Source organism: Mesoplodon mirus, assembly GCF_964341445.2.
Source record: "Mesoplodon mirus genome assembly, chromosome: 1".
Lineage (NCBI taxonomy): Eukaryota > Metazoa > Chordata > Mammalia > Artiodactyla > Ziphiidae > Mesoplodon > Mesoplodon mirus.
This window is the reverse complement of record NC_138976.1, coordinates 185623892-185695980: the sequence shown is the minus strand read 5'-3', so window position 1 is coordinate 185695980 and position 72089 is coordinate 185623892.

The window sequence follows — 72089 nt, the reverse complement described above, 5'->3', positions numbered from 1 at the left end:
GTGACACCCCACTGGACCTGCCGTGCTCTGAGGGCCCTGCCCTGGGCCCCCTGCTCCCCTGCCCTTTGTTCAGTCACAGCAGAGATGGCCACACCCACTCCTTCAGTGAGGGCAGAGTTCCAACCACCCTCAGCCCCGCCCCCTCTCCGCAGGTTACCATGGCCTACAGAGGCTGCATCCTGAGGCCAGGGCGTTCCGACAATGCCAAGGGCAGACATGATGACCTTAAATGATTTCCTCTTGTGTCAGGTTTGGTAAACTTTAGGAGCTAGGGAATGGTCCACTTTACAGAAATGTTCAAATTTACTGGCATTTCATATATTCTCTGCTATAACATTGTCCTGATTCTTTCTGTATATTCTTTACTTATGTTTTTGTTTTCCTTAATCAAATTGTGTCTTTTCAATCTTTTCAAAGAAGATTCTTTGGACTTACTAAATCACCTCAATTTTATACGTTTTCTATTGTATTAAGTTCTGCTCATATCTTTATTTATCTTTTTTCTATGTTCTCAGGGTTTATTGTTTTGATCTTCTGATGTCAATTCAAACACTTGGTTATTCATTTTAATAAATATTTTACTTATAAAGATTTGAACTTTTGAAGATTCCAGCTTACTTGTAAGTTTCTAAGGGTCAGGTCCTCTCCATTGTTGCTGGCCTAAGGTTTAGTTCACCATATAGCAATGTATATATTGACCTATTTTCCCCTCGACTTTCTGTGATTCCCTACATCTCACCTTTCTTTGCAGACAAGCCATTTGAAATACCCTTAACTTATTTCACAGCCAATAAGTCATTGAAATAATGTGTATTTTTAGAGAAATCTTCTTATATAATTAGGCAGAAAATCTCACCTGCCATAGTTTTCAAAACAGCATAATTTCACTCTTCTCAATTCTTAATCTGTTGTATTATACAACCTTTGAGTATTTAGCTTTATCAATGACATGTCCTTTAAAAATGTTTTAGAGATCCTACCAGTCTTTGAAAACATCCTTGTTCCTTGTTTCAGTTCCAGTTTTATGTATATATTCTGCCTTGCACCTGATTATTCCAACAATTGATGGATGGCCTTGGGAATCTAATTCTGGTATTGATAGTCTTTACTGATTGTCTCCCCTCGTAGCTGATTTCTTCATTATTGTGTAAATTTATTTTTTTTTCTTTTTTTTTTTGCTGTATGCGGGCCTCTCACTGTTGTGGCCTCTCCCGTTGCGGAGCACAGGCTCCGGATGCGCAGGCCCAGCGGCCATGGCTCACGGGCCCAGCCGCTCCGCGGCATATGGGATCCTCCCAGACCGGGGCACGAACCCGTATCCCCTGCATCGGCAGGCGGACTCTCAACCACTGCGCCACCAGGGAGGCCCTATTGTGTAAATTTAGATCATGAGCTCATGTTTAGCTAAACAGCTGGCCTTGTAATACGCTTAGGTGTGAACGCTCGTAAGCTTCAGCAAAAAGTCGGCAAAGATTTATTTGTGTCCCTCCAATGAGTTGCCCACGAGGACAACGTTTTCTACAAGTGTTGGTCCAATACTCCCTCTAGAGGCAGGGGACTCCGACAGGGCTGATTGGCAGCCCCCGATCTGGGGCAGGGGCAGTGGGCAGCCTGTTGCCCGGGCAGCAGCCTCTCTGCATGTGTCCCTGGGACCCACCTTCCTGCGAACTTCGGTCACCTGGCAGGAAGCTACAATGCCCAGACCTATGGTTAGCTGTGCAGCGAGGTGTACTGTGAGGACAGGTTCCACACACACTTCAAGTAAGATGTCGGCCTGAGTGGAAAGTTGAGAGTTTGGGCAGCTGTGCAGAAAAAGAAGGCGCCCTTTGACCTGGGCCTAAATGCTTGTGACACCCCACTGGACCTGCCGGGCTCTGAGGGCCAAGCCCTGGACCCCCTGCACCCCTGCCCTTTTTTCAGTCACAGCAGAGATGGCCACACCCACTCCTTCAGTGAGGGCAGAGTTCCAACCACCCTCAGGCCCGCCCCCTCTCCGCAGGTTACCATGGACTACAGAGGCTGCATCCTGAGGCCAGGGCATTCCGAGAATGCCAAGGGCAGACATGATGACCTTAAATGATTTCCTCTTGTGTCAGGTTTGGTAAACTTTAGGAGCTAGGAAATGGTCCACTTTACAGAAATGTTCAAATTTACTGGCATTTCATATATTCTCTGCTATAACATTGTCCTGATTCTTTCTGTATATTCTTTACTTATGTTTTTGTTTTCCTTAATCAAATTGTGTCTTTTCAATCTTTTCAAAGAAGATTCTTTGGACTTACTAAATCACCTCAATTTTATACGTTTTCTGTTGTATTAAGTTCTGCTCATATCTTTATTTATCTTTTTTCTATGTTCTCAGGGTTTATTGTTTTGATCTTCTGATGTCAATTAAAACACATGGTTATTCATTTTAATAAATATTTTACTTATAAAGATTTGAACTTTTGAAGATTCCAGCTTACTTGTAAGTTTCTAAGGGTCAGGTCCTCTCCATTGTTGCTGGCCTAAGGTTTAGTTCACCATATAGCAATGTATATATTGACCTATTTTCCCCTCGACTTTCTGTGATTCCCTACATCTCACCTTTCTTTGCAGACAAGCCATTTGAAATACCCTTAACTTATTTCACAGCCAATAAGTCATTGAAATAATGTGTATTTTTAGAGAAATCTTCTTATATAATTAGGCAGAAAATCTCACCTGCCATAGTTTTCAAAACAGCATAATTTCACTCTTCTCAATTCTTAATCTGTTGTATTATACAACCTTTGAGTATTTAGCTTTATCAATGACATGTCCTTTAAAAATGTTTTAGAGATCCTACCAGTCTTTGAAAACATCCTTGTTCCTTGTTTCAGTTCCAGTTTTATGTATATATTCTGCCTTGCACCTGATTATTCCAACAATTGATGGATGGCCTTGGGAATCTAATTCTGGTATTGATAGTCTTTACTGATTGTCTCCCCTCGTAGCTGATTTCTTCATTATTGTGTAAATTTATTTTTTTTTCTTTTTTTTTTTGCTGTATGCGGGCCTCTCACTGTTGTGGCCTCTCCCGTTGCGGAGCACAGGCTCCGGATGCGCAGGCCCAGCGGCCATGGCTCACGGGCCCAGCCGCTCCGCGGCATATGGGATCCTCCCAGACCGGGGCACGAACCCGTATCCCCTGCATCGGCAGGCGGACTCTCAACCACTGCGCCACCAGGGAGGCCCTATTGTGTAAATTTAGATCATGAGCTCATGTTTAGCTAAACAGCTGGCCTTGTAATACGCTTAGGTGTGAACGCTCGTAAGCTTCAGCAAAAAGTCGGCAAAGATTTATTTGTGTCCCTCCAATGAGTTGCCCACGAGGACAACGTTTTCTACAAGTGTTGGTCCAATACTCCCTCTAGAGGCAGGGGACTCCGACAGGGCTGATTGGCAGCCCCCGATCTGGGGCAGGGGCAGTGGGCAGCCTGTTGCCCGGGCAGCAGCCTCTCTGCATGTGTCCCTGGGACCCACCTTCCTGCGAACTTCGGTCACCTGGCAGGAAGCTACAATGCCCAGACCTATGGTTAGCTGTGCAGCGAGGTGTACTGTGAGGACAGGTTCCACACACACTTCAAGTAAGATGTCGGCCTGAGTGGAAAGTTGAGAGTTTGGGCAGCTGTGCAGAAAAAGAAGGCGCCCTTTGACCTGGGCCTAAATGCTTGTGACACCCCACTGGACCTGCCGGGCTCTGAGGGCCAAGCCCTGGACCCCCTGCTCCCCTGCCCTTTGTTCAGTCACAGCAGAGATGGCCACACCCACTCCTTCAGTGAGGGCAGAGTTCCAACCACCCTCAGGCCCGCCCCCTCTCCGCAGGTTACCATGGACTACAGAGGCTGCATCCTGAGGCCAGGGCATTCCGAGAATGCCAAGGGCAGACATGATGACCTTAAATGATTTCCTCTTGTGTCAGGTTTGGTAAACTTTAGGAGCTAGGAAATGGTCCACTTTACAGAAATGTTCAAATTTACTGGCATTTCATATATTCTCTGCTATAACTTTGTCCTGATTCTTTCTGTATATTCTTTACTTATGTTTTTGTTTTCCTTAATCAAATTGTGTCTTTTCAATCTTTTCAAAGAAGATTCTTTGGACTTACTAAATCACCTCAATTTTATACGTTTTCTGTTGTATTAAGTTCTGCTCATATCTTTATTTATCTTTTTTCTATGTTCTCAGGGTTTATTGTTTTGATCTTCTGATGTCAATTAAAACACATGGTTATTCATTTTAATAAATATTTTACTTATAAAGATTTGAACTTTTGAAGATTCCAGCTTACTTGTAAGTTTCTAAGGGTCAGGTCCTCTCCATTGTTGCTGGCCTAAGGTTTAGTTCACCATATAGCAATGAATATATTGACCTATTTTCCCCTCGACTTTCTGTGATTCCCTACATCTCACCTTTCTTTGCAGACAAGCCATTTGAAATACCCTTAACTTATTTCACAACCAATAAGTCATTGAAATAATGTGTATTTTTAGAGAAATCTTCTTATATAATTAGGCAGAAAATCTCACCTGCCTTAGTTTTCAAAACAGCATAATTTCACTCTTCTCAATGCTTAATCTGTTGTATTACACAACCTTTGAGTATTTAGCTTTATCAATGACATGTACTTTAAAAATGTTTTAGAGATCCTACCAGTCTTTGAAAACATCCTTGTTCCTTGTTTCAGTTCCAGTTTTATGTATATTTTCTGCCTTGCACCTGATTATTCCAACAATTGATGGATGGCCTTGGGAATCTAATTCTGGTATTGATAGTTTTTGCTGATTGTCTCCCCTTGTAGCTGATTTCTTCATTATTGTGTAAATTTAGATCATGAGCTCATGTTTAGCTAAACAGCTGACCTTGTAAGACGCTTAGGTGTGAACGCTCGTAAGCTTCCGCAGAAAGACGGCAAAGATTTATTTGTGTCCCTCCAATGAGTTGCCCACAAGGACACCGTTTTCTACAAGTGTTGGTCCAATACTCCCTCTAGAGGAAGGGGACTCTGACAGGGCTGATTGGCGGCCACCGATCTGGGGCAGGGGCAGTGTGCAGCCTGTGGCCCGGGCTGGAGCCTCTTTGCATGTGTACCTGGGACACATCTGCCTGCGAACTTCGGTCACCTGGCAGAAAGCTACGATGCCCAGACCTATGGTTAGCTGTGCAGCGAGGTGTACTGTGAGGACAGGTTCCACACACACTTCAAGTAAGGGGTCGGCCTGAGTGGAAAGGTGAGAGTTTGGGCAGCTGTGCAGACAAAGAAGGCGCCCTTTGGCCTGGGCCTAAATGCTTGTGACACCCCACTGGACCTGCCGTGCTCTGAGGGCCCTGCCCTGGGCCCCCTGCTCCCCTGCCCTTTGTTCAGTCACAGCAGAGATGGCCACACCCACTCCTTCAGTGAGGGCAGAGTTCCAACCACCCTCAGCCCCGCCCCCTCTCCGCAGGTTACCATGGCCTACAGAGGCTGCATCCTGAGGCCAGGGCGTTCCGACAATGCCAAGGGCAGACATGATGACCTTAAATGATTTCCTCTTGTGTCAGGTTTGGTAAACTTTAGGAGCTAGGGAATGGTCCACTTTACAGAAATGTTCAAATTTACTGGCATTTCATATATTCTCTGCTATAACATTGTCCTGATTCTTTCTGTATATTCTTTACTTATGTTTTTGTTTTCCTTAATCAAAGTGTGTCTTTTCAATCTTTTCAAAGAAGATTCTTTGGACTTACTAAATCACCTGAATTTTATACGTTTTCTGTTGTATTAAGTTCTGCTCATATCTTTATTTATCTTTTTTCTATGTTCTCAGGGTTTATTGTTTTGATCTTCTGATGTCAATTAAAACACTTGGTTATTCATTTTAATAAATATTTTACTTATAAAGATTTGAACTTTTGAAGATTCCAGCTTACTTGTAAATTTCTAAGGGTCAGGTCCTCTCCATTGTTGCTGGCCTAAGGTTTAGTTCACCATATAGCAATGAATATATTGACCTATTTTCCCCTCGACTTTCTGTGATTCCCTACATCTCAACTTTCTTTGCAGACAAGCCATTTGAAATACCCTTAACTTATTTCACAGCCAATAAGTCATTGAAATAATGTGTATTTTTAGAGAAATCTTCTTCTATAATTAGGCAGAAAATCTCACCTGCCATAGTTTTCAAAACAGCATAATGTCACTCTTCTCAATGCTTAATCTGTTGTATTACACAACCTTTGAGTATTTAGCTTTATCAATGACATGTCCTTTAAAAATGTTTTAGAGATCCTACCAGTCTTTGAAAACATCCTTGTTCCTTGTTTCAGTTCCAGTTTTATGTATATATTCTGCCTTGCACCTGATTATTCCAACAATTGATGGATGGCCTTGGGAATCTAATTCTGGTATTGATAGTCTTTACTGATTGTCTCCCCTCGTAGCTGATTTCTTCATTATTGTGTAAATTTAGATCATGAGCTCATGTTTAGCTAAACAGCTGACCTTGTAAGACGCTTAGGTGTGAACGCTCGTAAGCTTCCGCAGAAAGACGACAAAGATTTATTGGTGTCCCTCCAATGAGTTGCCCAAGAGGACACCGTTTTCTACAAGTGTTGGTCCAATACTCCCTCTAGAGGAAGGGGACTCCGACAGGGCTGATTGGCGGCCCCCGATCTGGGGCAGGGGCATTGGGCAGCCTGTGGCCCGGGCTGGAGCCTCTTTGCAAGTGTCCCTGGGACACATCTGCCTGCGAACTTCGGTCACCTGGCAGGAAACTACGATGCCCAGAACTATGGTTAGCTGTGCAGCGAGGTGTACTGTGAGGACAGGTTCCACACATACTTCAAGTAAGAGGTCGGCCTGAGTGGAAAGGTGAGAGTTTGGGCAGCTGTGCAGACAAAGAAGGCACACTTTGGCCTGGGCCTAAATGCTTGTGACACCCCACTGGACCTGCCGGGCTCTGAGGGCCCTGCCCTGGGACCCCTGCTCCCCTTCCCTTTGTTCAGTCACAGCAGAGATGGCCACACCCACTCCTTCAGTGAGGGCAGAGTTCCAACCACCCTCAGCCCCGCCCCCTCTCCACAGGTTACCATGGACTACAGAGGCTGCATCCTGAGGCCAGGGCGTTCCGACAATGCCAAGGGCAGACATGATGACCTTAAATGATTTCCTCTTTTGTCAGGTTTGGTAAACTTTAGGAGCTAGGAAATGGTCCACTTTACAGAAATGTTCAAATTTACTGGCATTTCTTATATTCTCTGCTATAACATTGTCCTGATTCTTTCTGTATATTCTATACTTATGTTTTTGTTTTCCTTAATCAAAGTGTGTCTTTTCAATCTTTTCAAAGAAGATTCTTTGGACTTACTAAATCACCTGAATTTTATACGTTTTCTGTTGTATTAAGTTCTGCTCATATCTTTATTTATCTTTTTTCTATGTTCTCAGGGTTTATTGTTTTGATCTTCTGATGTCAATTAAAACACTTGGTTATTCATTTTAATAAATATTTTACTTATAAAGATTGGAACTTTTGAAGATTCCAGCTTACTTGTAAGTTTCTAAGGGTCAGGTCCTCTCCATTGTTGCTGGCCTAAGGTTTAGTTCACCATATAGCAATGTATATATTGACCTATTTTCCCCTCGACTTTCTGTGATTCCCTACATCTCACCTTTCTTTGCAGACAAGCCATTTGAAATACCCATAACTTATTTCACAGCCAATAAGTCATTGAAATAATGTGTATTTTTAGAGAAATCTTCTTATATAATTAGGCAGAAAATCTCACCTGCCATAGTTTTCAAAACAGCATAATTTCACTCTTCTCAATGCTTAATCTGTTGTATTACACAACCTTTGAGTATTTAGCTTTATCAATGACATGTACTTTAAAAATGTTTGAGAGATCCTACCAGTCTTTGAAAACATCCTTGTTCCTTGTTTCAGTTCCAGTTTTATGTATATATTCTGCCTTGCACCTGATTTTTCCAACAATTGATGGATGGCCTTAGGAATCTAATTCTGGTATTGATAGTCTTTACTGATTGTCTCCCCTCGAAGCTGATTTCTTCATTATTGTGTAAATTTAGATCATGAGCTCATGTTTAGCTAAACAGCTGACCTTGTAAGACGCTTAGGTGTGAACGCTCGTAAGCTTCAGGAGAAAGTCGGCAAAATTTATTTGTGTCCCTCCAATGAGTTGCCCACGAGGACACCGTTTTCTACAAGTGTTGGTCCAATACGCCCTCTAAAGGAAGGGGATTCCGACAGGGCTGATTGATGGCCCCCGATCTGGGGCAGGGGCAGTGGGCAGCCTGTGGCCTGGTCTGGAGCCTCTTTGCATGTGTCCCTGGGACACATCTGCCTGCGAACTTCGGTCACCTGGCAGGAAGCTACGATGCCCATACCTATGGTTAGCTGTGCAGCGAGGTGTACTGTGAGGACAGGTTCCACACACACTTCAAGTAAGAGGTCGGCCTGAGTGGAAAGGTGAGAGTTTGGGCAGCTGTGCAGACAAAGAAGGCACACTTTGGCCTGGGCCTAAATGCTTGTGACACCCCACTGGACCTGCCGTGCTCTGAGGGCCCTGCCCTGGGCCCCCTGCTCCCCTGCCCTTTGTTCAGTCACAGCAGAGATGGCCACACCCACTCCTTCAGTGAGGGCAGAGTTCCAACCACCCTCAGCCCCGCCCCCTCTCCACAGGTTACCATGGACTACAGAGGCTGCATCCTGAGGCCAGGGCGTTCCGACAATGCCAAGGGCAGACATGATGACCTTAAATGATTTCCTCTTGTGTCAGGTTTGGTAAACTTTAGGAGCTAGGAAATGGTCCACTTTACAGAAATGTTCAAATTTACTGGCATTTCATATATTCTCTGCTATAATATTGTCCTGATTCTTTCTGTATATTCTATACTTATGTTTTTGTTTTCCTTAATCAAAGTGTGTCTTTTCAATCTTTTCAAAGAAGATTCTTTGGACTTACTAAATCACCTGAATTTTATACGTTTTCTTTTGTATTAAGTTCTGCTCATATCTTTATTTATCTTTTTTCTATGTTCTCAGGGTTTATTGTTTTGATCTTCTGATGTCAATTAAAACACTTGGTTATTCATTTTAATAAATATTTTACTTATAAAGATTTGAACTTTTGAAGATTCCAGCTTACTTGTAAGTTTCTAAGGGTCAGGTCCTCTCCATTGTTGCTGGCCTAAGGTTTAGTTCACCATATAGCAATGTATATTTTGACCTATTTTCCCCTCGACTTTCTGTGATTCCCTACATCTCACCTTTCTTTGCAGACAAGCCATTTGAAATACCCATAACTTATTTCACAGCCAATAAGTCATTGAAATAATGTGTATTTTTAGAGAAATCTTCTTATATAATTAGGCAGAAAATCTCACCTGCCATAGTTTTCAAAACAGCATAATTTCACTCTTCTCAATGCTTAATCTGTTGTATTACACAACCTTTGAGTATTTAGCTTTATCAATGACATGTACTTTAAAAATGTTTTAGAGATCCTACCAGTCTTTGAAAACATCCTTGTTCCTTGTTTCAGTTCCAGTTTTATGTATATATTCTGCCTTGCACCTGATTATTCCAACAATTGATGGATGGCCTTGGGAATCTAATTCTGGTATTGATAGTCTTTACTGATTGTCTCCCCTCGTAGCTGATTTTTTCATTATTGTGTAAATTTAGATCATGAGCTCATGTTTAGCTAAACAGCTGACCTTGTAAGACGCTTAGGTGTGAACGCTCGTAAGCTTCAGGAGAAAGTCGGCACAATTTATTTGTGTCCCTCCAATGAGTTGCCCACGAGGACACCGTTTTCTACAAGTGTTGGTCCAATACGCCCTCTAAAGGAAGGGGATTCCGACAGGGCTGATTGGCGGCCCCCGATCTGGGGCAGGGGCAGTGGGCAGCCTGTGGCCCGGTCTGGAGCCTCTTTGCATGTGTCCCTGGGACACATCTGCCTGCGAACTTCGGTCACCTGGCAGGAAGCTACGATGCCCAGACCTATGGTTAGCTGTGCAGCGAGGTGTACTGTGAGGACAGGTTCCACACACACTTCAAGTAAGAGGTCGGCCTGAGTGGAAAGGTGAGAGTTTGGGCAGCTGTGCAGACAAAGAAGGCACACTTTGGCCTGGGCCTAAATGCTTGTGACACCCCACTGCACCTGCCGTGCTCTGAGGGCCCTGCCCTGGGCCCCCTGCTCCCCTGACCTTTGTTCAGTCACAGCAGATATGGCCACACCCACTCCTTCAGTGAGGGCAGAGTTCCAACCACACTCAGCCCCGCCCCCTCTCCGCAGGTTACCATGGACTACAGAGGCGGCCTCCTGAGGCCAGGGCGTTCCGACAATGCCAAGGGCAGACATGATGACCTTAAATGATTTCCTCTTGTGTCAGGTTTGGTAAACTTTAGGAGCTAGGAAATGGTCCACTTTACAGAAATGTTCAAATTTACTGGCATTTCTTATATTCTCTGCTATAACATTGTCCTGATTCTTTCTGTATATTCTATACTTATGTTTTTGTTTTCCTTAATCAAAGTGTGTCTTTTCAATCTTTTCAAAGAAGATTCTTTGGACTTACTAAATCACCTGAATTTTATACGTTTTCTGTTGTATTAAGTTCTGCTCATATCTTTATTTATCTTTTTTCTATGTTCTCAGGGTTTATTGTTTTGATCTTCTGATGTCAATTAAAACACTTGGTTATTCATTTTAATAAATATTTTACTTATAAAGATTTGAACTTTTGAAGATTCCAGCTTACTTGTAAGTTTCTAAGCGTCAGGTCCTCTCCATTGTTGCTGGCCTAAGGTTTAGTTCACCATATAGCAATGAATATATTGACCTATTTTCCCCTCGACTTTCTGTGATTCCCTACATCTCACCTTTCTTTGCAGACAAGCCATTTGAAATACCCTTAACTTATTTCACAGCCAATAAGTCATTGAAATAATGTGTATTTTTAGAGAAATCTTCTTATATAATTAGGCAGAAAATCTCACCTGCCATAGTTTTCAAAACAGCATAATTTCACTCTTCTCAATGCTTAATCTGTTGTATTACACAACCTTTGAGTATTTAGCTTTATCAATGACATGTCCTTTAAAAATGTTTTAGAGATCCTACCAGTCTTTGAAAACATCCTTGTTCCTTGTTTCAGTTCCAGTTTTATGTATATATTCTGCCTTGCACCTGATTATTCCAACAGTTGATGGATGGCCTTGGGAATCTAATTCTGGTATTGATAGTCTTTACTGATTGTCTCCCCTCGTAGCTGATTTCTTCATTATTGTGTAAATTTAGATCATGAGCTCATGTTTAGCTAAACAGCTGACCTTGTAAGACGCTTAGGTGTGAACGCTCGTAAGCTTCCGCAGAAAGACGGCAAAGATTTATTTGTGTCCCTCCAATGAGTTGCCCACGAGGACACCGTTTTCTACAAGTGTTGGTCCAATACTCCCTCTAGAGGAAGGGGACACCGACAGGGCTGATTGGCGGCCCCCGATCTGGGGCAGGGGCAGTGGGCAGCCTGTGGCCCGGGCTGGAGCCTCTTTGCATGTGTCCCTGGGACACATCTGCCTGCGAACTTCGGTCACCTGGCAGGAAACTACGATGCCCAAAACTATGGTTAGCTGTGCAGCGAGGTGTACTGTGAGGACAGGTTCCACACATACTTCAAGTAAGAGGTCGGCCTGAGTGGAAAGGTGAGAGTTTGGGCAGCTGTGCAGACAAAGAAGGCACACTTTGGCCTGGGCCTAAATGCTTGTGACACCCCACTGGACCTGCCGTGCTCTGAGGGCCCTGCCCTGGGACCCCTGCTCCCCTGCCCTTTGTTCAGTCACAGCAGAGATGGCCACACCCACTCCTTCAGTGAGGGCAGAGTTCCAACCACCCTCAGCCCTGCCCCCTCTCCACAGGTTACCATGGACTACAGAGGCTGCATCCTGAGGCCAGGGCGTTCCGACAATGCCAAGGGCAGACATGATGACCTTAAATGATTTCCTCTTTTGTCAGGTTTGGTAAACTTTAGGAGCTAGGAAATGGTCCACTTTACAGAAATGTTCAATTTTACTGGCATTTCTTATATTCTCTGCTATAACATTGTCCTGATTCTTTCTGTATATTCTATACTTATGTTTTTGTTTTCCTTAATCAAAGTGTGTCTTTTCAATCTTTTCAAAGAAGATTCTTTGGACTTACTAAATCACCTCAATTTTATACGTTTTCTGTTGTATTAAGTTCTGCTCATATCTTTATTTATCTTTTTTCTATGTTCTCAGGGTTTATTGTTTTGATCTTCTGATGTCAATTAAAACACTTGGTTATTCATTTTAATAAATATTTTACTTATAAAGATTTGAACTTTTGAAGATTCCAGCTTACTTGTAAGTTTCTAAGGGTCAGGTCCTCTCCATTGTTGCTGGCCTAAGGTTTAGTTCACCATATAGCAATGTATATATTGACCTATTTTCCCCTCGACTTTCTGTGATTCCCTACATCTCACCTTTCTTTGCAGACAAGCCATTTGAAATACCCTTAACTTATTTCACAGCCAATAAGTCATTGAAATAATGTGTATTTTTAGAGAAATCTTCTTATATAATTAGGCAGAAAATCTCACCTGCCATAGTTTTCAAAACAGCATAATTTCACTCTTCTCAATGCTTAATCTGTTGTATTACACAACCTTTGAGTATTTAGCTTTATCAATGACATGTACTTTAAAAATGTTTTAGAGATCCTACCAGTCTTTGAAAACATCCTTGTTCCTTGTTTCAGTTCCAGTTTTATGTTTATATTCAGCCTTGCACCTGATTATTCCAACAATTGATGGATGGCCTTGGGAATCTAATTCTGGTATTGATAGTCTTTACTGATTGTCTCCCCTCGTAGCTGATTTTTTCATTATTGTGTAAATTTAGATCATGAGCTCATGTTTAGCTAAACAGCTGACCTTGTAAGACGCTTAGGTGTGAACGCTCGTAAGCTTCAGGAGAAAGTCGGCAAAATTTATTTGTGTCCCTCCAATGAGTTGCCCACGAGGACACCGTTTTCTACAAGTGTTGGTCCAATACGCCCTCTAAAGGAAGGGGATTCCGACAGGGCTGATTGGCGGCCCCCGATCTGGGGCAGGGGCAGTGGGCAGCCTGTGGCCCGGTCTGGAGCCTCTTTGCATGTGTCCCTGGGACACATCTGCCTGCGAACTTCGGTCACCTGGCAGGAAGCTACGATGCCCAGACCTATGGTTAGCTGTGCAGCGAGGTGTACTGTGAGGACAGGTTCCACACACACTTCAAATAAGAGGTCGGCCTGAGTGGAAAGGTGAGGGTTTGGGCAGCTGTGCAGACAAAGAAGGCACACTTTGGCCTGGGCCTAAATGCTTGTGACACCCCACTGGACCTGCCGTGCTCTGAGGGCCCTGCCCTGGACCCCCTGCTCCCCTGCCCTTTGTTCAGTCACAGCAGAGATGGCCACACCCACTCCTTCAGTGAGGGCAGAGTTCCAACCACCCTCAGCCCCGCCCCCTCTCCACAGGTTACCATGGACTACAGAGGCTGCATCCTGAGGCCAGGGCGTTCCGACAATGCCAAGGGCAGACATGATGACCTTAAATGATTTCCTCTTGTGTCAGGTTTGGTAAACTTTAGGAGCTAGGAAATGGTCCACTTTACAGAAATGTTCAAATTTACTGGCATTTCTTATATTCTCTGCTATAACATTGTCCTGATTCTTTCTGTATATTCTATACTTATGTTTTTGTTTTCCTTAATCAAAGTGTGTCTTTTCAATCTTTTCAAAGAAGATTCTTTGGACTTACTAAATCACCTGAATTTTATACGTTTTCTGTTGTATTAAGTTCTGCTCATATCTTTATTTATCTTTTTTCTATGTTCTCAGGGTTTATTGTTTTGATCTTCTGATGTCAATTAAAACACTTGGTTATTCATTTTAATAAATATTTTACTTATAAAGATTTGAACTTTTGAAGATTCCAGCTTACTTGTAAGTTTCTAAGGGTCAGGTCCTCTCCATTGTTGCTGGCCTAAGGTTTAGTTCACCATATAGCAATGTATATATTGACCTATTTTCCCCTCGACTTTCTGTGATTCCCTACATCTCACCTTTCTTTGCAGACAAGCCATTTGAAATACCCTTAACTTATTTCACAGCCAATAAGTCATTGAAATAATGTGTATTTTTAGAGAAATCTTCTTATATAATTAGGCAGAAAATCTCACCTGCCATAGTTTTCAAAACAGCATAATTTCACTCTTCTCAATGCTTAATCTGTTGTATTACACAACCTTTGAGTATTTAGCTTTATCAATGACATGTACTTTAAAAATGTTTTAGAGATCCTACCAGTCTTTGAAAACATCCTTGTTCCTTGTTTCAGTTCCAGTTTTATGTATATATTCTGCCTTGCACCTGATTATTCCAACAATTGATGGATGGCCTTGGGAATCTAATTCTGGTATTGATAGTCTTTACTGATTGTCTCCCCTCGTAGCTGATTTTTTCATTATTGTGTAAATTTAGATCATGAGCTCATGTTTAGCTAAACAGCTGACCTTGTAAGACGCTTAGGTGTGAACGCTCGTAAGCTTCAGGAGAAAGTCGGCAAAATTTATTTGTGTCCCTCCAATGAGTTGCCCACGAGGACACCGTTTTCTACAAGTGTTGGTCCAATACGCCCTCTAAAGGAAGGGGATTCCGACAGGGCTGATTGGCGGCCCCCGATCTGGGGCAGGGGCAGTGGGCAGCCTGTGGCCCGGTCTGGAGCCTCTTTGCATGTGTCCCTGGGACACATCTGCCTGCGAACTTCGGTCACCTGGCAGGAAGCTACGATGCCCAGACCTATGGTTAGCTGTGCAGCGAGGTGTACTGTGAGGACAGGTTCCACACACACTTCAAATAAGAGGTCGGCCTGAGTGGAAAGGTGAGGGTTTGGGCAGCTGTGCAGACAAAGAAGGCACACTTTGGCCTGGGCCTAAATGCTTGTGACACCCCACTGGACCTGCCGTGCTCTGAGGGCCCTGCCCTGGACCCCCTGCTCCCCTGCCCTTTGTTCAGTCACAGCAGAGATGGCCACACCCACTCCTTCAGTGAGGGCAGAGTTCCAACCACCCTCAGCCCCGCCCCCTCTCCACAGGTTACCATGGACTACAGAGGCTGCATCCTGAGGCCAGGGCGTTCCGACAATGCCAAGGGCAGACATGATGACCTTAAATGATTTCCTCTTGTGTCAGGTTTGGTAAACTTTAGGAGCTAGGAAATGGTCCACTTTACAGAAATGTTCAAATTTACTGGCATTTCTTATATTCTCTGCTATAACATTGTCCTGATTCTTTCTGTATATTCTATACTTATGTTTTTGTTTTCCTTAATCAAAGTGTGTCTTTTCAATCTTTTCAAAGAAGATTCTTTGGACTTACTAAATCACCTGAATTTTATACGTTTTCTGTTGTATTAAGTTCTGCTCATATCTTTATTTATCTTTTTTCTATGTTCTCAGGGTTTATTGTTTTGATCTTCTGATGTCAATTAAAACACTTGGTTATTCATTTTAATAAATATTTTACTTATAAAGATTTGAACTTTTGAAGATTCCAGCTTACTTGTAAGTTTCTAAGGGTCAGGTCCTCTCCATTGTTGCTGGCCTAAGGTTTAGTTCACCATATAGCAATGTATATATTGACCTATTTTCCCCTCGACTTTCTGTGATTCCCTACATCTCACCTTTCTTTGCAGACAAGCCATTTGAAATACCCTTAACTTATTTCACAGCCAATAAGTCATTGAAATAATGTGTATTTTTAGAGAAATCTTCTTATATAATTAGGCAGAAAATCTCACCTGCCATAGTTTTCAAAACAGCATAATTTCACTCTTCTCAATGCTTAATCTGTTGTATTACACAACCTTTGAGTATTTAGCTTTATCAATGACATGTACTTTAAAAATGTTTTAGAGATCCTACCAGTCTTTGAAAACATCCTTGTTCCTTGTTTCAGTTCCAGTTTTATGTATATATTCTGCCTTGCACCTGATTATTCCAACAATTGATGTATGGCCTTGGGAATCTAATTCTGGTATTGATAGTCTTTACTGATTGTCTCCCCTCGTAGCTGATTTCTTCATTATTGTGTAAATTTAGATCATGAGCTCATGTTTAGCTAAACAGCTGACCTTGTAAGACGCTTAGGTGTGAACGCTCGTAAGCTTCAGGAGAAAGTCGGCAAAATTTATTTGTGTCCCTCCAATGAGTTGCCCACGAGGACACCGTTTTCTACAAGTGTTGGTCCAATACGCCCTCTAAAGGAAGGGGATTCCGACAGGGCTGATTGGCGGCCCCCGATCTGGGGCAGGGGCAGTGGGCAGCCTGTGGCCCGGTCTGGAGCCTCTTTGCATGTGTCCCTGGGACACATCTGCCTGCGAACTTCGGTCACCTGGCAGGAAGCTACGATGCCCAGACCTATGGTTAGCTGTGCAGCGAGGTGTACTGTGAGGACAGGTTCCACACACACTTCAAGTAAGAGGTCGGCCTGAGTTGAAAGGTGAGAGTTTGGGCAGCTGTGCAGACAAAGAAGGCGCCCTTTGGCCTGGGCCTAAATGCTTGTGACACCCCACTGGACCTGCCGTGCTCTGAGGGCCCTGCCCTGGGCCCCCTGCTCCCCTGCCCTTTGTTCAGTCACAGCAGAGATGGCCACACCCACTCCTTCAGTGAGGGCAGAGTTCCAACCACCCTCAGCCCCGCCCCCTCTCCACAGGTTACCATGGACTACAGAGGCTGCATCCTGAGGCCAGGGCGTTCCGACAATGCCAAGGGCAGACATGATGACCTTAAATGATTTCCTCTTGTGTCAGGTTTGGTAAACTTTAGGAGCTAGGGAATGGTCCACTTTACAGAAATGTTCAAATTTACTGGCATTTCATATATTCTCTGCTATAACATTGTCCTGATTCTTTCTGTATATTCTTTACTTATGTTTTTGTTTTCCTTAATCAAAGTGTGTCTTTTCAATCTTTTCAAAGAAGATTCTTTGGACTTACTAAATCACCTGAATTTTATACGTTTTCTGTTGTATTAAGTTCTGCTCATATCTTTATTTATCTTTTTTCTATGTTCTCAGGGTTTATTGTTTTGATCTTCTGATGTCAATTAAAACACTTGGTTATTCATTTTAATAAATATTTTACTTATAAAGATTTGAACTTTTGAAGATTCCAGCTTACTTGTAAGTTTCTAAGGGTCAGGTCCTCTCCATTGTTGCTGGCCTAAGGTTTAGTTCACCATATAGCAATGAATATATTGACCTATTTTCCCCTCGACTTTCTGTGATTCCCTACATCTCACCTTTCTTTGCAGACAAGCCATTTGAAATACCCTTAACTTATTTCACAGCCAATAAGTCATTGAAATAATGTGTATTTTTAGAGAAATCTTCTTATATAATTAGGCAGAAAATCTCACCTGCCATAGTTTTCAAAACAGCATAATTTCACTCTTCTCAATGCTTAATCTGTTGTATTACACAACCTTTGAGTATTTAGCTTTATCAATGACATGTCCTTTAAAAATGTTTTAGAGATCCTACCAGTCTTTGAAAACATCCTTGTTCCTTGTTTCAGTTCCAGTTTTATGTATATATTCTGCCTTGCACCTGATTATTCCAACAGTTGATGGATGGCCTTGGGAATCTAATTCTGGTATTGATAGTCTTTACTGATTGTCTCCCCTCGTAGCTGATTTCTTCATTATTGTGTAAATTTAGATCATGAGCTCATGTTTAGCTAAACAGCTGACCTTGTAAGACGCTTAGGTGTGAACGCTCGTAAGCTTCCGCAGAAAGACGGCAAAGATTTACTGGTGTCCCTCCAATGAGTTGCCCACGAGGACACCGTTTTCTACAAGTGTTGGTCCAATACTCCCTCTAGAGGAAGGGGACACCGACAGGGCTGATTGGCGGCCCCCGATCTGGGGCAGGGGCAGTGGGCAGCCTGTGGCCCGGGCTGGAGCCTCTTTGCATGTGTCCCTGGGACACATCTGCCTGCGAACTTCGGTCACCTGGCAGGAAACTACGATGCCCAAAACTATGGTTAGCTGTGCAGCGAGGTGTACTGTGAGGACAGGTTCCACACATACTTCAAGTAAGAGGTCGGCCTGAGTGGAAAGGTGAGAGTTTGGGCAGCTGTGCAGACAAAGAAGGCACACTTTGGCCTGGGCCTAAATGCTTGTGACACCCCACTGGACCTGCCGTGCTCTGAGGGCCCTGCCCTGGGACCACTGCTCCCCTGCCCTTTGTTCAGTCACAGCAGAGATGGCCACACCCACTCCTTCAGTGAGGGCAGAGTTCCAACCACCCTCAGCCCTGCCCCCTCTCCACAGGTTACCATGGACTACAGAGGCTGCATCCTGAGGCCAGGGCGTTCCGACAATGCCAAGGGCAGACATGATGACCTTAAATGATTTCCTCTTTTGTCAGGTTTTGTAAACTTTAGGAGCTAGGAAATGGTCCACTTTACAGAAATGTTCAATTTTACTGGCATTTCTTATATTCTCTGCTATAACATTGTCCTGATTCTTTCTGTATATTCTATACTTATGTTTTTGTTTTCCTTAATCAAAGTGTGTCTTTTCAATCTTTTCAAAGAAGATTCTTTGGACTTACTAAATCACCTCAATTTTATACGTTTTCTGTTGTATTAAGTTCTGCTCATATCTTTATTTATCTTTTTTCTATGTTCTCAGGGTTTATTGTTTTGATCTTCTGATGTCAATTAAAACACTTGGTTATTCATTTTAATAAATATTTTACTTATAAAGATTTGAACTTTTGAAGATTCCAGCTTACTTGTAAGTTTCTAAGGGTCAGGTCCTCTCCATTGTTGCTGGCCTAAGGTTTAGTTCACCATATAGCAATGTATATATTGACCTATTTTCCCCTCGACTTTCTGTGATTCCCTACATCTCACCTTTCTTTGCAGACAAGCCATTTGAAATATCCTTAACTTATTTCACAGCCAATAAGTCATTGAAATAATGTGTATTTTTAGAGAAATCTTCTTATATAATTAGGCAGAAAATCTCACCTGCCATAGTTTTCAAAACAGCATAATGTCACTCTTCTCAATGCTTAATCTGTTGTATTACACAACCTTTGAGTATTTAGCTTTATCAATGACATGTACTTTAAAAATGTTTGAGAGATCCTACCAGTCTTTGAAAACATCCTTGTTCCTTGTTTTAGTTCCAGTTTTATGTATATATTCTGCCTTGCACCTGATTATTCCAACAATTGATGGATGGCCTTGGGAATCTAATTCTGGTATTGATAGTCTTTACTGATTGTCTCCCCTCGTAGCTGATTTTTTCATTATTGTGTAAATTTAGATCATGAGCTCATGTTTAGCTAAACAGCTGACCTTGTAAGACGCTTAGGTGTGAACGCTCGTAAGCTTCAGGAGAAAGTCGGCAAAATTTATTTGTGTCCCTCCAATGAGTTGCCCACGAGGACACCGTTTTCTACAAGTGTTGGTCCAATACGCCCTCTAAAGGAAGGGGATTCCGACAGGGCTGATTGGCGGCCCCCGATCTGGGGCAGGGGCAGTGGGCAGCCTGTGGCCCGGGCTGGAGCCTCTTTGCATGTGTCCCTGGGACACATCTGCCTGCGAACTTCGGTCACCTGGCAGGAAGCTACGATGCCCAGACCTATGGTTAGCTGTGCAGCGAGGTGTACTGTGAGGACAGGTTCCACACACACTTCAAATAAGAGGTCGGCCTGAGTGGAAAGGTGAGAGTTTGGGCAGCTGTGCAGACAAAGAAGGCACACTTTGGCCTGGGCCTAAATGCTTGTGACACCCCACTGGACCTGCCGTGCTCTGAGGGCCCTGCCCTGGACCCCCTGCTCCCCTGCCCTTTGTTCAGTCACAGCAGAGATGGCCACACCCACTCCTTCAGTGAGGGCAGAGTTCCAACCACCCTCAGCCCCGCCCCCTCTCCACAGGTTACCATGGACTACAGAGGCTGCATCCTGAGGCCAGGGCGTTCCGACAATGCCAAGGGCAGACATGATGACCTTAAATGATTTCCTCTTGTGTCAGGTTTGGTAAACTTTAGGAGCTAGGAAATGGTCCACTTTACAGAAATGTTCAAATTTACTGGCATTTCTTATATTCTCTGCTATAACATTGTCCTGATTCTTTCTGTATATTCTATACTTATGTTTTTGTTTTCCTTAATCAAAGTGTGTCTTTTCAATCTTTTCAAAGAAGATTCTTTGGACTTACTAAATCACCTGAATTTTATACGTTTTCTGTTGTATTAAGTTCTGCTCATATCTTTATTTATCTTTTTTCTATGTTCTCAGGGTTTATTGTTTTGATCTTCTGATGTCAATTAAAACACTTGGTTATTCATTTTAATAAATATTTTACTTATAAAGATTTGAACTTTTGAAGATTCCAGCTTACTTGTAAGTTTCTAAGGGTCAGGTCCTCTCCATTGTTGCTGGCCTAAGGTTTAGTTCACCATATAGCAATGTATATATTGACCTATTTTCCCCTCGACTTTCTGTGATTCCCTACATCTCACCTTTCTTTGCAGACAAGCCATTTGAAATACCCTTAACTTAGTTCACAGCCAATAAGTCATTGAAATAATGTGTATTTTTAGAGAAATCTTCTTATATAATTAGGCAGAAAATCTCACCTGCCATAGTTTTCAAAACAGCATAATTTCACTCTTCTCAATGCTTAATCTGTTGTATTACACAACCTTTGAGTATTTAGCTTTATCAATGACATGTACTTTAAAAATGTTTTAGAGATCCTACCAGTCTTTGAAAACATCCTTGTTCCTTGTTTCAGTTCCAGTTTTATGTATATATTCTGCCTTGCACCTGATTATTCCAACAATTGATGGATGGCCTTGGGAATCTAATTCTGGTATTGATAGTCTTTACTGATTGTCTCCCCTCGTAGCTGATTTCTTCATTATTGTGTAAATTTAGATCATGAGCTCATGTTTAGCTAAACAGCTGACCTTGTAAGACGCTTAGGTGTGAACGCTCGTAAGCTTCAGGAGAAAGTCGGCAAAATTTATTTGTGTCCCTCCAATGAGTTGCCCACGAGGACACCGTTTTCTACAAGTGTTGGTCCAATACGCCCTCTAAAGGAAGGGGATTCCGACAGGGCTGATTGGCGGCCCCCGATCAGGGGCAGGGGCAGTGGGCAGCCTGTGGCCCGGTCTGGAGCCTCTTTGCATGTGTCCCTGGGACACATCTGCCTGCGAACTTCGGTCACCTGGCAGGAAGCTACGATGCCCAGACCTATGGTTAGCTGTGCAGCGAGGTGTACTGTGAGGACAGGTTCCACACACACTTCAAATAAGAGGTCGGCCTGAGTGGAAAGGTGAGAGTTTGGGCAGCTGTGCAGACAAAGAAGGCACACTTTGGCCTGGGCCTAAATGCTTGTGACACCCCACTGGACCTGCCGTGCTCTGAGGGCCCTGCCCTGGACCCCCTGCTCCCCTGCCCTTTGTTCAGTCACAGCAGAGATGGCCACACCCACTCCTTCAGTGAGGGCAGAGTTCCAACCACCCTCAGCCCCGCCCCCTCTCCACAGGTTACCATGGACTACAGAGGCTGCATCCTGAGGCCAGGGCGTTCCGACAATGCCAAGGGCAGACATGATGACCTTAAATGATTTCCTCTTGTGTCAGGTTTGGTAAACTTTAGGAGCTAGGAAATGGTCCACTTTACAGAAATGTTCAAATTTACTGGCATTTCTTATATTCTCTGCTATAACATTGTCCTGATTCTTTCTGTATATTCTATACTTATGTTTTTGTTTTCCTTAATCAAAGTGTGTCTTTTCAATCTTTTCAAAGAAGATTCTTTGGACTTACTAAATCACCTGAATTTTATACGTTTTCTGTTGTATTAAGTTCTGCTCATATCTTTATTTATCTTTTTTCTATGTTCTCAGGGTTTATTGTTTTGATCTTCTGATGTCATTTAAAACACTTGGTTATTCATTTTAATAAATATTTTACTTATAAAGATTTGAACTTTTGAAGATTCCAGCTTACTTGTAAGTTTCTAAGGGTCAGGTCCTCTCCATTGTTGCTGGCCTAAGGTTTAGTTCACCATATAGCAATGTATATATTGACCTATTTTCCCCTCGACTTTCTGTGATTCCCTACATCTCACCTTTCTTTGCAGACAAGCCATTTGAAATACCCTTAACTTAGTTCACAGCCAATAAGTCATTGAAATAATGTGTATTTTTAGAGAAATCTTCTTATATAATTAGGCAGAAAATCTCACCTGCCATAGTTTTCAAAACAGCATAATTTCACTCTTCTCAATGCTTAATCTGTTGTATTACACAACCTTTGAGTATTTAGCTTTATCAATGACATGTACTTTAAAAATGTTTTAGAGATCCTACCAGTCTTTGAAAACATCCTTGTTCCTTGTTTCAGTTCCAGTTTTATGTATATATTCTGCCTTGCACCTGATTATTCCAACAATTGATGTATGGCCTTGGGAATCTAATTCTGGTATTGATAGTCTTTACTGATTGTCTCCCCTCGTAGCTGATTTCTTCATTATTGTGTAAATTTAGATCATGAGCTCATGTTTAGCTAAACAGCTGACCTTGTAAGACGCTTAGGTGTGAACGCTCGTAAGCTTCAGGAGAAAGTCGGCAAAATTTATTTGTGTCCCTCCAATGAGTTGCCCACGAGGACACCGTTTTCTACAAGTGTTGGTCCAATACGCCCTCTAAAGGAAGGGGATTCCGACAGGGCTGATTGGCGGCCCCCGATCTGGGGCAGGGGCAGTGGGAAGCCTGTGGCCCGGTCTGGAGCCTCTTTGCATGTGTCCCTGGGACACATCTGCCTGCGAACTTCGGTCACCTGGCAGGAAGCTACGATGCCCAGACCTATGGTTAGCTGTGCAGCGAGGTGTACTGTGAGGACAGGTTCCACACACACTTCAAGTAAGAGGTCGGCCTGAGTGGAAAGGTGAGAGTTTGGGCAGCTGTGCAGACAAAGAAGGCACACTTTGGTCTGGGCCTAAATGCTTGTGACACCCCACTGGACCTGCCGTGCTCTGAGGGCCCTGCCCTGGGCCCCCTGCTCCCCTGACCTTTGTTCAGTCACAGCAGAGATGGCCACACCCACTCCTTCAGTGAGGGCAGAGTTCCAACCACCCTCAGCCCCGCCCCCTCTCCGCAGGTTACCATGGACTACAGAGGCTGCCTCCTGAGGCCAGGGCGTTCCGACAATGCCAAGGGCAGACATGATGACCTTAAATGATTTCCTCTTGTGTCAGGTTTGGTAAACTTTAGGAGCTAGGAAATGGTCCACTTTACAGAAATGTTCAAATTTACTGGCATTTCTTATATTCTCTGCTATAACATTGTCCTGATTCTTTCTGTATATTCTATACTTATGTTTTTGTTTTCCTTAATCAAAGTGTGTCTTTTCAATCTTTTCAAAGAAGATTCTTTGGACTTACTAAATCACCTGAATTTTATACGTTTTCTGTTGTATTAAGTTCTGCTCATATCTTTATTTATCTTTTTTCTATGTTCTCAGGGTTTATTGTTTTGATCTTCTGATGTCAATTAAAACACTTGGTTATTCATTTTAATAAATATTTTACTTATAAAGATTTGAACTTTTGAAGATTCCAGCTTACTTGTAAGTTTCTAAGGGTCAGGTCCTCTCCATTGTTGCTGGCCTAAGGTTTAGTTCACCATATAGCAATGTATATATTGACCTATTTTCCCCTCGACTTTCTGTGATTCCCTATATCTCACCTTTCTTTGCAGACAAGCCATTTGAAATACCCTTAACTTAGTTCACAGCCAATAAGTCATTGAAATAATGTGTATTTTTAGAGAAATCTTCTTATATAATTAGGCAGAAAATCTCACCTGCCATAGTTTTCAAAACAGCATAATTTCACTCTTCTCAATGCTTAATCTGTTGTATTACACAACCTTTGAGTATTTAGCTTTATCAATGACATGTCCTTTAAAAATGTTTTAGAGATCCTACCAGTCTTTGAAAACATCCTTGTTCCTTGTTTCAGTTCCAGTTTTATGTATATATTCTGCCTTGCACCTGATTATTCCAACAATTGCTGGATGGCCTTGGGAATCTAATTCTGGTATTGATAGTCTTTACTGATTGTCTCCCCTCGTAGCTGATTTCTTCATTATTGTGTAAATTTAGATCATGAGCTCATGTTTAGCTAAACAGCTGACCTTGTAAGACGCTTAGGTGTGAACGCTCGTAAGCTTCAGGAGAAAGTCGGCAAAATTTATTTGTGTCCCTCCAATGAGTTGCCCACGAGGACACCGTTTTCTACAAGTGTTGGTCCAATACTCCCTCTAAAGGAAGGGGATTCCGACAGGGCTGATTGGCGGCCCCCGATCTGGGGCAGGGGCAGTGGGCAGCCTGTGGCCCGGTCTGGAGCCTCTTTGCATGTGTCCCTGGGACACATCTGCCTGCGAACTTCGGTCACCTGGCAGGAAGCTACCATGCCCAGACCTATGGTTAGCTGTGCAGCGAGGTGTACTGTGAGGACAGGTTCCACACACACTTCAAGTAAGAGGTCGGCCTGAGTGGAAAGGTGAGAGTTTGGGCAGCTGTGCAGACAAAGAAGGCACACTTTGGCCTGGGCCTAAATGCTTGTGACACCCCACTGGACCTGCCGTGCTCTGAGGGCCCTGCCCTGGGCCCCCTGCTCCCCTGCCCTTTGTTCAGTCACAGCAGAGATGGCCACACCCACTCCTTCAGTGAGGCCAGAGTTCCAACCACCCTCAGCCCCGCCCCCTCTCCACAGGTTACCATGGACTACAGATGCTGCATCCTGAGGCCAGGGCGTTCCGACAATGCCAAGGGCAGACATGATGACCTTAAATGATTTCCTCTTGTGTCAGGTTTGGTAAACTTTAGGAGCTAGGGAATGGTCCACTTTACAGAAATGTTCAAATTTACTGGCATTTCATATATTCTCTGCTATAACATTGTCCTGATTCTTTCTGTATATTCTTTACTTATGTTTTTGTTTTCCTTAATCAAAGTGTGTCTTTTCAATCTTTTCAAAGAAGATTCTTTGGACTTACTAAATCACCTCAATTTTATACGTTTTCTGTTGTATTAAGTTCTGCTCATATCTTTATTTATCTTTTTTCTATTTTCTCAGGGTTTATTGTTTTGATCTTCTGATGTCAATTCAAACACTTGGTTATTCATTTTAATAAATATTTTACTTATAAAAATTGGAACTTTTGAAGATTCCAGCTTACTTGTAAGTTTCTAAGGGTCAGGTCCTCTCCATTGTTGCTGGCCTAAGGTTTAGTTCACCATATAGCAATGTATATATTGACCTATTTTCCCCTCGACTTTCTGTGATTCCCTACATCTCACCTTTCTTTGCAGACAAGCCATTTGAAATACCCTTAACTTATTTCACAGCCAATAAGTCATTGAAATAATGTGTATTTTTAGAGAAATCTTCTTATATAATTAGGCAGAAAATCTCACCTGCCATAGTTTTCAAAACAGCATAATTTCACTCTTCTCAATGCTTAATCTGTTGTATTACACAACCTTTGAGTATTTAGCTTTATCAATGACATGTCCTTTAAAAATGTTTTAGAGATCCTACCAGACTTTGAAAACATCCTTGTTCCTTGTTTCAGTTCCAGTTTTATGTATATATTCTGCCTTGCACCTGATTATTCCAACAATTGATGGATGGCCTTGGGAATCTAATTCTGGTATTGATAGTCTTTACTGATTGTCTCCCCTCGTAGCTGATTTCTTCATTATTGTGTAAATTTAGATCATGAGCTCATGTTTAGCTAAACAGCTGACCTTGTAAGACGCTTAGGTGTGAACGCTCGTAAGCTTCAGGAGAAAGTCGGCAAAATTTATTTGTGTCCCTCCAATGAGTTGCCCACGAGGACACCGTTTTCTACAAGTGTTGGTCCAATACGCCCTCTAAAGGAAGGGGATTCCGACAGGGCTGATTGGCGGCCCCCGATCAGGGGCAGGGGCAGTGGGCAGCCTGTGGCCCGGTCTGGAGCCTCTTTGCATGTGTCCCTGGGACACATCTGCCTGCGAACTTCGGTCACCTGGCAGGAAGCTACGATGCCCAGACCTATGGTTAGCTGTGCAGCGAGGTGTACTGTGAGGACAGGTTCCACACACACTTCAAATAAGAGGTCGGCCTGAGTGGAAAGGTGAGAGTTTGGGCAGCTGTGCAGACAAAGAAGGCACACTTTGGCCTGGGCCTAAATGCTTGTGACACCCCACTGGACCTGCCGTGCTCTGAGGGCCCTGCCCTGGACCCCCTGCTCCCCTGCCCTTTGTTCAGTCACAGCAGAGATGGCCACACCCACTCCTTCAGTGAGGGCAGAGTTCCAACCACCCTCAGCCCCGCCCCCTCTCCACAGGTTACCATGGACTACAGAGGCTGCATCCTGAGGCCAGGGCGTTCCGAGAATGCCAAGGGCAGACATGATGACCTTAAATGATTTCCTCTTGTGTCAGGTTTGGTAAACTTTAGGAGCTAGGAAATGGTCCACTTTACAGAAATGTTCAAATTTACTGGCATTTCTTATATTCTATGCTATAACATTGTACTGATTCTTTCTGTATATTCTATACTTATGTTTTTGTTTTCCTTAATCAAAGTGTGTCTTTTCAATCTTTTCAAAGAAGATTCTTTGGACTTACTAAATCACCTGAATTTTATACGTTTTCTGTTGTATTAAGTTCTGCTCATATCTTTATTTATCTTTTTTCTATGTTCTCAGGGTTTATTGTTTTGATCTTCTGATGTCATTTAAAACACTTGGTTATTCATTTTAATAAATATTTTACTTATAAAGATTTGAACTTTTGAAGATTCCAGCTTACTTGTAAGTTTCTAAGGGTCAGGTCCTCTCCATTGTTGCTGGCCTAAGGTTTAGTTCACCATATAGCAATGTATATATTGACCTATTTTCCCCTCGACTTTCTGTGATTCCCTACATCTCACCTTTCTTTGCAGACAAGCCATTTGAAATACCCTTAACTTAGTTCACAGCCAATAAGTCATTGAAATAATGTGTATTTTTAGAGAAATCTTCTTATATAATTAGGCAGAAAATCTCACCTGCCATAGTTTTCAAAACAGCATAATTTCACTCTTCTCAATGCTTAATCTGTTGTATTACACAACCTTTGAGTATTTAGCTTTATCAATGACATGTACTTTAAAAATGTTTTAGAGATCCTACCAGTCTTTGAAAACATCCTTGTTCCTTGTTTCAGTTCCAGTTTTATGTATATATTCTGCCTTGCACCTGATTATTCCAACAATTGATGTATGGCCTTGGGAATCTAATTCTGGTATTGATAGTCTTTACTGATTGTCTCCCCTCGTAGCTGATTTCTTCATTATTGTGTAAATTTAGATCATGAGCTCATGTTTAGCTAAACAGCTGACCTTGTAAGACGCTTAGGTGTGAACGCTCGTAAGCTTCAGGAGAAAGTCGGCAAAATTTATTTGTGTCCCTCCAATGAGTTGCCCACGAGGACACCGTTTTCTACAAGTGTTGGTCCAATACGCCCTCTAAAGGAAGGGGATTCCGACAGGGCTGATTGGCGGCCCCCGATCTGGGGCAGGGGCAGTGGGCAGCCTGTGGCCCGGTCTGGAGCCTCTTTGCATGTGTCCCTGGGACACATCTGCCTGCGAACTTCGGTCACCTGGCAGGAAGCTACGATGCCCAGACCTATGGTTAGCTGTGCAGCGAGGTGTACTGTGAGGACAGGTTCCACACACACTTCAAGTAAGAGGTCGGCCTGAGTGGAAAGGTGAGAGTTTGGGCAGCTGTGCAGACAAAGAAGGCACACTTTGGCCTGGGCCTAAATGCTTGTGACACCCCACTGGACCTGCCGTGCTCTGAGGGCCCTGCCCTGGGCCCCCTGCTCCCCTGACCTTTGTTCAGTCACAGCAGAGATGGCCACACCCACTCCTTCAGTGAGGGCAGAGTTCCAACCACCCTCAGCCCCGCCCCCTCTCCGCAGGTTACCATGGACTACAGAGGCTGCCTCCTGAGGCCAGGGCGTTCCGACAATGCCAAGGGCAGACATGATGACCTTAAATGATTTCCTCTTGTGTCAGGTTTGGTAAACTTTAGGAGCTAGGAAATGGTCCACTTTACAGAAATGTTCAAATTTACTGGCATTTCTTATATTCTCTGCTATAACATTGTCCTGATTCTTTCTGTATATTCTATACTTATGTTTTTGTTTTCCTTAATCAAAGTGTGTCTTTTCAATCTTTTCAAAGAAGATTCTTTGGACTTACTAAATCACCTGAATTTTATACGTTTTCTGTTGTATTAAGTTCTGCTCATATCTTTATTTATCTTTTTTCTATGTTCTCAGGGTTTATTGTTTTGATCTTCTGATGTCAATTAAAACACTTGGTTATTCATTTTAATAAATATTTTACTTATAAAGATTTGAACTTTTGAAGATTCCAGCTTACTTGTAAGTTTCTAAGGGTCAGGTCCTCTCCATTGTTGCTGGCCTAAGGTTTAGTTCACCATATAGCAATGTATATATTGACCTATTTTCCCCTCGACTTTCTGTGATTCCCTACATCTCACCTTTCTTTGCAGACAAGCCATTTGAAATACCCTTAACTTAGTTCACAGCCAATAAGTCATTGAAATAATGTGTATTTTTAGAGAAATCTTCTTATATAATTAGGCAGAAAATCTCACCTGCCATAGTTTTCAAAACAGCATAATTTCACTCTTCTCAATGCTTAATCTGTTGTATTACACAACCTTTGAGTATTTAGCTTTATCAATGACATGTCCTTTAAAAATGTTTTAGAGATCCTACCAGTCTTTGAAAACATCCTTGTTCCTTGTTTCAGTTCCAGTTTTATGTATATATTCTGCCTTGCACCTGATTATTCCAACAATTGCTGGATGGCCTTGGGAATCTAATTCTGGTATTGATAGTCTTTACTGATTGTCTCCCCTCGTAGCTGATTTCTTCATTATTGTGTAAATTTAGATCATGAGCTCATGTTTAGCTAAACAGCTGACCTTGTAAGACGCTTAGGTGTGAACGCTCGTAAGCTTCAGGAGAAAGTCGGCACAATTTATTTGTGTCCCTCCAATGAGTTGCCCACGAGGACACCGTTTTCTACAAGTGTTGGTCCAATACTCCCTCTAAAGGAAGGGGATTCCGACAGGGCTGATTGGCGGCCCCCGATCTGGGGCAGGGGCAGTGGGCAGCCTGTGGCCCGGTCTGGAGCCTCTTTGCATGTGTCCCTGGGACACATCTGCCTGCGAACTTCGGTCACCTGGCAGGAAGCTACCATGCCCAGACCTATGGTTAGCTGTGCAGCGAGGTGTACTGTGAGGACAGGTTCCACACACACTTCAAGTAAGAGGTCGGCCTGAGTGGAAAGGTGAGAGTTTGGGCAGCTGTGCAGACAAAGAAGGCACACTTTGGCCTGGGCCTAAATGCTTGTGACACCCCACTGGACCTGCCGTGCTCTGAGGGCCCTGCCCTGGGCCCCCTGCTCCCCTGCCCTTTGTTCAGTCACAGCAGAGATGGCCACACCCACTCCTTCAGTGAGGCCAGAGTTCCAACCACCCTCAGCCCCGCCCCCTCTCCACAGGTTACCATGGACTACAGATGCTGCATCCTGAGGCCAGGGCGTTCCGACAATGCCAAGGGCAGACATGATGACCTTAAATGATTTCCTCTTGTGTCAGGTTTGGTAAACTTTAGGAGCTAGGGAATGGTCCACTTTACAGAAATGTTCAAATTTACTGGCATTTCATATATTCTCTGCTATAACATTGTCCTGATTCTTTCTGTATATTCTTTACTTATGTTTTTGTTTTCCTTAATCAAAGTGTGTCTTTTCAATCTTTTCAAAGAAGATTCTTTGGACTTACTAAATCACCTCAATTTTATACGTTTTCTGTTGTATTAAGTTCTGCTCATATCTTTATTTATCTTTTTTCTATTTTCTCAGGGTTTATTGTTTTGATCTTCTGATGTCAATTCAAACACTTGGTTATTCATTTTAATAAATATTTTACTCATAAAGTTTTGAACTTTTGAAGATTCCAGCTTACTTGTAAGTTTCTAAGGGTCAGGTCCTCTCCATTGTTGCTGGCCTAAGGTTTAGTTCACCATATAGCAATGTATATATTGACCTATTTTCCCCTCGACTTTCTGTGATTCCCTACATCTCACCTTTCTTTGCAGACAAGCCATTTGAAATACCCTTAACTTAGTTCACAGCCAATAAGTCATTGAAATAATGTGTATTTTTAGAGAAATCTTCTTATATAATTAGGCAGAAAATCTCACCTGCCATAGTTTTCAAAACAGCATAATTTCACTCTTCTCAATGCTTAATCTGTTGTATTACACAACCTTTGAGTATTTAGCTTTATCAATGACATGTCCTTTAAAAATGTTTTAGAGATCCTACCAGTCTTTGAAAACATCCTTGTTCCTTGTTTCAGTTCCAGTTTTATGTATATATTCTGCCTTGCACCTGATTATTCCAACAATTGCTGGATGGCCTTGGGAATCTAATTCTGGTATTGATAGTCTTTACTGATTGTCTCCCCTCGTAGCTGATTTCTTCATTATTGTGTAAATTTAGATCATGAGCTCATGTTTAGCTAAACAGCTGACCTTGTAAGACGCTTAGGTGTGAACGCTCGTAAGCTTCAGGAGAAAGTCGGCACAATTTATTTGTGTCCCTCCAATGAGTTGCCCACGAGGACACCGTTTTCTACAAGTGTTGGTCCAATACTCCCTCTAAAGGAAGGGGATTCCGACAGGGCTGATTGGCGGCCCCCGATCTGGGGCAGGGGCAGTGGGCAGCCTGTGGCCCGGTCTGGAGCCTCTTTGCATGTGTCCCTGGGACACATCTGCCTGCGAACTTCGGTCACCTGGCAGGAAGCTACCATGCCCAGACCTATGGTTAGCTGTGCAGCGAGGTGTACTGTGAGGACAGGTTCCACACACACTTCAAGTAAGAGGTCGGCCTGAGTGGAAAGGTGAGAGTTTGGGCAGCTGTGCAGACAAAGAAGGCACACTTTGTCCTGGGCCTAAATGCTTGTGACACCCCACTGGACCTGCCGTGCTCTGAGGGCCCTGCCCTGGGCCCCCTGCTCCCCTGCCCTTTGTTCAGTCACAGCAGAGATGGCCACACCCACTCCTTCAGTGAGGCCAGAGTTCCAACCAGCCTCAGCCCCGCCCCCTCTCCACAGGTTACCATGGACTACAGATGCTGCATCCTGAGGCCAGGGCGTTCCGACAATGCCAAGGGCAGACATGATGACCTTAAATGATTTCCTCTTGTGTCAGGTTTGGTAAACTTTAGGAGCTAGGGAATGGTCCACTTTACAGAAATGTTCAAATTTACTGGCATTTCATATATTCTCTGCTATAACATTGTCCTGATTCTTTCTGTATATTCTTTACTTATGTTTTTGTTTTCCTTAATCAAAGTGTGTCTTTTCAATCTTTTCAAAGAAGATTCTTTGGACTTACTAAATCACCTCAATTTTATACGTTTTCTGTTGTATTAAGTTCTGCTCATATCTTTATTTATCTTTTTTCTATCTTCTCAGGGTTTATTGTTTTGATCTTCTGATGTCAATTCAAACACTTGGTTATTCATTTTAATAAATATTTTACTTATAAAAATTGGAACTTTTGAAGATTCCAGCTTACTTGTAAGTTTCTAAGGGTCAGGTCCTCTCCATTGTTGCTGGCCTAAGGTTTAGTTCACCATATAGCAATGTATATATTGACCTATTTTCCCCTCGACTTTCTGTGATTCCCTACATCTCACCTTTCTTTGCAGACAAGCCATTTGAAATACCCTTAACTTATTTCACAGCCAATAAGTCATTGAAATAATGTGTATTTTTAGAGAAATCTTCTTATATAATTAGGCAGAAAATCTCACCTGCCATAGTTTTCAAAACAGCATAATTTCACTCTTCTCAATGCTTAATCTGTTGTATTACACAACCTTTGAGTATTTAGCTTTATCAATGACATGTCCTTTAAAAATGTTTTAGAGATCCTACCAGTCTTTGAAAACATCCTTGTTCCTTGTTTCAGTTCCAGTTTTATGTATATATTCTGCCTTGCACCTGATTATTCCAACAATTGATGGATGGCCTTGGGAATCTAATTCTGGTATTGATAGTCTTTACTGATTGTCTCCCCTCGTAGCTGATTTCTTCATTATTGTGTAAATTTAGATCATGAGCTCATGTTTAGCTAAACAGCTGACCTTGTAAGACGCTTAGGTGTGAACGCTCGTAAGCTTCCGAAGAAAGTCGGCAAAGATTTATTTCTGTCCCTCCAATGAGTTGCCCACGAGGACACCGTTTTCTACAAGTGTTGGTCCAATACTCCCTCTAGAGGCAGGGGACTCCGACAGGGCTGATTGGCGGACCCCGATCTGGGGCAGGGGCAGTGGGCAGCCTGTTGCCCGGGCAGGAGCCTCTCTGCATGTGTCCCTGGGACCCACCTTCCTGCGAACTTCGGTCACCTGGCAGGAAACTACGATGCCCAGACCTATGGTTAGCTGTGCAGCGAGGTGTACTGCGCGGACAGGTTCCACACACACTTCAAGTAAGATGTCGGCCTGAGTGGAAAGTTGAGAGTTTGGGCAGCTGTGCAGAAAAAGAAGGCGCCCTTTGACCTGGGCCTAAATGCTTGTGACACCCCACTGGACCTGCCGGGCTCTGAGGGCCCAGCCCTGGGCCCCCTGCTCCCCTGCCCTTTGTTCAGTCACAGCAGAGATGGCCACACCCACTCCTTCAGTGAGGGCAGAGTTCCAACCACCCTCAGCCCCGCCCCCACTCCGAAGGTTACCATGGACTACATAGGCTGCATCCTGAGGCCAGGGCATTCCGAGAATGCCAAGGGCAGACATGATGACCTTAAATGATTTCCTCTTGTGTCAGGTTTGGTAAACTTTAGGAGCTAGGAAATGGTCCACTTTACAGAAATGTTCAAATTTACTGGCATTTCATATATTCTCTGCTATAACATTGTCCTGATTCTTTCTGTATATTCTTTACTTATGTTTTTGTTTTCCTTAATCAAAGTGTGTCTTTTCAATCTTTTCAAAGAAGATTCTTTGGACTTACTAAATCACCTCAATTTTATACGTTTTCTGTTGTATTAAGTTCTGCTCATATCTTTATTTATCTTTTTTTCTATGTTCTCAGGGTTTATTGTTTTGATCTTCTGATGTCAATTAAAACACTTGGTTATTCATTTTAATAAATATTTTACTTATAAAGATTTGAACTTTTGAAGATTCCAGCTTACTTGTAAGTTTCTAAGGGTCAGGTCCTCTCCATTGTTGCTGGCCTAAGGTTTAGTTCACCATATAGCAATGTATATATTGACCTATTTTCCCCTCGACTTTCTGTGATTCCCTACATCTCACCTTTCTTTCCAGACAAGCCATTTGAAATACCCATAACTTATTTCACAGCCAATAAGTCATTGAAATAATGTGTATTTTTTAGGGAAATCTTCTTATATAATTAGGCACAAAATCTCACCTGCCATAGTTTTCAAAACAGCATAATTTCACTCTTCTCAATGCTTAATGTGTTGTATTACACAACCTTTGAGTATTTAGCTTTATCAATGACATGTACTTTAAAAATGTTTTAGAGATCCTACCAGTCTTTGAAAACATCCTTGTTCCTTGTTTCAGTTCCAGTTTTATGTATATTTTCTGCCTTGCACCTGATTATTCCAACAATTGATGGATGGCCTAGGGAATCTAATTCTGGTATTGATAGTTTTTGCTGATTGTCTCCCCTTGTAGCAGATTTCTTCATTATTGTGTAAATTTAGATCATGAGCTCATGTTTAGCTAAAGAGCTGACCTTGTAAGACGCTTAGGTGTGAATGCTCGTAAGCTTCCGCAGAAAGTCGGCAAAGATTTATTTGTGTCCCTCCAATGAGTTGCCCAGGAGGACACCGTTTTCTACAAGTGTTGGTCCAATACGCCCTCTAGAGGCAGGGGATTCCGACAGGGCTGATTGGCAGCCCCCGATCTGGGGAAGGGGCAGTGGGCAGCTTGTGGCCCAGGCAGGAGCCTCTCTGCATGTGTCCCTGGGACCCATCGGCATGCGATCTTCGGTCACCTGACAGGAAGCTACGATGCCCAGACCTATGGTTAGCTGTGCAGCGAGGTGCACTGCGCGGACAGGTTCCACACACACTTCAAGTAAGAGGTCGGCCTGAGTGGAAAGGTGAGAGTTTGGGCAGCTCTGCAGACAAAGAAGGCGCCCTTTGGCCTGGGCCTAAATGCTTGTGACTCCCCACTGGACCTGCCGGGCTCTGCGGTCCCTGCCCTGGGCCCCCTGCTCCCCTGCCCTTTGTTCAGTCACAGCAGAGATGGCCACACCCACTCCCTCAGTGAGGGCAGTGTTCCAACCTCCCTCAGCCCCGCACCCTCTCCGAAGTTTACCATGGACTACAGATGCTCCATCCTGAGGCCAGGGCGTTCCGAGAATGCAAGGGCAGACATGATGACCTTAAATGATTTCCTCTTGTGTCAGGTTTGGTAAACTTTAGGAGCTAGGAAATGGTCCACTTTACAGAAATGTTCAAATTTACTGGCATTTCATATATTCTCTGATATTACATTGTCCTGATTCTTTCTGTATATTCTCTACTTATGTTTTTGTTTTCCTTAATCAAAGTGTGTCTTTTCAATCTTTTCAAAGAAGATTCTTTGGACTTACTAAATCACCTCAATATTATACGTTTTCTATTGTAATAAGTTCTGCTCATATCTTTATTTATCTTTTTTCTATGTTCTCAGGGTTTATTGTTTTGATCTTCTGATGTCAATTAAAACACTTGGTTATTCATTTTAATAAATATTTTACTATAAAGATTTGAACTTTTGAAGATTCCAGCTTACTTGTAAGTTTCTAAGTGTCAGGTGCTCTCCATTGTTGCTGGCCGAACGTTTATTTCAACAAATAGCAATGTATATATTGACCTATTTTCCCCTCGACTTTCTGTGATTCCCTACATCTCAGCTTTCTTTGAAGACAAGCCATTTGAAATACCCTTAACTTATTTCACAGCCAATAAGTCATTGAAATAATGTGTATTTTTAGAGAAATCTTCTTATATAATTAGGCAGAAAATCTCACCTGCCATAGTTTTCAAAACAGCATAATTTCACTCTTCTCAATTCTTAATCTGTTGTATTATACAACCTTTGAGTATTTAGCTTTATCAATGACATATACTTTAAAAATGTTTTAGAGATCCTGCCAGTCTTTGAAAACATCCTTGTTCCTTGTTTCAGTTCCAGTTTTATGTATATATTCTGCCTTGCACCTGATTATTCCAACAATTGATGGATGGCCTTGGGAATCTAATTCTGGTATTGATAGTCTTTACTGATTGTCTCCCCTCGTAGCTGATTTCTTCATTATTGTGTAAATTTATTTTTTTTTTCTTTTTTTTTTGCTGTATGCGGGCCTCTCACTGTTGTGGCCTCTCCCGTTGCAGAGCACAGGCTCCGGATGCGCAGGCCCAGCGGCCATGGCTCACGGGCCCAGCCGCTCCGCGGCATATGGGATCCTCCCAGACCGGGGCACGAACCCGTATCCCCTGCATCGGCAGGCGGACTCTCAACCACTGCGCCACCAGGGAGGCCCTATTGTGTAAATTTAGATCATGAGCTCATGTTTAGCTAAACAGCTGGCCTTGTAAGACGCTTAGGTGTGAACGCTCGTAAGCTTCAGAAGAAAGTCGGCAAATATTTATTTCTGTCCCTCCAATGAGTTGCCCACGGGGACACCGTTTTCTACAAGTGTTGGTCCAATACTCACTCTAGAGGCAGGGGACTCCGACAGGGCTGATTGGCAGCCCCCGATCTGGGGCAGGGGCAGTGGGCAGCCTGTTGCCCGGGCAGCAGCCTCTCTGCATGTGTCCCTGGGACCCACCTTCCTGCGAACTTCGGTCACCTGGCAGGAAGCTACAATGCCCAGACCTATGGTTAGCTGTGCAGCGAGGTGTACTGTGAGGACAGGTTCCACACACACTTCAAGTAAGATGTCGGCCTGAGTGGAAAGTTGAGAGTTTGGGCAGCTGTGCAGAAAAAGAAGGCGCCCTTTGACTTGGGCCTAAATGCTTGTGACACCACACTGGACCTGCCGGGCTCTGAGGGCCAAGCCCTGGACCCCCTGCTCCCCTGCCCTTTGTTCAGTCACAGCAGAGATGGCCACACCCACTCCTTCAGTGAGGGCAGAGTTCCAACCACCCTCAGCCCCGCCCCCTCTCCGCAGGTTACCATGGACTACAGAGGCTGCATCCTGAGGCCAGGGCATTCCGAGAATGCCAAGGGCAGACATGATGACCTTAAATGATTTCCTCTTGTGTCAGGTTTGGTAAACTTTAGGAGCTAGGAAATGGTCCACTTTACAGAAATGTTCAAATTTAGTGGCATTTCATATATTCTCTGCTATAACATTGTCCTGATTCTTTCTGTATATTCTTTACTTATGTTTTTGTTTTCCTTAATCAAAGTGTGTCTTTTCAATCTTTTCAAAGAAGATTCTTTGGACTTACTAAATCACCTCAATTTTATACGTTTTCTGTTGTATTAAGTTCTGCTCATATCTTTATTTATCTTTTTTCTTTGTTCTCAGGGTTTATTGTTTTGATCTTCTGATGTCAATTAAAACACATGGTTATTCATTTTAATAAATATTTTACTTATAAAGATTTGAACTTTTGAAGATTCCAGCTTACTTGTAAGTTTCTAAGGGTCAGGTCCTCTCCATTGTTGCTGGCCTAAGGTTTAGTTCACCATATAGCAATGTATATATTGACCTATTTTCCCCTCGACTTTCTGTGATTCCCTACATCTCACCTTTCTTTGCAGACAAGCCATTTGAAATACCCTTAACTGATTTCACAGCCAATAAGTCATTGAAATAATGTGTATTTTTTAGGGAAATCTTCTTATATAATTAGGCAGAAAATCTCACCTGCCATAGTTTTCAAAACAGCATAATTTCACTCTTCTCAATGCTTAATCTGTTGTATTACACAACCTTTGAATATTTAGCTTTATCAATGACATGTACTTTAAAAATGTTTTAGAGATCCTACCAGTCTTTGAAAACATCCTTGTTCCTTGTTTCAGTTCCAGTTTTATGTATATTTTCTGCCTTGCACCTGATTATTCCAACAATTGATGGATGGCCTTGGGAATCTAATTCTGGTATTGATAGTTTTTGCTGATTGTCTCCCCTTGTAGCTGATTTCTTCATTATTGTGTAAATTTAGATCATGAGCTCATGTTTAGCTAAACAGCTGACCTTGTAAGACGCTTAGGTGTGAACGCTCGTAAGCTTCCGCAGAAAGACGGCAATGATTTATTTGTGTCCCTCCAATGAGTTGCCCACGAGGACACCGTTTTCTACAAGTGTTGGTCCAATACTCCATCTAGAGGAAGGGGACTCTGACAGGGCTGATTGGCGGCCACCGATCTGGGGCAGGGGCAGTGTGCAGCCTGTGGCCCGGGCTGGAGCCTCTTTGCATGTGTACCTGGGACACATCTGCCTGCGAACTTCGGTCAACTGGCAGAAAGCTACAATGCCCAGACCTATGGTTAGCTGTGCAGCGAGGTGTACTGTGAGGACAGGTTCCACACACACTTCAAGTAAGAGGTCGGCCTGAGTGGAAAGGTGAGAGTTTGGGCAGCTGTGCAGACAAAGAAGGCGCCCTTTGGCCTGGGCCTAAATGCTTGTGACACCCCACTGGACCTGCCGTGCTCTGAGGGCCCTGCCCTGGGCCCCCTGCTCCCCTGCCCTTTGTTCAGTCACAGCAGAGATGGCCACACCCACTCCTTCAGTGAGGGCAGAGTTCCAACCACCCTCAGCCCGGCCCCCTCTCCGCAGATTACCATGGACTACAGAGGCTGCATCCTGAGGCCAGGGCGTTCCGACAATGCCAAGGGCAGACATGATGACCTTAAATGATTTCCTCTTGTGTCAGGTTTGGTAAACTTTAGGAGCTAGGGAATGGTCCACTTTACAGAAATGTTCAAATTTACTGGCATTTCATATATTCTCTGCTATAACATTGTCCAGATTCTTTCTGTATATTCTTTACTTATGTTTTTGTTTTCCTTAATCAAAGTGTGTCTTTTCAATCTTTTCAAAGAAGATTCTTTGGACTTACTAAATCACCTGAATTTTATACGTTTTCTGTTGTATTAAGTTCTGCTCATATCTTTATTTATCTTTTTTCTATGTTCTCAGGGTTTATTGTTTTGATCTTCTGATGTCAATTAAAACACTTGGTTATTCATTTTAATAAATATTTTACTTATAAAGATTTGAACTTTTGAAGATTCCAGCTTACTTGTAAGTTTCTAAGGGTCAGGTCCTCTCCATTGTTGCTGGCCTAAGGTTTAGTTCACCATATAGCAATGAATATATTGACCTATTTTCCCCTCGACTTTCTGTGATTCCCTACATCTCAACTTTCTTTGCAGACAAGCCATTTGAAATACCCTTAACTTATTTCACAGCCAATAAGTCATTGAAATAATGTGTATTTTTAGAGAAATCTTCTTATATAATTAGGCAGAAAATCTCACCTGCCAAAGTTTTCAAAACAGCATAATGTCACTCTTCTCAATGCTTAATCTGTTGTATTACACAACCTTTGAGTATTTAGCTTTATCAATGACATGTCCTTTAAAAATGTTTTAGAGATCCTACCAGTCTTTGAAAACATCCTTGTTCCTTGTTTCAGTTCCAGTTTTATGTATATATTCTGCCTTGCACCTGATTATTCCAACAATTGATGGATGGCCTTGGGAATCTAATTCTGGTATTGATAGTCTTTACTGATTGTCTCCCCTCGTAGCTGATTTCTTCATTATTGTGTAAATTTAGATCATGAGCTCATGTTTAGCTAAACAGCTGACCTTGTAAGACGCTTAGGTGTGAACGCTCGTAAGCTTCCGCAGAAAGACGGCAAAGATTTATTGGTGTCCCTCCAATGAGTTGCCCACGAGGACACCGTTTTCTACAAGTGTTGGTCCAATACTCCCTCTAGAGGAAGGGGACTCCGACAGGGCTGATTGGCGGCCCCCGATCTGGGGCAGGGGCAGTGGGCAGCCTGTGGCCCGGGCTGGAGCCTCTTTGCATGTGTCCCTGGGACACATCTGCCTGCGAACTTCGGTCACCTGGCAGGAAACTACGATGCCCAGAACTATGGTTAGCTGTGCAGCGAGGTGTACTGTGAGGACAGGTTCCACACATACTTCAAGTAAGAGGTCGGCCTGAGTGGAAAGGTGAGAGTTTGGGCAGCTGTGCAGACAAAGAAGGCACACTTTGGCCTGGGCCTAAATGCTTGTGACACCCCACTGGACCTGCTGTGCTCTGAGGGCCCTGCCCTGGGCCCCCTGCTCCCCTGCCCTTTGTTCAGTCACAGCAGAGATTGCCACACCCACTCCTTCAGTGAGGGCAGAGTTCCAACCACCCTCAGCCCCGCCCCCTCTCCACAGGTTACCATGGACTACAGAGGCTGCATCCTGAGGCCAGGGCGTTCCGACAATGCCAAGGGCATACATGATGACCTTAAATGATTTCCTCTTTTGTCAGGTTTGGTAAACTTTATGAGCTAGGAAATGGTCCACTTTACAGAAATGTTCAAATTTACTGGCATTTCTTATATTCTCTGCTATAACATTGTCCTGATTCTTTCTGTATATTCTATACTTATGTTTTTGTTTTCCTTAATCAAAGTGTGCCTTTTCAATCTTTTCAAAGAAGATTCTTTGGACTTACTAAATCACCTGAATTTTATACGTTTTCTGTTGTATTAAGTTCTGCTCATATCTTTATTTATCTTTTTTCTATGTTCTCAGGGTTTATTGTTTTGATCTTCTGATGTCAATTAAAACACTTGGTTATGCATTTTAATAAATATTTTACTTATAAAGATTTGAACTTTTGAAGATTCCAGCTTACTTGTAAGTTTCTAAGGGTCAGGTCCTCTCCATTGTTGCTGGCCTAAGGTTTAGTTCACCATATAGCAATGTATATTTTGACCTATTTTCCCCTCGACTTTCTGTGATTCCCTACATCTCAACTTTCTTTGCAGACAAGCCATTTGAAATACCCTTAACTTATTTCACAGCCAATAAGTCATTGAAATAATGTGTATTTTTAGAGAAATCTTCTTATATAATTAGGCAGAAAATCTCACCTGCCATAGTTTTCAAAACAGCATAATGTCACTCTTCTCAATGCTTAATCTGTTGTATTACTCAACCTTTGAGTATTTAGCTTTATCAATGACATGTCCTTTAAAAATGTTTTAGAGATCCTACCAGTCTTTGAAAACATCCTTGTTCCTTGTTTCAGTTCCAGTTTTATGTATATATTCTTCCTTGCACCTGATTATTCCAACAATTGATGGATGGCCTTGGGAATCTAATTCTGGTATTGATAGTCTTTACTGATTGTCTCCCCTCGTAGCTGATTTCTTCATTATTGTGTAAATTTAGATCATGAGCTCATGTTTAGCTAAACAGCTGACCTTGTAAGACGCTTAGGTGTGAACGCTCGTAAGCTTCCGCAGAAAGACGGCAAAGATTTATTGGTGTCCCTCCAATGAGTTGCCCACGAGGACACCGTTTTCTACAAGTGTTGGTCCAATACTCCCTCTAGAGGAAGGGGACTCCGACAGGGCTGATTGGCGGCCCCCGATCTGGGGCAGGGGCAGTGGGCAGCCTGTGGCCCGGGCTGGAGCCTCTTTGCATGTGTCCCTGGGACACATCTGCCTGTGAACTTCGGTCACCTGGCAGGAAACTACGATGCCCAGAACTATGGTTAGCTGTGCAGCGAGGTGTACTGTGAGGACAGGTTCCACACATACTTCAAGTAAGAGGTCGGCCTGAGTGGAAAGGTGAGAGTTTGGGCAGCTGTGCAGACAAAGAAGGCACACTTTGGCCTGGGCCTAAATGCTTGTGACACCCCACTGGACCTGCTGTGCTCTGAGGGCCCTGCCCTGGGCCCCCTGCTCCCCTGCCCTTTGTTCAGTCACAGCAGAGATTGCCACACCCACTCCTTCAGTGAGGGCAGAGTTCCAACCACCCTCAGCCCCGCCCCCTCTCCACAGGTTACCATGGACTACAGAGGCTGCATCCTGAGGCCAGGGCGTTCCGACAATGCCAAGGGCATACATGATGACCTTAAATGATTTCCTCTTTTGTCAGGTTTGGTACACTTTATGAGCTAGGAAATGGTCCACTTTACAGAAATGTTCAAATTTACTGGCATTTCTTATATTCTCTGCTATAACATTGTCCTGATTCTTTCTGTATATTCTATACTTATGTTTTTGTTTTCCTTAATCAAAGTGTGCCTTTTCAATCTTTTCAAAGAAGATTCTTTGGACTTACTAAATCACCTGAATTTTATACGTTTTCTGTTGTATTAAGTTCTGCTTATATCTTTATTTATCTTTTTTCTATGTTCTCAGGGTTTATTGTTTTGATCTTCTGATGTCAATTAAAACACTTGGTTATTCATTTTAATAAATATTTTACTTATAAAGATTTGAACTTTTGAAGATTCCAGCTTACTTGTAAGTTTCTAAGGGTCAGGTCCTCTCCATTGTTGCTGGCCTAAGGTTTAGTTCACCATATAGCAATGTATATTTTGACCTATTTTCCCCTCGACTTTCTGTGATTCCCTACATCTCACCTTTCTTTGCAGACAAGCCATTTGAAATACCCTTAACTTATTTCACAGCCAATAAGTCATTGAAATAATGTGTATTTTTAGAGAAATCTTCTTATATAATTAGGCAGAAAATCTCACCTGCCAAAGTTTTCAAAACAGCATAATGTCACTCTTCTCAATGCTTAATCTGTTGTATTACACAACCTTTGAGTATTTAGCTTTATCAATGACATGTCCTTTAAAAATGTTTTAGAGATCCTACCAGTCTTTGAAAACATCCTTGTTCCTTGTTTCAGTTCCAGTTTTATGTATATATTCTGCCTTGCACCTGATTATTCCAACAATTGATGGATGGCCTTGGGAATCTAATTCTGGTATTGATAGTCTTTACTGATTGTCTCCCCTCGTAGCTGATTTCTTCATCATTGTGTAAATTTAGATCATGAGCTCATGTTTAGCTAAACAGCTGACCTTGTAAGACGCTTAGGTGTGAACGCTCGTAAGCTTCCGAAGAAAGTCGGCAAAGATTTATTTCTGTCCCTCCAATGAGTTGCACACGAGGACACCGTTTTCTACAAGTGTTGGTCCAATACTCCCTCTAGAGGCAGGGGACTCCGACAGGGCTGATTGGCGGACCCCGATCTGGGGCAGGGGCAGTGGGCAGCCTGTTGCCCGGGCAGGAGCCTCTCTGCATGTGTCCCTGGGACCCACCTTCCTGCGAACTTCGGTCACCTGGCAGGAAGCTACGATGCCCAGACCTATGGTTAGCTGTGCAGCGAGGTGTACTGCGCGGACAGGTTCCACACACACTTCAAGTAAGATGTCGGCCTGAGTGGAAAGTTGAGAGTTTGGGCAGCTGTGCAGAAAAAGAAGGCGCCCTTTGACCTGGGCCTAAATGCTTGTGACACCCCACTGGACCTGCCGGGCTCTGAGGGCCCAGCCCTGGGCCCCCTGCTCCCCTGCCCTTTGTTCAGTCACAGCAGAGATGGCCACACCCACTCCTTCAGTGAGGGCAGAGTTCCAACCACCCTCAGCCCCGCCCCCACTCCGAAGGTTACCATGGACTACATAGGCTGCATCCTGAGGCCAGGGCATTCCGAGAATGCCAAGGGCAGACATGATGACCTTAAATGATTTCCTCTTGTGTCAGGTTTGGTAAACTTTAGGAGCTAGGAAATGGTCCACTTTACAGAAATGTTCAAATTTACTGGCATTTCATATATTCTCTGCTATAACATTGTCCTGATTCTTTCTGTATATTCTTTACTTATGTTTTTGTTTTCCTTAATCAAAGTGTGTCTTTTCAATCTTTTCAAAGAAGATTCTTTGGACTTACTAAATCACGTCAGTTTTATACGTTTTCTGTTGTATTAAGTTCTGCTCATATCTTTATTTATCTTTTTTTCTATGTTCTCAGGGTTTATTGTTTTGATCTTCTGATGTCAATTAAAACACTTGGTTATTCATTTTAATAAATATTTTACTTATAAAGATTTGAACTTTTGAAGATTCCAGCTTACTTGTAAGTTTCTAAGGGTCAGGTCCTCTCCACTGTTGCTGGCCTAAGGTTTAGTTCACCATATAGCAATGTATATATTGACCTATTTTCCCCTCGACTTTCTGTGATTCCCTACATCTCACCTTTCTTTCCAGACAAGCCATTTGAAATACCCATAACTTATTTCACAGCCAATAAGTCATTGAAATAATGTGTATTTTTTAGGGAAATCTTCTTATATAATTAGGCACAAAATCTCACCTGCCATAGTTTTCAAAACAGCATAATTTCACTCTTCTCAATGCTTAATCTGTTGTATTACACAACCTTTGAGTATTTAGCTTTATCAATGACATGTACTTTAAAAATGTTTTAGAGATCCTACCAGTCTTTGAAAACATCCTTGTTCCTTGTTTCAGTTCCAGTTTTATGTATATTTTCTGCCTTGCACCTGATTATTCCAACAATTGATGGATGGCCTAGGGAATCTAATTCTGGTATTGATAGTTTTTACTGATTGTCTCCCCTTGTAGCTGATTTCTTCATTATTGTGTAAATTTAGATCATGAGCTCATGTTTAGCTAAACAGCTGACCTTGTAAGACGCTTAGGTGTGAATGCTCGTAAGCTTCCGCAGAAAGTCGGCAAAGATTTATTTGTGTCCCTCCAATGAGTTGCCCATGAGGACCCCGTTTTCTACAAGTGTTGGTCCAATACTCCCTCTAGAGGCAGGGGATTCCGACAGGGCTGATTGGCAGCCCCCGATCTGGGGAAGGGGCAGTGGGCAGCTTGTGGCCCAGGCAGGAGCCTCTCTGCATGTGTCCCTGGGACCCATCGGCATGCGATCTTCGGTCACCTGACAGGAAGCTACGATGCCCAGACCTATGGTTAGCTGTGCAGCGAGGTGCACTGCGCGGACAGGTTCCACACACACTTAAGTAAGAGGGCGGCCTCAGTGGAAAGGTGAGAGATTGGGCAGCTGTGCAGACAAAGAAGGCGCCCTTTGGCCTGGGCCTAAATGCTTGTGACTCCCCACTGGACCTGCCGGTCTCTGCGGTCCCTGCCCTGGGCCCCCTGCTCCCCTGCCCTTTGTTCAGTCACAGCAGAGATGGCCACACCCACTCCCTCAGTGAGGGCAGTGTTCCAACCTCCCTCAGCCCCGCACCCTCTCCGAAGGTTACCATGGACTACAGATGCTCCATCCTGAGGCCAGGGCGTTCCGAGAATGCAAGGGCAGACATGATGACCTTAAATGATTTCCTCTTGTGTCAGGTTTGGTAAACTTTAGGAGCTAGGAAATGGTCCACTTTACAGAAATGTTCAAATTTACTGGCATTTCATATATTCTCTGATATTACATTGTCCTGATTCTTTCTGTATATTCTCTACTTATGTTTTTGTTTTCCTTAATCAATGTGTGTCTTTTCAATCTTTTCAAAGAAGATTCTTTGGACTTACTAAATCACCTCAATATTATACGTTTTCTGTTGTAATAAGTTCTGCTCATATCTTTATTTATCTTTTTTCTATGTTCTCAGGGTTTATTGTTTTGATCTTCTGATGTCAATTAAAACACTTGGTTATTCATTTTAATAAATATTTTACTATAAAGATTTGAACTTTTGAAGATTCCAGCTTACTTGTAAGTTTCTAAGTGTCAGGTGCTCTCCATTGTTGCTGGCCGAACGTTTATTTCAACAAATAGCAATGTATATATTGACCTATTTTCCCCTCGACTTTCTGTGATTCCCTACATCTCAGCTTTCTTTGAAGACAAGCCATTTGAAATACCCCTAACTTATTTCACAGCCAATAAGTCATTGAAATAATGTGTATTTTTTAGAGAAATCTTCTTATATAATTAGGCAGAAAATCTCATCTGCCATAGTTTTCAAAACAGCATAATTTCACTCTTCTCAATGCTTAATCTGTTGTATTACACAACCTTTGAGTATTTAGCTTTATCAATGACATGTACTTTAAAAATGTTTTAGAGATCCTACCAGTCTTTGAAAACATCCTTTTCCTTGTTTCAGTTACAGTTTTATGTATATTTTCTGCCTTGCACCTGATTATTCCAACAATTGATGGATGGCCTTGGGAATCTAATTCTGGTATTGATAGTCTTTACTGATTGTCTCCACTCGTAGCTGATTTTTTCATTATTGTGTAAATTTAGATCATGAGCTCATGTTTAGCTAAACAGCTGACCTTGTAAGACGCTTAGGTGTGAACGCTCATAAGCTTCAGGAGAAAGTCGGCAAAATTTATTTGTGTCCCTCCAATGAGTTGCCCACGAGGACACCGTTTTCTACAAGTGTTGGTCCAATACTCCCTCTCGAGGAAGGGGACTCTGACAGGGCTGAATTGCGGCCCCCGATCTGGGGCAGGGGCTGTGTGCAGCCTGTAGCCCGGGCTGGAGCCTCTTTGCATGTGTCCCTGGGACACATCTGCCTGCGAACTTCGGTCACCTGGCAGAAAGATACAATGCCCAGACCTATGGTTAGCTGTGCAGCGAGGTGTACTGTGAGGACAGGTTCCACACACACTTCAAGTAAGAGGTCGGCCTGAGTGGAAAGGTGAGAGTTTGGGCAGCTGTGCAGACAAAGAAGGCGCCCTTTGGCCTGGGCCTAAATGCTTGTGACAGCCCACTGGTCCTGCCGTGCTCTGAGGGCCCTGCCCTGGGCCCCCTGCTCCCCTGTCCTTTGTTCAGTCACAGCAGAGATGGCCACACCCACTCCTTCAGTGAGGGCAGAGTTCCAACCACCCTCAGCCCGGCCCCCTCTCCGCAGGTTACCATGGACTACAGAGGCTGCATCCTGAGGCCAGGGCGTTCCGAGAATGCCAAGGGCAGACATGATGACCTTAAATGATTTCCTCTTGTGTCAGGTTTGGTAAACTTTAGGAGCTAGGGAATGGTCCACTTTACAGAAATGTTCAAATTTACTGGCATTTCATATATTCTCTGCTATAACATTGTCCTGATTCTTTCTGTATATTCTTTACTTATGTTTTTGTTTTCCTTAATCAAAGTGTGTCTTTTCAATCTTTTCAAAGAAGATTCTTTGGACTTACTAAATCACCTCAATTTTATACGTTTTCTGTTGTATTAAGTTCTGCTCATATCTTTATTTATCTTTTTTTATGTTCTCAGGGTTTATTGTTTTGATCTTCTGATGTCAATTCAAACACTTGGTTATTCATTTTAATAAATATTTTATTTATAAAGATTTGAACTTTTGAAGATTCCAGCTTACTTGTAAGTTTCTAAGGGTCAGGTCCTCTCCATTGTTGCTGGCCTAAGGTTTAGTTCACCATATAGCAAAGTATATTTTGACCTATTTTCCCCTCGACTTTCTGTGATTCCCTACATCTCAACTTTCTTTGCAGACAAGCCATTTGAAATACCCTTAACTTATTTCACAGCCAATAAGTCATTGAAATAATGTGTATTTTTAGAGAAATCTTCTTATATAATTAGGCAGAAAATCTCACCTGCCATAGTTTTCAAAAGAGCATAATGTCACTCTTCTCAATGCTTAATCTGTTGTATTACTCAACCTTTGAGTATTTAGCTTTATCAATGACATGTCCTTTAAAAATGTTTTAGAGATCCTACCAGTCTTTGAAAACATCCTTGTTCCTTGTTTCAGTTCCAGTTTTATGTATATATTCTTCCTTGCACCTGATTATTCCAACAATTGATGGATGGCCTTGGGAATCTAATTCTGGTATTGATAGTCTTTACTGATTGTCTCCCCTCGTAGCTGATTTCTTCATTATTGTGTAAATTTAGATCATGAGCTCATGTTTAGCTAAACAGCTGACCTTGTAAGACGCTTAGGTGTGAACGCTCGTAAGCTTCCGCAGAAAGACGGCAAAGATTTATTTGTGTCCCTCCAATGAGTTGCCCACGAGGACACCGTTTTCTACAAGTGTTGGTCCAATACTCCATCTAGAGGAAGGGGACTCTGACAGGGCTGATTGGCGGCCACCGATCTGGGGCAGGGGCAGTGTGCAGCCTGTGGCCCGGGCTGGAGCCTCTTTGCATGTGTACCTGGGACACATCTGCCTGCGAACTTCGGTCAACTGGCAGAAAGCTACAATGCCCAGAACTATGGTTAGCTGTGCAGCGAGGTGTACTGTGAGGACAGGTTCCACACACACTTCAAGTAAGAGGTCGGTCTGAGTGGAAAGGTGAGAGTTTGGGCAGCTGTGCAGACAAAGAAGGCGCCCTTTGGCCTGGGCCTAAATGCTTGTGACACCCCACTGGACCTGCCGTGCTCTGAGGGCCCTGCCCTGGGCCCCCTGCTCCCCTGCCCTTTGTTCAGTCACAGCAGAGATGGCCACACCCACTCCTTCAGTGAGGGCAGAGTTCCAACCACCCTCAGCCCGGCCCCCTCTCCGCAGGTTACCATGGACTTCAGAGGCTGCATCCTGAGGCCAGGGCGTTCCGACAATGCCAAGGGCAGACATGATGACCTTAAATGATTTCCTCTTGTGTCAGGTTTGGTAAACTTTAGGAGCTAGGGAATGGTCCACTTTACAGAAATGTTCAAATTTACTGGCATTTCATATATTCTCTGCTATAACATTGTCCAGATTCTTTCTGTATATTCTTTACTTATGTTTTTGTTTTCCTTAATCAAAGTGTGTCTTTTCAATCTTTGCAAAGAAGATTCTTTGGACTTACTAAATCACCTGAATTTTATACGTTTTCTGTTGTATTAAGTTCTGCTCATATCTTTATTTATCTTTTTTCTATGTTCTCAGGGTTTATTGTTTTGATCTTCTGATGTCAATTAAAACACTTGGTTATTCATTTTAATAAATATTTTACTTATAAAGATTTGAACTTTTGAAGATTCCAGCTTACTTGTAAGTTTCTAAGGGTCAGGTCCTCTCCATTGTTGCTGGCCTAAGGTTTAGTTCACCATATAGCAATGTATATTTTGACCTATTTTCCCCTCGACTTTCTGTGATTCCCTACATCTCACCTTTCTTTGCAGACAAGCCATTTGAAATACCCTTAACTTATTTCACAGCCAATAAGTCATTGAAATAATGTGTATTTTTAGAGAAATCTTCTTATATAATTAGGCAGAAAATCTCACCTGCCAAAGTTTTCAAAACAGCATAATGTCACTCTTCTCAATGCTTAATCTGTTGTATTACACAACCTTTGAGTATTTAGCTTTATCAATGACATGTCCTTTAAAAATGTTTTAGAGATCCTACCAGTCTTTGAAAACATCCTTGTTCCTTGTTTCTGTTCCAGTTTTATGTATATATTCTGCCTTGCACCTGATTATTCCAACAATTGATGGATGGCCTTGGGAATCTAATTCTGGTATTGATAGTCTTTACTGATTGTCTCCCCTCGTAGCTGATTTCTTCATCATTGTGTAAATTTAGATCATGAGCTCATGTTTAGCTAAACAGCTGACCTTGTAAGACGCTTAGGTGTGAACGCTCGTAAGCTTCCGAAGAAAGTCGGCAAAGATTTATTTCTGTCCCTCCAATGAGTTGCACACGAGGACACCGTTTTCTACAAGTGTTGGTCCAATACTCCCTCTAGAGGCAGGGGACTCCGACAGGGCTGATTGGCGGACCCCGATCTGGGGCAGGGGCAGTGGGCAGCCTGTTGCCCGGGCAGGAGCCTCTCTGCATGTGTCCCTGGGACCCACCTTCCTGCGAACTTCGGTCACCTGGCAGGAAGCTACGATGCCCAGACCTATGGTTAGCTGTGCAGCGAGGTGTACTGCGCGGACAGGTTCCACACACACTTCAAGTAAGATGTCGGCCTGAGTGGAAAGTTGAGAGTTTGGGCAGCTGTGCAGAAAAAGAAGGCGCCCTTTGACCTGGGCCTAAATGCTTGTGACACCCCACTGGACCTGCCGGGCTCTGAGGGCCCAGCCCTGGGCCCCCTGCTCCCCTGCCCTTTGTTCAGTCACAGCAGAGATGGCCACACCCACTCCTTCAGTGAGGGCAGAGTTCCAACCACCCTCAGCCCCGCCCCCACTCCGAAGGTTACCATGGACTACATAGGCTGCATCCTGAGGCCAGGGCATTCCGAGAATGCCAAGGGCAGACATGATGACCTTAAATGATTTCCTCTTGTGTCAGGTTTGGTAAACTTTAGGAGCTAGGAAATGGTCCACTTTACAGAAATGTTCAAATTTACTGGCATTTCATATATTCTCTGCTATAACATTGTCCTGATTCTTTCTGTATATTCTTTACTTATGTTTTTGTTTTCCTTAATCAAAGTGTGTCTTTTCAATCTTTTCAAAGAAGATTCTTTGGACTTACTAAATCACCTCAGTTTTATACGTTTTCTGTTGTATTAAGTTCTGCTCATATCTTTATTTATCTTTTTTTCTATGTTCTCAGGGTTTATTGTTTTGATCTTCTGATGTCAATTAAAACACTTGGTTATTCATTTTAATAAATATTTTACTTATAAAGATTTGAACTTTTGAAGATTCCAGCTTACTTGTAAGTTTCTAAGGGTCAGGTCCTCTCCACTGTTGCTGGCCTAAGGTTTAGTTCACCATATAGCAATGTATATATTGACCTATTTTCCCCTCGACTTTCTGTGATTCCCTACATCTCACCTTTCTTTCCAGACAAGCCATTTGAAATACCCATAACTTATTTCACAGCCAATAAGTCATTGAAATAATGTGTATTTTTTAGGGAAATCTTCTTATATAATTAGGCACAAAATCTCACCTGCCATAGTTTTCAAAACAGCATAATTTCACTCTTCTCAATGCTTAATCTGTTGTATTACACAACCTTTGAGTATTTAGCTTTATCAATGACATGTACTTTAAAAATGTTTTAGAGATCCTACCAGTCTTTGAAAACATCCTTGTTCCTTGTTTCAGTTCCAGTTTTATGTATATTTTCTGCCTTGCACCTGATTATTCCAACAATTGATGGATGGCCTAGGGAATCTAATTCTGGTATTGATAGTTTTTACTGATTGTCTCCCCTTGTAGCTGATTTCTTCATTATTGTGTAAATTTAGATCATGAGCTCATGTTTAGCTAAACAGCTGACCTTGTAAGACGCTTAGGTGTGAATGCTCGTAAGCTTCCGCAGAAAGTCGGCAAAGATTTATTTGTGTCCCTCCAATGAGTTGCCCAGGAGGACCCCGTTTTCTACAAGTGTTGGTCCAATACTCCCTCTAGAGGCAGGGGATTCCGACAGGGCTGATTGGCAGCCCCCGATCTGGGGAAGGGGCAGTGGGCAGCTTGTGGCCCAGGCAGGAGCCTCTCTGCATGTGTCCCTGGGACCCATCGGCATGCGATCTTCGGTCACCTGACAGGAAGCTACGATGCCCAGACCTATGGTTAGCTGTGCAGCGAGGTGCACTGCGCGGACAGGTTCCACACACACTTCAAGTAAGAGGGCGGCCTCAGTGGAAAGGTGAGAGATTGGGCAGCTGTGCAGACAAAGAAGGCGCCCTTTGGCCTGGGCCTAAATGCTTGTGACTCCCCACTGGACCTGCCGGTCTCTGCGGTCCCTGCCCTGGGCCCCCTGCTCCCCTGCCCTTTGTTCAGTCACAGCAGAGATGGCCACACCCACTCCCTCAGTGAGGGCAGTGTTCCAACCTCCCTCAGCCCCGCACCCTCTCCGAAGGTTACCATGGACTACAGATGCTCCATCCTGAGGCCAGGGCGTTCCGAGAATGCAAGGGCAGACATGATGACCTTAAATGATTTCCTCTTGTGTCAGGTTTGGTAAACTTTAGGAGCTAGGAAATGGTCCACTTTACAGAAATGTTCAAATTTACTGGCATTTCATATATTCTCTGATATTACATTGTCCTGATTCTTTCTGTATATTCTCTACTTATGTTTTTGTTTTCCTTAATCAATGTGTGTCTTTTCAATCTTTTCAAAGAAGATTCTTTGGACTTACTAAATCACCTCAATATTATACGTTTTCTGTTGTAATAAGTTCTGCTCATATCTTTATTTATCTTTTTTCTATGTTCTCAGGGTTTATTGTTTTGATCTTCTGATGTCAATTAAAACACTTGGTTATTCATTTTAATAAATATTTTACTATAAAGATTTGAACTTTTGAAGATTCCAGCTTACTTGTAAGTTTCTAAGTGTCAGGTGCTCTCCATTGTTGCTGGCCGAACGTTTATTTCAACAAATAGCAATGTATATATTGACCTATTTTCCCCTCGACTTTCTGTGATTCCCTACATCTCAGCTTTCTTTGAAGACAAGCCATTTGAAATACCCCTAACTTATTTCACAGCCAATAAGTCATTGAAATAATGTGTATTTTTTAGAGAAATCTTCTTATATAATTAGGCAGAAAATCTCATCTGCCATAGTTTTCAAAACAGCATAATTTCACTCTTCTCAATGCTTAATCTGTTGTATTACACAACCTTTGAGTATTTAGCTTTATCAATGACATGTACTTTAAAAATGTTTTAGAGATCCTACCAGTCTTTGAAAACATCCTTTTCCTTGTTTCAGTTACAGTTTTATGTATATTTTCTGCCTTGCACCTGATTATTCCAACAATTGATGGATGGCCTTGGGAATCTAATTCTGGTATTGATAGTCTTTACTGATTGTCTCCACTCGTAGCTGATTTTTTCATTATTGTGTAAATTTAGATCATGAGCTCATGTTTAGCTAAACAGCTGACCTTGTAAGACGCTTAGGTGTGAACGCTCATAAGCTTCAGGAGAAAGTCGGCAAAATTTATTTGTGTCCCTCCAATGAGTTGCCCACGAGGACACCGTTTTCTACAAGTGTTGGTCCAATACTCCCTCTCGAGGAAGGGGACTCTGACAGGGCTGAATTGCGGCCCCCGATCTGGGGCAGGGGCTGTGTGCAGCCTGTAGCCCGGGCTGGAGCCTCTTTGCATGTGTCCCTGGGACACATCTGCCTGCGAACTTCGGTCACCTGGCAGAAAGATACAATGCCCAGACCTATGGTTAGCTGTGCAGCGAGGTGTACTGTGAGGACAGGTTCCACACACACTTCAAGTAAGAGGTCGGCCTGAGTGGAAAGGTGAGAGTTTGGGCAGCTGTGCAGACAAAGAAGGCGCCCTTTGGCCTGGGCCTAAATGCTTGTGACAGCCCACTGGTCCTGCCGTGCTCTGAGGGCCCTGCCCTGGGCCCCCTGCTCCCCTGTCCTTTGTTCAGTCACAGCAGAGATGGCCACACCCACTCCTTCAGTGAGGGCAGAGTTCCAACCACCCTCAGCCCGGCCCCCTCTCCGCAGGTTACCATGGACTACAGAGGCTGCATCCTGAGGCCAGGGCGTTCCGAGAATGCCAAGGGCAGACATGATGACCTTAAATGATTTCCTCTTGTGTCAGGTTTGGTAAACTTTAGGAGCTAGGGAATGGTCCACTTTACAGAAATGTTCAAATTTACTGGCATTTCATATATTCTCTGCTATAACATTGTCCTGATTCTTTCTGTATATTCTTTACTTATGTTTTTGTTTTCCTTAATCAAAGTGTGTCTTTTCAATCTTTTCAAAGAAGATTCTTTGGACTTACTAAATCACCTCAATTTTATACGTTTTCTGTTGTATTAAGTTCTGCTCATATCTTTATTTATCTTTTTTTATGTTCTCAGGGTTTATTGTTTTGATCTTCTGATGTCAATTCAAACACTTGGTTATTCATTTTAATAAATATTTTATTTATAAAGATTTGAACTTTTGAAGATTCCAGCTTACTTGTAAGTTTCTAAGGGTCAGGTCCTCTCCATTGTTGCTGGCCTAAGGTTTAGTTCACCATATAGCAATGTATATTTTGACCTATTTTCCCCTCGACTTTCTGTGATTCCCTACATCTCAACTTTCTTTGCAGACAAGCCATTTGAAATACCCTTAACTTATTTCACAGCCAATAAGTCATTGAAATAATGTGTATTTTTAGAGAAATCTTCTTATATAATTAGGCAGAAAATCTCACCTGCCATAGTTTTCAAAACAGCATAATGTCACTCTTCTCAATGCTTAATCTGTTGTATTACTCAACCTTTGAGTATTTAGCTTTATCAATGACATGTCCTTTAAAAATGTTTTAGAGATCCTACCAGTCTTTGAAAACATCCTTGTTCCTTGTTTCAGTTCCAGTTTTATGTATATATTCTTCCTTGCACCTGATTATTCCAACAATTGATGGATGGCCTTGGGAATCTAATTCTGGTATTGATAGTCTTTACTGATTGTCTCCCCTCGTAGCTGATTTCTTCATTATTGTGTAAATTTAGATCATGAGCTCATGTTTAGCTAAACAGCTGACCTTGTAAGACGCTTAGGTGTGAACGCTCGTAAGCTTCCGCAGAAAGACGGCAAAGATTTATTTGTGTCCCTCCAATGAGTTGCCCACGAGGACACCGTTTTCTACAAGTGTTGGTCCAATACTCCATCTAGAGGAAGGGGACTCTGACAGGGCTGATTGGCGGCCACCGATCTGGGGCAGGGGCAGTGTGCAGCCTGTGGCCCGGGCTGGAGCCTCTTTGCATGTGTACCTGGGACACATCTGCCTGCGAACTTCGGTCAACTGGCAGAAAGCTACAATGCCCAGAACTATGGTTAGCTGTGCAGCGAGGTGTACTGTGAGGACAGGTTCCACACACACTTCAAGTAAGAGGTCGGTCTGAGTGGAAAGGTGAGAGTTTGGGCAGCTGTGCAGACAAAGAAGGCGCCCTTTGGCCTGGGCCTAAATGCTTGTGACACCCCACTGGACCTGCCGTGCTCTGAGGGCCCTGCCCTGGGCCCCCTGCTCCCCTGCCCTTTGTTCAGTCACAGCAGAGATGGCCACACCCACTCCTTCAGTGAGGGCAGAGTTCCAACCACCCTCAGCCCGGCCCCCTCTCCGCAGGTTACCATGGACTACAGAGGCTGCATCCTGAGGCCAGGGCGTTCCGACAATGCCAAGGGCAGACATGATGACCTTAAATGATTTCCTCTTGTGTCAGGTTTGGTAAACTTTAGGAGCTAGGGAATGGTCCACTTTACAGAAATGTTCAAATTTACTGGCATTTCATATATTCTCTGCTATAACATTGTCCAGATTCTTTCTGTATATTCTTTACTTATGTTTTTGTTTTCCTTAATCAAAGTGTGTCTTTTCAATCTTTTCAAAGAAGATTCTTTGGACTTACTAAATCACCTGAATTTTATACGTTTTCTGTTGTATTAAGTTCTGCTCATATCTTTATTTATCTTTTTTCTATGTTCTCAGGGTTTATTGTTTTGATCTTCTGATGTCAATTAAAACACTTGGTTATTCATTTTAATAAATATTTTACTTATAAAGATTTGAACTTTTGAAGATTCCAGCTTACTTGTAAGTTTCTAAGGGTCAGGTCCTCTCCATTGTTGCTGGCCTAAGGTTTAGTTCACCATATAGCAATGAATATATTGACCTATTTTCCCCTCGACTTTCTGTGATTCCCTACATCTCAACTTTCTTTGCAGACAAGCCATTTGAAATACCCTTAACTTATTTCACAGCCAATAAGTCATTGAAATAATGTGTATTTTTAGAGAAATCTTCTTATATAATTAGGCAGAAAATCTCACCTGCCATAGTTTTCAAAACAGCATAATGTCACTCTTCTCAATGCTTAATCTGTTGTATTACACAACCTTTGAGTATTTAGCTTTATCAATGACATGTCCTTTAAAAATGTTTTAGAGATCCTACCAGTCTTTGAAAACATCCTTGTTCCTTGTTTCAGTTCCAGTTTTATGTATATATTCTGCCTTGCACCTGATTATTCCAACAATTGATGGATGGCCTTGGGAATCTAATTCTGGTATTGATAGTCTTTACTGATTGTCTCCCCTCGTAGCTGATTTCTTCATTATTGTGTAAATTTAGATCATGAGCTCATGTTTAGCTAAACAGCTGACCTTGTAAGACGCTTAGGTGTGAACGCTCGTAAGCTTCCGCAGAAAGACGGCAAAGATTTATTGGTGTCCCTCCAATGAGTTGCCCACGAGGACACCGTTTTCTACAAGTGTTGGTCCAATACTCCCTCTAGAGGAAGGGGACTCCGACAGGGCTGATTGGCGGCCCCCGATCTGGGGCAGGGGCAGTGGGCAGCCTGTGGCCCGGGCTGGAGCCTCTTTGCATGTGTCCCTGGGACACATCTGCCTGCGAACTTCGGTCACCTGGCAGGAAACTACGATGCCCAGAACTATGGTTAGCTGTGCAGAGAGGTGTACTGTGAGGACAGGTTCCACACATACTTCAAGTAAGAGGTCGGCCTGAGTGGAAAGGTGAGAGTTTGGGCAGCTGTGCAGACAAAGATGACACACTTTGGCCTGGGCATAAATGCTTGTGACACCCCACTGGACCTGCTGTGCTCTGAGGGCCCTGCCCTGGGCCCCCTGCTCCCCTGCCCTTTGTTCAGTCACAGCAGAGATTGCCACACCCACTCCTTCAGTGAGGGCAGAGTTCCAACCACCCTCAGCCCCGCCCCCTCTCCACAGGTTACCATGGACTACAGAGGCTGCATCCTGAGGCCAGGGCGTTCCGACAATGCCAAGGGCAGACATGATGACCTTAAATGATTTCCTCTTTTGTCAGGTTTGGTAAACTTTATGAGCTAGGAAATGGTCCACTTTACAGAAATGTTCAAATTTACTGGCATTTCTTATATTCTCTGCTATAACATTGTCCTGATTCTTTCTGTATATTCTATACTTATGTTTTTGTTTTCCTTAATCAAAGTGTGCCTTTTCAATCTTTTCAAAGAAGATTCTTTGGACTTACTAAATCACCTGAATTTTATACGTTTTCTGTTGTATTAAGTTCTGCTCATATCTTTATTTATCTTTTTTCTATGTTCTCAGGGTTTATTGTTTTGATCTTCTGATGTCAATTAAAACACTTGGTTATGCATTTTAATAAATATTTTACTTATAAAGATTTGAACTTTTGAAGATTCCAGCTTACTTGTAAGTTTCTAAGGGTCAGGTCCTCTCCATTGTTGCTGGCCTAAGGTTTAGTTCACCATATAGCAATGTATATTTTGACCTATTTTCCCCTCGACTTTCTGTGATTCCCTACATCTCAACTTTCTTTGCAGACAAGCCATTTGAAATACCCTTAACTTATTTCACAGCCAATAAGTCATTGAAATAATGTGTATTTTTAGAGAAATCTTCTTATATAATTAGGCAGAAAATCTCACCTGCCATAGTTTTCAAAACAGCATAATGTCACTCTTCTCAATGCTTAATCTGTTGTATTACTCAACCTTTGAGTATTTAGCTTTATCAATGACATGTCCTTTAAAAATGTTTTAGAGATCCTACCAGTCTTTGAAAACATCCTTGTTCCTTGTTTCAGTTCCAGTTTTATGTATATATTCTTCCTTGCACCTGATTATTCCAACAATTGATGGATGGCCTTGGGAATCTAATTCTGGTATTGATAGTCTTTACTGATTGTCTCCCCTCGTAGCTGATTTCTTCATTATTGTGTAAATTTAGATCATGAGCTCATGTTTAGCTAAACAGCTGACCTTGTAAGACGCTTAGGTGTGAACGCTCGTAAGCTTCCGCAGAAAGACGGCAAAGATTTATTGGTGTCCCTCCAATGAGTTGCCCACGAGGACACCGTTTTCTACAAGTGTTGGTCCAATACTCCCTCTAGAGGAAGGGGACTCCGACAGGGCTGATTGGCGGCCCCCGATCTGGGGCAGGGGCAGTGGGCAGCCTGTGGCCCGGGCTGGAGCCTCTTTGCATGTGTCCCTGGGACACATCTGCCTGCGAACTTCGGTCACCTGGCAGGAAACTACGATGCCCAGAACTATGGTTAGCTGTGCAGCGAGGTGTACTGTGAGGACAGGTTCCACACATACTTCAAGTAAGAGGTCGGCCTGAGTGGAAAGGTGAGAGTTTGGGCAGCTGTGCAGACAAAGAAGGCACACTTTGGCCTGGGCCTAAATGCTTGTGACACCCCACTGGACCTGCTGTGCTCTGAGGGCCCTGCCCTGGGCCCCCTGCTCCCCTGCCCTTTGTTCAGTCACAGCAGAGATTGCCACACCCACTCCTTCAGTGAGGGCAGAGTTCCAACCACCCTCAGCCCCGCACCCTCTCCACAGGTTACCATGGACTACAGAGGCTGCATCCTGAGGCCAGGGCGTTCCGACAATGCCAAGGGCATACATGATGACCTTAAATGATTTCCTCTTTTGTCAGGTTTGGTACACTTTATGAGCTAGGAAATGGTCCACTTTACAGAAATGTTCAAATTTACTGGCATTTCTTATATTCTCTGCTATAACATTGTCCTGATTCTTTCTGTATATTCTATACTTATGTTTTTGTTTTCCTTAATCAAAGTGTGCCTTTTCAATCTTTTCAAAGAAGATTCTTTGGACTTACTAAATCACCTGAATTTTATACGTTTTCTGTTGTATTAAGTTCTGCTCATATCTTTATTTATCTTTTTTCTATGTTCTCAGGGTTTATTGTTTTGATCTTCTGATGTCAATTTAAACACTTGGTTATGCATTTTAATAAATATTTTACTTATAAAGATTTGAACTTTTGAAGATTCCAGCTTACTTGTAAGTTTCTAAGGGTCAGGTCCTCTCCATTGTTGCTGGCCTAAGGTTTAGTTCACCATATAGCAATGTATATTTTGACCTATTTTCCCCTCGACTTTCTGTGATTCCCTACATCTCACCTTTCTTTGCAGACAAGCCATTTGAAATACCCTTAACTTATTTCACAGCCAATAAGTCATTGAAATAATGTGTATTTTTAGAGAAATCTTCTTATATAATTAGGCAGAAAATCTCACCTGCCATAGTTTTCAAAACAGCATAATTTCACTCTTCTCAATGCTTAATCTGTTGTATTACACAACCTTTGAGTATTTAGCTTTATCAATGACATGTCCTTTAAAAATGTTTTAGAGATCCTACCAGTCTTTGAAAACATCCTTGTTCCTTGTTTCAGTTCCAGTTTTATGTATATATTCTGCCTTGCACCTGATTATTCCAACAATTGATGGATGGCCTTGGGAATCTAATTCTGGTATTGATAGTCTTTACTGATTGTCTCCCCTCGTAGCTGATTTCTTCATTATTGTGTAAATTTAGATCATGAGCTCATGTTTAGCTAAACAGCTGACCTTGTAAGACGCTTAGGTGTGAACGCTCGTAAGCTTCCGAAGAAAGTCGGCAAAGATTTATTTCTGTCCCTCCAATGAGTTGCACACGAGGACACCGTTTTCTACAAGTGTTGGTCCAATACTCCCTCTAGAGGCAGGGGACTCCGACAGGGCTGATTGGCGGACCCCGATCTGGGGCAGGGGCAGTGGGCAGCCTGTTGCCCGGGCAGGAGCCTCTCTGCATGTGTCCCTGGGACCCACATTCCTGCGAACTTCGGTCACCTGGCAGGAAGCTACGATGCCCAGACCTATGGTTAGCTGTGCAGCGAGGTGTACTGTGAGGACAGGTTCCACACACACTTCAAGTAAGATGTCGGCCTGAGTGGAAAGTTGAGAGTTTGGGCAGCTGTGCAGAAAAAGAAGGCGCCCTTTGACCTGGGCCTAAATGCTTGTGACACCCCACTGGACCTGCCGGGCTCTGAGGGCCCAGCCCTGGGCCCCCTGATCCCCTGCCCTTTGTTCAGTCACAGCAGAGATGGCCACACCCACTCCTTCAGTGAGGGCAGAGTTCCAACCACCCTCAGCCCCGCCCCCACTCCGAAGGTTACCATGGACTACATAGGCTGCATCCTGAGGCCAGGGCATTCCGAGAATGCCAAGGGCAGACATGATGACCTTAAATGATTTCCTCTTGTGTCAGGTTTGGTAAACTTTAGGAGCTAGGAAATGGTCCACTTTACAGAAATGTTCAAATTTACTGGCATTTCATATATTCTCTGCTATAACATTGTCCTGATTCTTTCTGTATATTCTTTACTTATGTTTTTGTTTTCCTTAATCAAAGTGTGTCTTTTCAATCTTTTCAAAGAAGATTCTTTGGACTTACTAAATCACCTCAATTTTATACGTTTTCTGTTGTATTAAGTTCTGCTCATATCTTTATTTATCTTTTTTTCTATGTTCTCAGGGTTTATTGTTTTGATCTTCTGATGTCAATTAAAACACTTGGTTATTCATTTTAATAAATATTTTACTTATAAAGATTTGAACTTTTGAAGATTCCAGCTTACTTGTAAGTTTCTAAGGGTCAGGTCCTCTCCACTGTTGCTGGCCTAAGGTTTAGTTCACCATATAGCAATGTATATATTGACCTATTTTCCCCTCGACTTTCTGTGATTCCCTACATCTCACCTTTCTTTCCAGACAAGCCATTTGAAATACCCATAACTTATTTCACAGCCAATAAGTCATTGAAATAATGTGTATTTTTTAGGGAAATCTTCTTATATAATTAGGCAGAAAATCTCACCTGCCATAGTTTTCAAAACAGCATAATTTCACTCTTCTCAATGCTTAATCTGTTGTATTACACAACCTTTGAGTATTTAGCTTTATCAATGACATGTACTTTAAAAATGTTTTAGAGATCCTACCAGTCTTTGAAAACATCCTTGTTCCTTGTTTCAGTTCCAGTTTTATGTATATTTTCTGCCTTGCACCTGATTATTCCAACAATTGATGGATGGCCTAGGGAATCTAATTCTGGTATTGATAGTTTTTACTGATTGTCTCCCCTTGTAGCTGATTTCTTCATTATTGTGTAAATTTAGATCATGAGCTCATGTTTAGCTAAACAGCTGACCTTGTAAGACGCTTAGGTGTGAATGCTCGTAAGCTTCCGCAGAAAGTCGGCAAAGATTTATTTGTGTCCCTCCAATGAGTTGCCCAGGAGGACCCCGTTTTCTACAAGTGTTGGTCCAATACTCCCTCTAGAGGCAGGGGATTCCGACAGGGCTGATTGGCAGCCCCCGATCTGGGGAAGGGGCAGTGGGCAGCTTGTGGCCCAGGCAGGAGCCTCTCTGCATGTGTCCCTGGGACCCATCGGCATGCGATCTTCGGTCACCTGACAGGAAGCTACGATGCCCAGACCTATGGTTAGCTGTGCAGCGAGGTGCACTGCGCGGACAGGTTCCACACACACTTCAAGTAAGAGGGCGGCCTCAGTGGAAAGGTGAGAGATTGGGCAGCTGTGCAGACAAAGAAGGCGCCCTTTGGCCTGGGCCTAAATGCTTGTGACTCCCCACTGGACCTGCCGGGCTCTGCGGTCCCTGCCCTGGGCCCCCTGCTCCCCTGCCCTTTGTTCAGTCACAGCAGAGATGGCCACACCCACTCCCTCAGTGAGGGCAGTGTTCCAACCTCCCTCAGCCCCGCACCCTCTCCGAAGGTTACCATGGACTACAGATGCTCCATCCTGAGGCCAGGGCGTTCCGAGAATGCAAGGGCAGACATGATGACCTTAAATGATTTCCTCTTGTGTCAGGTTTGGTAAACTTTAGGAGCTAGGAAATGGTCCACTTTACAGAAATGTTCAAATTTACTGGCATTTCATATATTCTCTGATATTACATTGTCCTGATTCTTTCTGTATATTCTCTACTTATGTTTTTGTTTTCCTTAATCAATGTGTGTCTTTTCAATCTTTTCAAAGAAGATTCTTTGGACTTACTAAATCACCTCAATATTATACGTTTTCTGTTGTAATAAGTTCTGCTCATATCTTTATTTATCTTTTTTCTATGTTCTCAGGGTTTATTGTTTTGATCTTCTGATGTCAATTAAAACACTTGGTTATTCATTTTAATAAATATTTTACTATAAAGATTTGAACTTTTGAAGATTCCAGCTTACTTGTAAGTTTCTAAGTGTCAGGTGCTCTCCATTGTTGCTGGCCGAACGTTTATTTCAACAAATAGCAATGTATATATTGACCTATTTTCCCCTCGACTTTCTGTGATTCCCTACATCTCAGCTTTCTTTGAAGACAAGCCATTTGAAATACCCCTAACTTATTTCACAGCCAATAAGTCATTGAAATAATGTGTATTTTTTAGAGAAATCTTCTTATATAATTAGGCAGAAAATCTCATCTGCCATAGTTTTCAAAACAGCATAATTTCACTCTTCTCAATGCTTAATCTGTTGTATTACACAACCTTTGAGTATTTAGCTTTATCAATGACATGTACTTTAAAAATGTTTTAGAGATCCTACCAGTCTTTGAAAACATCCTTTTCCTTGTTTCAGTTACAGTTTTATGTATATTTTCTGCCTTGCACCTGATTATTCCAACAATTGATGGATGGCCTTGGGAATCTAATTCTGGTATTGATAGTCTTTACTGATTGTCTCCACTCGTAGCTGATTTTTTCATTATTGTGTAAATTTAGATCATGAGCTCATGTTTAGCTAAACAGCTGACCTTGTAAGACGCTTAGGTGTGAACGCTCATAAGCTTCAGGAGAAAGTCGGCAAAATTTATTTGTGTCCCTCCAATGAGTTGCCCACGAGGACACCGTTTTCTACAAGTGTTGGTCCAATACTCCCTCTCGAGGAAGGGGACTCTGACAGGGCTGAATTGCGGCCCCCGATCTGGGGCAGGGGTTGTGTGCAGCCTGTAGCCCGGGCTGGAGCCTCTTTGCATGTGTCCCTGGGACACATCTGCCTGCGAACTTCGGTCACCTGGCAGAAAGATACAATGCCCAGACCTATGGTTAGCTGTGCAGCGAGGTGTACTGTGAGGACAGGTTCCACACACACTTCAAGTAAGAGGGCGGCCTGAGTGGAAAGGTGAGAGTTTGGGCAGCTGTGCAGACAAAGAAGGCGCCCTTTGGCCTGGGCCTAAATGCTTGTGACAGCCCACTGGTCCTGCCGTGCTCTGAGGGCCCTGCCCTGGGCCCCCTGCTCCCCTGTCCTTTGTTCAGTCACAGCAGAGATGGCCACACCCACTCCTTCAGTGAGGGCAGAGTTCCAACCACCCTCAGCCCGGCCCCCTCTCCGCAGGTTACCATGGACTACAGAGGCTGCATCCTGAGGCCAGGGCGTTCCGAGAATGCCAAGGGCAGACATGATGACCTTAAATGATTTCCTCTTGTGTCAGGTTTGGTAAACTTTAGGAGCTAGGGAATGGTCCACTTTACAGAAATGTTCAAATTTACTGGCATTTCATATATTCTCTGCTATAACATTGTCCTGATTCTTTCTGTATATTCTTTACTTATGTTTTTGTTTTCCTTAATCAAAGTGTGTCTTTTCAATCTTTTCAAAGAAGATTCTTTGGACTTACTAAATCACCTCAATTTTATACGTTTTCTGTTGTATTAAGTTCTGCTCATATCTTTATTTATCTTTTTTTATGTTCTCAGGGTTTATTGTTTTGATCTTCTGATGTCAATTCAAACACTTGGTTATTCATTTTAATAAATATTTTACTTATAAAGATTTGAAATTTTGAAGATTCCAGCTTACTTGTAAGTTTCTAAGGGTCAGGTCCTCTCCATTGTTGCTGGCCTAAGGTTTAGTTCACCATATAGCAATGTATATATTGACCTATTTTCCCCTCGACTTTCTGTGATTCCCTACATCTCACCTTTCTTTGCAGACAAGCCATTTGAAATACCCTTAACTTATTTCACAGCCAATGAGTCATTGAAATAATGTGTATTTTTAGAGAAATCTTCTTATATAATTAGGCAGAAAATCTCACCTGCCATAGTTTTCAAAACAGCATAATTTCACTCTTCTCAATTCTTAATCTGTTGTATTATACAACCTTTGAGTATTTAGCTTTATCAATGACATATACTTTAAAAATGTTTTAGAGATCCTACCAGTCTTTGAAAACATCCTTGTTCCTTGTTTCAGTTCCAGTTTTATGTATATATTCTGCCTTGCACCTGATTATTCCAACAATTGATGGATGGCCTTGGGAATCTAATTCTGGTATTGATAGTCTTTACTGATTGTCTCCCCTCGTAGCTGATTTCTTCATTATTGTGTAAATTTATTTTTTTTTTCTTTTTTTTTTGCTGTATGCGGGCCTCTCACTGTTGTGGCCTCTCCCGTTGCGGAGCACAGGCTCCGGATGCGCAGGCCCAGCGGCCATGGCTCACGGGCCCAGCCGCTCCGCGGCATATGGGATCCTCCCAGACCGGGGCACGAACCCGTATCCCCTGCATCGGCAGGCGGACTCTCAACCACTGCGCCACCAGGGAGGCCCTATTGTGTAAATTTAGATCATGAGCTCATGTTTAGCTAAACAGCTGGCCTTGTAAGACGCTTAGGTGTGAACGCTCGTAAGCTTCAGAAGAAAGTCGGCAAATATTTATTTGTGTCCCTCCAATGAGTTGCCCACGAGGACACCGTTTTCTACAAGTGTTGGTCCAATACTCACTCTAGAGGCAGGGGACTCCGACAGGGCTGATTGGCAGCCCCCGATCTGGGGCAGGGGCAGTGGGCAGCCTGTTGCCCGGGCAGCAGCCTCTCTGCATGTGTCCCTGGGACCCACCTTCCTGCGAACTTCGGTCACCTGGCAGGAAGCTACAATGCCCAGACCTATGGTTAGCTGTGCAGCGAGGTGTACTGTGAGGACAGGTTCCACACACACTTCAAGTAAGATGTCGGCCTGAGTGGAAAGTTGAGAGTTTGGGCAGCTGTGCAGAAAAAGAAGGCGCCCTTTGACCTGGGCCTAAATGCTTGTGACACCCCACTGGACCTGCCGGGCTCTGAGGGCCAAGCCCTGGACCCCCTGCTCCCCTGCCCTTTGTTCAGTCACAGCAGAGATGGCCACACCCACTCCTTCAGTGAGGGCAGAGTTCCAACCACCCTCAGCCCTGCCCCCTCTCCGCAGGTTACCATGGACTACAGAGGCTGCATCCTGAGGCCAGGGCATTCCGAGAATGCCAAGGGCAGACATGATGACCTTAAATGATTTCCTCTTGTGTCAGGGTTGGTAAACTTTAGGAGCTAGGAAATGGTCCACTTTACAGAAATGTTCAAATTTAGTGGCATTTCATATATTCTCTGCTATAACATTGTCCTGATTCTTTCTGTATATTCTTTACTTATGTTTTTGTTTTCCTTAATCAAAGTGTGTCTTTTCAATCTTTTCAAAGAAGATTCTTTGGACTTACTAAATCACCTCAATTTTATACGTTTTCTGTTGTATTAAGTTCTGCTCATATCTTTATTTATCTTTTTTCTTTGTTCTCAGGGTTTATTGTTTTGATCTTCTGATGTCAATTAAAACACATGGTTATTCATTTTAATAAATATTTTACTTATAAAGATTTGAACTTTTGAAGATTCCAGCTTACTTGTAAGTTTCTAAGGGTCAGGTCCTCTCCATTGTTGCTGGCCTAAGGTTTAGTTCACCATATAGCAATGTATATATTGACCTATTTTCCCCTCGACTTTCTGTGATTCCCTACATCTCACCTTTCTTTGCAGACAAGCCATTTGAAATACCCTTAACTGATTTCACAGCCAATAAGTCATTGAAATAATGTGTATTTTTTAGGGAAATCTTCTTATATAATTAGGCAGAAAATCTCACCTGCCATAGTTTTCAAAACAGCATAATTTCACTCTTCTCAATGCTTAATCTGTTGTATTACACAACCTTTGAATATTTAGCTTTATCAATGACATGTACTTTAAAAATGTTTTAGAGATCCTACCAGTCTTTGAAAACATCCTTGTTCCTTGTTTCAGTTCCAGTTTTATGTATATTTTCTGCCTTGCACCTGATTATTCCAACAATTGATGGATGGCCTTGGGAATCTAATTCTGGTATTGATAGTTTTTGCTGATTGTCTCCCCTTGTAGCTGATTTCTTCATTATTGTGTAAATTTAGATCATGAGCTCATGTTTAGCTAAACAGCTGACCTTGTAAGACGCTTAGGTGTGAACGCTCGTAAGCTTCCGCAGAAAGACGGCAAAGATTTATTTGTGTCCCTCCAATGAGTTGCCCACGAGGACACCGTTTTCTACAAGTGTTGGTCCAATACTCCATCTAGAGGAAGGGGACTCTGACAGGGCTGATTGGCGGCCACCGATTTGGGGCAGGGGCAGTGTGCAGCCTGTGGCCCGGGCTGGAGCCTCTTTGCATGTGTACCTGGGACACATCTGCCTGCGAACTTCGGTCAACTGGCAGAAAGCTACAATGCCCAGACCTATGGTTAGCTGTGCAGCGAGGTGCACTGCGCGGACAGGTTCCACACACACTTCAAGTAAGAGGGCGGCCTCAGTGGAAAGGTGAGAGATTGGGCAGCTGTGCAGACAAAGAAGGCGCCCTTTGGCCTGGGCCTAAATGCTTGTGACTCCCCACTGGACCTGCCGGGCTCTGCGGTCCCTGCCCTGGGCCCCCTGCTCCCCTGCCCTTTGTTCAGTCACAGCAGAGATGGCCACACCCACTCCCTCAGTGAGGGCAGTGTTCCAACCTCCCTCAGCCCCGCACCCTCTCCGAAGGTTACCATGGACTACAGATGCTCCATCCTGAGGCCAGGGCGTTCCGAGAATGTAAGGGCAGACATGATGACCTTAAATGATTTCCTCTTGTGTCAGGTTTGGTAAACTTTAGGAGCTAGGAAATGGTCCACTTTACAGAAATGTTCAAATTTACTGGCATTTCATATATTCTCTGATATTACATTGTCCTGATTCTTTCTGTATATTCTCTACTTATGTTTTTGTTTTCCTTAATCAATGTGTGTCTTTTCAATCTTTTCAAAGAAGATTCTTTGGACTTACTAAATCACCTCAATATTATACGTTTTCTGTTGTAATAAGTTCTGCTCATATCTTTATTTATCTTTTTTCTATGTTCTCAGGGTTTATTGTTTTGATCTTCTGATGTCAATTAAAACACTTGGTTATTCATTTTAATAAATATTTTACTATAAAGATTTGAACTTTTGAAGATTCCAGCTTACTTGTAAGTTTCTAAGTGTCAGGTGCTCTCCATTGTTGCTGGCCGAACGTTTATTTCAACAAATAGCAATGTATATATTGACCTATTTTCCCCTCGACTTTCTGTGATTCCCTACATCTCAGCTTTCTTTGAAGACAAGCCATTTGAAATACCCCTAACTTATTTCACAGCCAATAAGTCATTGAAATAATGTGTATTTTTTAGAGAAATCTTCTTATATAATTAGGCAGAAAATCTCATCTGCCATAGTTTTCAAAACAGCATAATTTCACTCTTCTCAATGCTTAATCTGTTGTATTACACAACCTTTGAGTATTTAGCTTTATCAATGACATGTACTTTAAAAATGTTTTAGAGATCCTACCAGTCTTTGAAAACATCCTTTTCCTTGTTTCAGTTACAGTTTTATGTATATTTTCTGCCTTGCACCTGATTATTCCAACAATTGATGGATGGCCTTGGGAATCTAATTCTGGTATTGATAGTCTTTACTGATTGTCTCCACTCGTAGCTGATTTTTTCATTATTGTGTAAATTTAGATCATGAGCTCATGTTTAGCTAAACAGCTGACCTTGTAAGACGCTTAGGTGTGAACGCACATAAGCTTCAGGAGAAAGTCGGCAAAATTTATTTGTGTCCCTCCAATGAGTTGCCCACGAGGACACCGTTTTCTACAAGTGTTGGTCCAATACTCCCTCTCGAGGAAGGGGACTCTGACAGGGCTGAATTGCGGCCCCCGATCTGGGGCAGGGGCTGTGTGCAGCCTGTAGCCCGGGCTGGAGCCTCTTTGCATGTGTCCCTGGGACACATCTGCCTGCGAACTTCGGTCACCTGGCAGAAAGATACAATGCCCAGACCTATGGTTAGCTGTGCAGCGAGGTGTACTGTGAGGACAGGTTCCACACACACTTCAAGTAAGAGGTCGGCCTGAGTGGAAAGGTGAGAGTTTGGGCAGCTGTGCAGACAAAGAAGGCGCCCTTTGGCCTGGGCCTAAATGCTTGTGACAGCCCACTGGTCCTGCCGTGCTCTGAGGGCCCTGCCCTGGGCCCCCTGCTCCCCTGTCCTTTGTTCAGTCACAGCAGAGATGGCCACACCCACTCCTTCAGTGAGGGCAGAGTTCCAACCACCCTCAGCCCGGCCCCCTCTCCGCAGGTTACCATGGACTACAGAGGCTGCATCCTGAGGCCAGGGCGTTCCGAGAATGCCAAGGGCAGACATGATGACCTTAAATGATTTCCTCTTGTGTCAGGTTTGGTAAACTTTAGGAGCTAGGGAATGGTCCACTTTACAGAAATGTTCAAATTTACTGGCATTTCATATATTCTCTGCTATAACATTGTCCTGATTCTTTCTGTATATTCTTTACTTATGTTTTTGTTTTCCTTAATCAAAGTGTGTCTTTTCAATCTTTTCAAAGAAGATTCTTTGGACTTACTAAATCACCTCAATTTTATACGTTTTCTGTTGTATTAAGTTCTGCTCATATCTTTATTTATCTTTTTTTATGTTCTCAGGGTTTATTGTTTTGATCTTCTGATGTCAATTCAAACACTTGGTTATTCATTTTAATAAATATTTTACTTATAAAGATTTGAAATTTTGAAGATTCCAGCTTACTTGTAAGTTTCTAAGGGTCAGGTCCTCTCCATTGTTGCTGGCCTAAGGTTTAGTTCACCATATAGCAATGTATATATTGACCTATTTTCCCCTCGACTTTCTGTGATTCCCTACATCTCACCTTTCTTTGCAGACAAGCCATTTGAAATACCCTTAACTTATTTCACAGCCAATGAGTCATTGAAATAATGTGTATTTTTAGAGAAATCTTCTTATATAATTAGGCAGAAAATCTCACCTGCCATAGTTTTCAAAACAGCATAATGTCACTCTTCTCAATGCTTAATCTGTTGTATTACTCAACCTTTGAGTATTTAGCTTTATCAATGACATGTCCTTTAAAAATGTTTTAGAGATCCTACCAGTCTTTGAAAACATCCTTGTTCCTTGTTTCAGTTCCAGTTTTATGTATATATTCTTCCTTGCACCTGATTATTCCAACAATTGATGGATGGCCTTGGGAATCTAATTCTGGTATTGATAGTCTTTACTGATTGTCTCCCCTCGTAGCTGATTTCTTCATTATTGTGTAAATTTAGATCATGAGCTCATGTTTAGCTAAACAGCTGACCTTGTAAGACGCTTAGGTGTGAACGCTCGTAAGCTTCCGCAGAAAGACGGCAAAGATTTATTTGTGTCCCTCCAATGAGTTGCCCACGAGGACACCGTTTTCTACAAGTGTTGGTCCAATACTCCATCTAGAGGAAGGGGACTCTGACAGGGCTGATTGGCGGCCACCGATCTGGGGCAGGGGTAGTGTGCAGCCTGTAGCCCGGGCTGGAGCCTCTTTGCATGTGTACCTGGGACACATCTGCCTGCGAACTTCGGTCAACTGGCAGAAAGCTACAATGCCCAGAACTATGGTTAGCTGTGCAGCGAGGTGTACTGTGAGGACAGGTTCCACACACACTTCAAGTAAGAGGTCGGCCTGAGTGGAAAGGTGAGAGTTTGGGCAGCTGTGCAGACAAAGAAGGCGCCCTTTGGCCTGGGCCTAAATGCTTGTGACACCCCACTGGACCTGCCGTGCTCTGAGGGCCCTGCCCTGGGCCCCCTGCTCCCCTGCCCTTTGTTCAGTCACAGCAGAGATGGCCACACCCACTCCTTCAGTGAGGGCAGAGTTCCAACCACCCTCAGCCCGGCCCCCTCTCCGCAGGTTACCATGGACTACAGAGGCTGCATCCTGAGGCCAGGGCGTTCCGACAATGCCAAGGGCAGACATGATGACCTTAAATGATTTCCTCTTGTGTCAGGTTTGGTAAACTTTAGGAGCTAGGGAATGGTCCACTTTACAGAAATGTTCAAATTTACTGGCATTTCATATATTCTCTGCTATAACATTGTCCAGATTCTTTCTGTATATTCTTTACTTATGTTTTTGTTTTCCTTAATCAAAGTGTGTCTTTTCAATCTTTTCAAAGAAGATTCTTTGGACTTACTAAATCACCTGAATTTTATACGTTTTCTGTTGTATTAAGTTCTGCTCATATCTTTATTTATCTTTTTTCTATGTTCTCAGGGTTTATTGTTTTGATCTTCTGATGTCAATTAAAACACTTGGTTATTCATTTTAATAAATATTTTACTTATAAAGATTTGAACTTTTGAAGATTCCAGCTTACTTGTAAGTTTCTAAGGGTCAGGTCCTCTCCATTGTTGCTGGCCTAAGGTTTAGTTCACCATATAGCAATGAATATATTGACCTATTTTCCCCTCGACTTTCTGTGATTCCCTACATCTCAACTTTCTTTGCAGACAAGCCATTTGAAATACCCTTAACTTATTTCACAGCCAATAAGTCATTGAAATAATGTGTATTTTTAGAGAAATCTTCTTATATAATTAGGCAGAAAATCTCACCTGCCATAGTTTTCAAAACAGCATAATGTCACTCTTCTCAATGCTTAATCTGTTGTATTACACAACCTTTGAGTATTTAGCTTTATCAATGACATGTCCTTTAAAAATGTTTTAGAGATCCTACCAGTCTTTGAAAACATCCTTGTTCCTTGTTTCAGTTCCAGTTTTATGTATATATTCTGCCTTGCACCTGATTATTCCAACAATTGATGGATGGCCTTGGGAATCTAATTCTGGTATTGATAGTCTTTACTGATTGTCTCCCCTCGTAGCTGATTTCTTCATTATTGTGTAAATTTAGATCATGAGCTCATGTTTAGCTAAACAGCTGACCTTGTAAGACGCTTAGGTGTGAACGCTCGTAAGCTTCCGCAGAAAGACGGCAAAGATTTATTGGTGTCCCTCCAATGAGTTGCCCACGAGGACACCGTTTTCTACAAGTGTTGGTCCAATACTCCCTCTAGAGGAAGGGGACTCCGACAGGGCTGATTGGCGGCCCCCGATCTGGGGCAGGGGCAGTGGGCAGCCTGTGGCCCGGGCTGGAGCCTCTTTGCATGTGTCCCTGGGACACATCTGCCTGCGAACTTCGGTCACCTGGCAGGAAACTACGATGCCCAGAACTATGGTTAGCTGTGCAGAGAGGTGTACTGTGAGGACAGGTTCCACACATACTTCAAGTAAGAGGTCGGCCTGAGTGGAAAGGTGAGAGTTTGGGCAGCTGTGCAGACAAAGAAGACACACTTTGGCCTGGGCCTAAATGCTTGTGACACCCCACTGGACCTGCTGTGCTCTGAGGGCCCTGCCCTGGGCCCCCTGCTCCCCTGCCCTTTGTTCAGTCACAGCAGAGATTGCCACACCCACTCCTTCAGTGAGGGCAGAGTTCCAACCACCCTCAGCCCCGCCCCCTCTCCACAGGTTACCATGGACTACAGAGGCTGCATCCTGAGGCCAGGGCGTTCCGATAATGCCAAGGGCAGACATGATGACCTTAAATGATTTCCTCTTTTGTCAGGTTTGGTAAACTTTATGAGCTAGGAAATGGTCCACTTTACAGAAATGTTCAAATTTACTGGCATTTCTTATATTCTCTGCTATAACATTGTCCTGATTCTTTCTGTATATTCTATACTTATGTTTTTGTTTTCCTTAATCAAAGTGTGCCTTTTCAATCTTTTCAAAGAAGATTCTTTGGACTTACTAAATCACCTGAATTTTATACGTTTTCTGTTGTATTAAGTTCTGCTCATATCTTTATTTATCTTTTTTCTATGTTCTCAGGGTTTATTGTTTTGATCTTCTGATGTCAATTAAAACACTTGGTTATTCATTTTAATAAATATTTTACTTATAAAGATTTGAACTTTTGAAGATTCCAGCTTACTTGTAAGTTTCTAAGGGTCAGGTCCTCTCCATTGTTGCTGGCCTAAGGTTTAGTTCACCATATAGCAATGTATATTTTGACCTATTTTCCCCTCGACTTTCTGTGATTCCCTACATCTCAACTTTCTTTGCAGACAAGCCATTTGAAATACCCTTAACTTATTTCACAGCCAATAAGTCATTGAAATAATGTGTATTTTTAGAGAAATCTTCTTATATAATTAGGCAGAAAATCTCACCTGCCATAGTTTTCAAAACAGCATAATGTCACTCTTCTCAATGCTTAATCTGTTGTATTACTCAACCTTTGAGTATTTAGCTTTATCAATGACATGTCCTTTAAAAATGTTTTAGAGATCCTACCAGTCTTTGAAAACATCCTTGTTCCTTGTTTCAGTTCCAGTTTTATGTATATATTCTTCCTTGCACCTGATTATTCCAACAATTGATGGATGGCCTTGGGAATCTAATTCTGGTATTGATAGTCTTTACTGATTGTCTCCCCTCGTAGCTGATTTCTTCATTATTGTGTAAATTTAGATCATGAGCTCATGTTTAGCTAAACAGCTGACCTTGTAAGACGCTTAGGTGTGAACGCTCGTAAGCTTCCGCAGAAAGACGGCAAAGATTTATTGGTGTCCCTCCAATGAGTTGCCCACGAGGACACCGTTTTCTACAAGTGTTGGTCCAATACTCCCTCTAGAGGAAGGGGACTCCGACAGGGCTGATTGGCGGCCCCCGATCTGGGGCAGGGGCAGTGGGCAGCCTGTGGCCCGGGCTGGAGCCTCTTTGCATGTGTCCCTGGGACACATCTGCCTGCGAACTTCGGTCACCTGGCAGGAAACTACGATGCCCAGAACTATGGTTAGCTGTGCAGCGAGGTGTACTGTGAGGACAGGTTCCACACATACTTCAAGTAAGAGGTCGGCCTGAGTGGAAAGGTGAGAGTTTGGGCAGCTGTGCAG